The 72,089-nt window shown below is 42.4% G+C and overlaps 1 protein-coding gene across 1 annotated transcript; it reads left to right on the top strand.

The window, feature by feature from the left end:
• The first annotated feature begins 33,680 nt into the window (after window positions 1-33,680).
• LOC132522664 (NUT family member 2G-like) lies at window positions 33,681-61,791 on the top strand. Its single transcript, XM_060153221.1, has 9 exons — window positions 33,681-33,762; window positions 34,622-35,312; window positions 36,270-36,398; window positions 37,443-37,600; window positions 38,070-38,356; window positions 38,763-38,879; window positions 39,399-40,189; window positions 60,836-60,875; window positions 61,585-61,791. The coding sequence occupies exons 1-9, from the start codon at window positions 33,681-33,683 to the stop codon at window positions 61,789-61,791; spliced, it is 2,502 nt and encodes an 833-aa protein (XP_060009204.1).
• The last annotated feature ends 10,298 nt before the right edge of the window (window positions 61,792-72,089 follow it).

The following is a 72,089-nucleotide window of genomic DNA, read 5'->3' as shown; positions in this document are numbered from 1 at the left end:
AACGGGAGAGGCCATAACAGTGAGAGGCCCGTGTACCGCAAAAAAACAAAAAAACTACTGAAATCATACAATGAGTCTTTTGCTATCACAATGGAATAAAACTAGAACTCAGTAACAGAAGGGAAACGAAAATTCACAAATATGTGGAAATTAAACAGCACGCTTTTAAACAACCAATGGGTCGAGGAAGAAATTACAAGAGAAACTACAAAATACCTTGAGACCAATGAAAAGAAATATGGGATGCAGCACAAGAAGTGATGAGAGGGAAATTTATAGCTGTAAAGGCTTACATTAAAAAAGAATAAAGACCTCATATCAACAATCTAACTTTTTGCCTTAAGGAAGTAGAAAAACCTTAACCCAAGGCCAGCAGATGGGAAAATAAATATTACACCATATATAAACAAAACAGAAAAACAAATGGAAAGTTGATGAAACCAAGAGTCGGTTATTAGAAAAGATCAACAGGTACCTCAAGATGGTCACACAAGAGACTCCTGAATTTCCCTCCTTCCATGGATGCACTGAATATACACCTACACACAGATCAATTCCCTCTGAAAGATATCAAGAAACTACTTTAGTGACTCTTACACATTGGGAAACTGAGAAAATACCCACTCAGAAATGTGTAGGAAAGGATGAGACACACTCTTACTATAAACCCCACCCAAGAACAGCGCCTTATAATCTTTTTGAAACCACCAACTCCAGCCTCTTCCCAATTAGTGCAGTGTTTGGACTATATTTCTAATGCCCCAACTTTTAAGGCTGCCACCTGAGGGACAGCCCCCCAAATCATCTAGCTCTGAGAGCCAAAAGGGCTTCCCTTCACAAGTCCCATAGTATTATAGCAAACAAATAAGCAGTTTTTACAAGGTGCTTGAGCACTCCCTCTGGCTATCTCCCCAAGCTCAGAGCAGAGGGAACACACACAAACGCTTATCTCCCAATTTCTTCCTGGAGGGTGTTGGACTACATACTTTCCCAGCTACTGTCTGAGGGTCCAGCTTCTAATCAGCTTGCATTTCAGCTGACTGGAATCCTGCCCAGAGCCCAAAAGAGCCAGTGGGTACTTACTCTGCACTCTCCCTCCAAACTGCTTCAACAATAAAGCCAAATCTCCTGCATGGCCCTGGAGGGAGCTTGTCTACACATTTAAAACCCTGACTTTAAAAACTGCCACCTGAGGGATGGACCTCAAAATAACCTACCACTGAAAGTCAATTGGGCTTGCATTCATGAGTCCCACAGTACTATAGCAAACAAAGAAAGAGTTTTTAAATGGATGAGGACTACCCATATCTATACACCCAGAGCCAGCATGGAGGGAGAGGACAAAAAAATGCCCATCTCCCAGTTTCTGCCTGGAAGGAAGCTGTATATTTTCCTAGCTGCTGCCTGTGGTTCTGGCTTCCAGTTAGTCTGCATGTGGAAGCTCACTGGGATCCTTTTGTGAGCCTGGTAAAGCTGGTGGGCATGTCCCCTGCTATCTCCCCCAGCTCCAAGTAAGACCAATTTTTTATCTTCTCTCCTGGAAGGAGCTTGTCCACACACATAGCACCCTAGTTTTCAACTGCCACCTAAGGGACTAATCCCCAAATCACCTAACTCTGGGAGCTGAAAGGGTTCGGCATTCATAAGTCCCTGGGACCACTAAAAACAAAGGCTGTTTTACTTGGACACAGAAGCATTCAGAGCAACTATTTCCCTTGCCTCAGCACAGAGTGAGGAAGCAGAAACATCCAGCTCCTGGATTCTTCTTGATAGGGGCTAGACTACATATGTCATATTCTGACTTTTCCAGCTCCTGCCTGATAATTGGGCTTCCAATTTACCTGCATCAGGGAGTTAAAGCAGCAGGCAACTAGCAGTTGTCCAGGAGCCTAAACAGGCATATGAGCATTAACCACATCTTTGAGGACACTGATGGGTCTTAGAACACCCTCAACTATGGAAGCCACTAAGAACAAAGACAATGATTTCAACCACCAGCCCAGGCTGATTAAGGAGGTTCATATCCTACACAAGGCCAATCTGTCAAAACTGGGAAAAGTGGCTGCTTTATACAAAAAACAACAGAGCGTCAAGGAAAGTAAAGAAACAGGGATATTTCAAACAAATAAAAAGATCTATAGGAGCTGACCTTAACGAAGTGGAAATAGGTGAATTACCAAACAGAAAGTTCAAAATAATGGTAATGAAGATGCTTACTGAGGTCAGAAGAATAAAGCCTGAACAAAGTGTGAGTTTCAACAAAGAGACAAAATATTAAAAAGTACCAAACAGAAATCATAGATTTGAAGAATAAATGAACTGAAAAATTCAATACAGGGCTTCACAAGCAGACTAGACCAAATGGAAAAAAGAATCAGACAAGGCAGTGGAAGTCATCCAATCAAAAGAGCAAAAAGAAAGAAGAATAGAAAAAAGTGAAGATCACTTACGGGACACCATTAAGTGGACCAATATATGCATTACAGTTCTTCAAGAAAGAGAAGGAAAGAAAGGGCAGAAAGCATATTCAAAGAAATAATGCCTAAAAACATCTGTAATATGGGGAAAGAAAGAGATATGCAGATTGAGGAAGCCCAAAAACCTCCAAAGAAGCTTAATCTAAAGAGATCTACACAGAGACACACTATAATGAAATTATCAGAAGTTAAAGACAGAATCGTAAAAGCAACAAGAGAAAAGCAACTTGTTTATATGTGGGAATCCCCATAAGATTAACAGATTTTTCAGCAAAAGTGTTGCAGGCCATAAGGGATTGGGAAGATATATTCAGTGTGGAAAAAAAAAAAACTGCCAAGAATACTCTATCCAGCAAACTTGTCCTGTAGAATTGGAGAGACAGAGTTTTCATAGACAAACAAAAGCTGAAGGAGTTTATACAGAAGTTGTTCAAAGGAGTTGTTCAAAGGAGTTCTTCCATCTGAAATGAAAGCATGTTAATTAATTAGGAACATGAAAACACATGAAAGTATAAAATTCATGGGCCAAAATACAGTTAAGTTCAGAATACTCTAATATTGTGATGGTGATGGGTAAATCTCTTATAACTTTAGTATAAAAGTTAAAAGACAAAAATAACTATAACTGCAATAATTTTTAATGGATTCACAATATAAAAAGATGTGAATTGTGATTTCAAAGCATAAAATGACATGGTAAAATTGTAGCCCTTTTGTTTTGTATTCCAAGTTAAGTTATCATCTTAAAATAGTCTGTCATAACTCTAAGATGTTGTATGAAAGCCTCATGATAACAAAGAATCAAAAACCTTTAGTACTTAACCAAAAGACAGAGATAAGAATCAAAGCATACCACAACAAAATTATCAATTCACAAAGAAAGACAGCAAGAAAAGAAGAAAGGAATAAAAGCATGACAAAAAAGCCAGGAAACAATTAATATGATAGAATTAGTAGGTCCTTACCTGTCAGTGATTCCTCTATATGCAAATGAATTAAATTCTCCCATTAAAAGACACAGAGTGGTTTTATGAATTAAAAAAAAAGACCCAACTGTCTGCTGATAACAAGAGTCTCATTTCACCTTTAATGACACACTTAGACTGAAAGTAAAGGGATGGAAAAAGATATTCTATTCAAATGGAAACCAAAAGAGAGCAGTGGTAGCTATACTTATATAAATTTGAAATCAAATACTGTAACAAGGGACAAAGAAGGTCATTATATAAAGAGTAAATTTGTTTATAAAGAAGACATACAATTATAATTTTTTATTCCTCCAACATCAGAGCACCCTAATATATAAAGCAAACAGTAACTGACCTGAAGGCAGGAAGAGGCACCAAATCAGTATTTTGGAACTTCAATACCCCATTTTCAACAATGGATAGATAATCATCCAAAAAGAAAATCAATAAGGAAACATTGGACTTAAACCACACATAATACCAGATGGACCAAACAGACATGCAGAAGAGACGAATACACATTCTTCCCAAGCATACATGGAATACTCTCCATGATAGAACATGTCTTAGGTCATAGTATACCTGAAATCACTGTATCTTTTCCGACTACAATGGTATGACACTAAAATCCATTATAGAAGGAAAACCAGAAGTATCACAAATATGTGGAGGTTAAACAACAGGCTCCTGAACGAAAGGGTTGAAGAAGAAATCAAATGGCAATTGACAAGATATTTTGAGACAAATGAAAATGAAACACAACATACTAAAACTTATGAGGTGCAGCAAAAACAGTTCTAAGAGGGAAGTTTATAATGATAAAGTCTACATTAATAAAAAAGAAAGGTTTCAAATAAACAACCTAACAAAAATAACAACTAAAAAACCTCAAAGAACTAAACAACATACTAAGCCTAATGTTATCTGAAGGAAGGAAATAAAAATTAGGGCAGACATAAATGAAACAGGGACTAGAAATACAAGAGACGATCACTGAAACTAAGAGCTGTTTTTTTAAAGATTAGAAAAATAAAAAGATGTGCAAGCCTTTAGCTAGACTAACTAGGCAAAAAAGAGAAGACTCAATATTATCAGAAGTGAAAGGGGATACATTACCACTGATAACACAAAGATAAAGAATCATAAGAAATTACTATGAGCAATTTTATGCCAACAAATTAGATAACCTAGAAGAAATGGATAAATTCCTACAAACATACAACCTACCAAGACTGAATCATAAACAAATAAAAAATATGAACAAATTACTAGTAAGGAGATTGAATCAGTTAAATAAAAAACCTCTCAACCAAAAATAGTTCCAAGACCAGATGGCTTCACTGGTAAATTCTACCAACACTTTAAAGAAATTAACCATTCTATCTCAAACTCTTCCAAAGAACTGAACAGGAGGGAAAACTTCCAAACTCATTTTACAAGGCCATTATTACCCTGTTACCAAAACCAGGCAAGCACACTACAAGAAAAGAAAATTAACGTTCAACATCCTTGATGAACACAGATGCCAAAATCCTCAACAAAACATTAGCAAAGAAACTTCAACAGCACTTTGAAAGAATCATACACCATGAGGAAGCAGGTTTATTCCTGGGATGCAAAGATAGTTCATCACATGAAAATCAATAAATGTGATATAGCACATTAATAAAATGAGGGATAAAATCATATGATCATCTCAATGGATGCAGAAAAAGCTTTTGATAAAATTCAACATTATTTCATGATAAAAACTCAGCAAATTATGTATAGCTGTAATGTAATTTATTATAATAAGGGCCATATATGACAAGACTACAGCTAACAACAAATGCAACACTGAGAAGCTGAAACAAGGAACAGGATCCTCTAAGATCAGGAACAAGAAAGGATGCAACTCTCACCACTTTCATTCAACATATGACTTTAAGTCCTAGCCAGGGCAATTAGGCAAGAAAAATGAATAAAAGGCATCCAAATTGTAAAGTTAAAAGTAAAATAATTCTGTTTGCAGATGACATGATATTATATGTGGAAAACCCTAAAGACACCACAAAAAGAAAAAACAAACCTGTTAGAACTAATAACTGAATTCTGTAAAGTTTCAGGATCAATATACAAAAATCAGCTGCATTTGTGTAACAATGAATATCAACTAACAATGAGTTATCAGAAAGAAAAATTAAGAAAATAATCTCACAATAGCATCAAAAAGAGTAAAATACTTACGAATAAATTTATCTAATGGGATGAAAGATCTATACACTGAAAACGATAAAACACTGATGTAAGAAATTGAAGAACACACAAACAAATGGAAAGATATTCTGTGTTCATGGATTGGAAGGATTAATATTGTGAAAGTGCCCATACAATCCAAAATGATCTACAGATTCAATGCAATCTCTATCAAAATTCCAATGCATTTTCTAGAGTACTAGAAAAAAAAATCCTAAAACTCATATGAAAGCACAGAAGACTCCAAATAGCCAAAGCAATCTTGAGAAAGAACAACAAAATGAGATATCACACTTCCTGATTTCAAACTGAAATACAAAAGCTATAGTAATCAATTAAGTACTGTATTGGCATAAAACAGATCAACAAAAAAGAATAGAGAGCTTAAAAATAAACCCATGCATATATAGTCAATTCATTTTCAGCAAGAAAGTCAAGAATAAACACTGGGAAAAGGAGAGTCTCTTCAATAAACGGTTTTTGGGGAAACTGCATAGCCTCATGCAAAAGCCACATTATGCCAGACATAAAAATAAACTCAAAATTAATTAAAGACATGGACATAGGACCTGAATCCTTAAAATTCTTAATAGAAAATATAGGGAGTAAGCTCCTTGACATTAATCTCATCAATGTTCTTTTGGATTTGATACCGAAAGCAAAGGCAACAAAAGCAAAAATGTACAAGTGGGACTACATCACACTAAAAAGTTCTGAACAGAAAAGGTAACCATTAACAACAACAAAAAAGCAACCCATGGAATGTGAGAAAGTATCTGCAAATCACGTATCTAAAAAGAAGTTAATATCCAAAGTATACAAGGAGCTCATAAAACTCAGTAGCGAAAACACCAGATAACCCAATTTAAAAATTGGTAAAGGACCTAAAAAGACATTTTTCCAAAGATGACAAACATTTGGGCAACAGGTATATGAAAAGGTGATTGACATCACCAATCATCAGGGAAATGCAAATCAAAACCACAATGAGATATCACCTCACACCTGTTAGTATGTGTATTATGAAAAGGACAAGAGATAAATGCTGGTGAGGATGTGGAGAAAAGGAAATCTGTGTGTACTGTTGTTGGGAATGTAAATTGGTACAACCAGTACTGAAAACAGTATGGAGATTCCTCAAGAAAATAAAATTAGAATACCATGTGATCCAGCAATTCCACTTCTGGTCATATAGCAAAAAGAAACAATATTTTGTAGGAATTCCCTGCTATCCAGTGGTTAGGACTTCATGCTCTCACTGCTAAGGGGAGGGCCCGGGTTCAATCCATGGTTGGGGAACTAAGATCCTACAAGCCATGTGGTACGGGAAAAAAACAAAAACGAAAAAAAACTCTGAAATATTATTCACACTAATGGTATGGAAAGAACCTGTCTCTCATAGATGAATGGATAAACAAATTCTGATACACACACACACACACACACACACACACACAAATATACACACATAACATACACAGTGGGATATTATTCAGCCTTAAAGTAAATCTTGACACTTGCAAGAACGTGAATGAGCCTGGAGAACATTATGCTAAGTAAAATAAGCCTGATGGAGAACAGACAAATACTGCATAGTATCACTTATGTGTGGAATCTAAAAAATAAAGGTGGAATCATAGAAACAGAGAGTAGAAATTATTGCCTGCAGTTGGGCATGGGGGGAAATGGGAACACATTGGTAAATGGTTACAAATTTTCAGTTATAAGATGAGGGATAAAATTAAGGAATAAGGTCTGAGGAGCTAATGTATAACATGGTGACTAACTGATGATGCTGTATTCTGTAACTGAAAATTTCTGAGAGAGTAGAATTTGTGTCCTCACACACAAAAAGTAAATATATGACAGGTGATGGGTATATTAATTAACTTGATTGTGAGAATCCTTTTACAATATATACGTATATCAAATAATCATGTTATACATTTTAGATATATTACAGTTATGCCTCAAAATAGCTGTAAAAAGAGGAAAACGATCAACAAAATTGACAAAACTAGTTAGATTGACTATTAAAAAAAGAGATAAGAGCAAAATATGTAAAATCAGAAGTGAAGAAAGGGGCATTACTACCAATTTTATAGAGGTAAAAAGGCTTAAAATAGAGTACTATTAAGTTGTATACCAACTAATTTGATAACTTAGATAAAATGAACACATTCCTAGAAACACACATCCTACCAAGAAATACAAAATCTGAACAGATTTAGAAGTTAAGATGTTGAATCAGTTATCAAAAATCTCCCAACAGCTGAATGCCCAGCACCAGGTATCTTCATGGTGAATTCTACCAACTATTTAAAGAAGAATTAACACCAATCCTTCTCAAGTTTTTCCAAACAATGTAAGAGGAGAGAATGTACCCTCACTCATTCTATGAGGTTAACATTACATCAATTACAAAGCCAAAGACACTACAAGAAATGTACACTACAGACCAATATCCCTTATGAATACTGATGCAAAAATCCTTTAAAAAATAATAAGAGACAAAACAGCCCATTAAAAGGATTATACGTCATGACCAAATGGGATTTATTCTTGCAATGTAAGGTTGGTTCAACATATGAAAATCAATCAATGTAGTATAGCACGTAAACAGATTGAAGGGACTAAACTCCATGTGAAAATATTAATTGATGCAGAAAAAACATTTGACAAAATTCAATGCCATTTTATTATTAAAATAAAAAACTCAACAAACCAGGAATAAAAGTTGATGACTTCAACATAATAAAGGTCACAGATGGAAAACCCACAGCTATTATAATCAGTGGGGAAATCTTTCTCCCTAAGATCAGGAACAAAGGAAGGATGCCTGTTTTCACCACTTCTATTCAGCACAGTACTGGAATTCCTAGCCAAATAAATAAGGCAAGATAAAAAATAAAAGGCATCTAAATTGGAAAAGAAGAAATAAAACTATATTTGTTCACAGACGACACACATGCACCAAAAAAATCCTGTTAGAATTAATAAATGAATTTAGAAAAGTTGCCAGATACAAAATCAACACTCAAAAATCAGTTGTGTCTCTATACACTAACAATGAAAAGTTTGAAAAGGAAAGTAAAAAAAAAATACCATTTGAAGTATCATGAAATATAGTAAAACACTAGGAATAAGTTAACCAGGGGGACAAAAGACATGTACATTGAAACTGGAAAACGTTGCTGAAAGAAATTAATGAAGACGCCAATAAATGTAAAGGCATCTTGTGTTCACAGATTGAAAGACTTAATGTTGTTAATATGTCAATACAACTTAAAGTGATGTACAGATTAAATGCAATCTCTTTAAACATCAGAGTGGGGTTTTTTAAGACATAGAAAAATTCATCCTAAAGTTCATATGGAATTTAAAAGGCCTGAATGGTCAAAATAATGTGTAAAAAGAACAAAATTTGAAGTTTCAAATTTTTTGATTTCAAAACTTACTACAAAATCACAGTAATCAAAACAGTACCAGCATAAACACACATATAGGAAGGAGAATAGGCCAGTGGAATAAAATAGAAACCCAGAAATAAACCCATATATACATCACCAAATGATTTTCAACAAGAGTGCCAAGACCACTCAATGGGGAAAGAATAGCGATTTCAATAAATGGTACTGGAAAAACAATATCCACATTCAAAAGAATGAAGGTAGACTCTTACCTTACACCACATACATAAATTAACTCAGTGAATCAAAGACCTAAATGTGAGGCCTCAAACTATAAAACTCTTAGAAGAAAGTGTTGGGAAGGAAACCATGACATGAAATTTGGTAAAGAGTTCTTGAATATGGCACCAAAAGTGGAAGTAATAAAAGAAATAGATAAACTTGCCTATTCAAAAATTTAAAATACTTCTTTTATCAAAGGATAAAACCAACCTGCTGAATGGGAGAAAATATTTGTAAATCCTATAGCTGATAAGGTTAATATACAGTATATATAAATAATGGCTTCATCTCAACAATATTAAAAAAAAGTATATTTAAAACTTTGGCTAAGGAGTTCAACAGATGTTTCTCTAAAGAAGGTATATTAAATGGTGAATAAGCACATGGAAAGATTCTCAACATTAGTAGTTATTAGGAAAATGTAACTCAAAACCACAAACAGAAACCACCTCACACCCACTGGCTACTATTAAAAAACAAACAAACAAATAAAAACAGAAAATACCAAGCATTGGCAAAAACACTTGTACACTGCTGGTGGGTATGTAAAATGGTGCACACAGAAAGGAAAACAGTATGGTGGTTCCTCACAACATTAAAAATAGAATTACCATATGATCCCATAATTCGAGTTCCTATTAAATACCCAAAAAGAATTGAAATTATGAACTCGAAGAGTTATGTGTTAACCCATGTTCATAGCAGAATTATTCACTATAGGCAAAAGCTGAAAAAACTCAAGGGTCCATTGAGGGATGAATGGATGTACAAAATGTGGTATATACAAACAATAAATTAATATTCAGTCTTAAAAAGGAAGGGAATTCTGACAAATGCTACAACATGGATCAACCTTCAGGCATTATGCTACATAAAATAAGCCAGTCACAAAAGGACAAATACTGTATGATTACACTTATATGAGGTACATAGAGTAATCAAATTCACAGAGACAGAAAGTACAGTGGTGGTTTCCAGGAGTGTGGGGGCAAGGGAAATGGAGAGTTGTTGTTTAATGAGTACAGACAATTATAGTTTTGCAAGATGAAAAGTTCTGTGGATGGATGATGGTAATGATAGCACAGCATTGTAAATATATTTCATGCCTCTGGCCTGCACTCTTAAATTGTTAAGATGATCAATTTTATGTTATGTATATTTTACCAGAATTTTTTTAAATAAAGGAAAATTAGGACATTCATATAAAGAAACACTGAAGAAGTTCATTACTAGTAGATCTGCTCAATAAGAACTGTTAAAGGAATCCTTCAGGCTGAAATGAAATGTAACTTGAAACCATATGAAGAATTAAAGAACAATGGTAAAGGTAACCACACTAAGTTTAAAAGGCCAACACATTTGCATTTAGGGTTTGTAATGCCTCATTTCAAAAGGTGATTTAAAAGACAAATATATAAAATAGTTATTATAAGGCTATTAATGGGCACACAATACATAAGGATGTAATTTGTGACAAGTGCAGTGTAAACAAGGATGCGGGATGTAAATAAGCAGAATTTTTGTTCTTATTAAATGAAAATGTTATTAATTCAAATCTGTTTTTTCATAAAATTAAGATGTTTACTTCAACCCCTAGAATAAGCACTAAGAAAAATACCTCAAAAATATACAGAAAAGAAATAAGAAGAGAATCAGAATGGTAAACTAGGAAAAATGTCAATCAGAAAAGAATGTAATAATGAAGGAACTGAAGAACAAAAAGGATATAAGATATCTAGAAAATAATTAGTGTAGCAGTAGAAGTAAGTTCAAAGGACTCAACATAGAATCAACACATAGAAGACTACACCCAATCACGTTATAATCAAATTGTTAAATGTGAAGTACAAAGAGAGAGTATTGAAAGGAACAAGAGAAAAGTGACTTGGCACATATGAGGGAACTCCCAGAAAACAATTTTTGAATTTCTCAGCAGAATCCTTACAAGCCAGGAGAGAGTTGGATGATATATTCAAAGTACTGAAAAAACAAAAAAAGCTGTGAGCAAAAATGACCATACCTAGCAAAATTATGCTTTAAAAATAAAGGAGAAATACAGTCAACAAAATCTAAGAGAGTTCATCACTACCAGACCTGCCTTATAAGAATGCTTAAGGGAGATCACTTTGAAATGAAAACATGTTAACAGAAATGCAAAAGCAAACAAAAACATAAATTTCACTGGTAAACTCATACACACACACACACACACACAAATATAGCATAATTACAATGTAATGGTGGTGTATAAAGTAGTTTAACCCTGGTATAAAAGTTAAAAATTTTAACAATATAAAAAGAAGGGAACTGACTATAAGGACACACAATTTGGGTGAGAGTAAAAGAATAGATGTTTAGAACTACAAGATTTCTTGTAGTGAAATCTTTATCACTACAAGAAAAAGATTAGCCTTGAGATAACCACAAAGAAAAGGCCTATTATAAATAAACAAAAGATAAAGAGAAAAAGACCAAAGTAAATCACTCCAAAAAGTAATCAAACAACAATGAAATAAAGCTAGAGAGAAAGAGGACAAAACAGCTGCAAAACAGACATAAGACGATTAACAAAATAGCAATAGTAAGTCCTAACTGATGGATAATTAGTTTAATATAAATGGATTAATCTTCCCAATCAAAAGGCATAGAGTGGCTGAATGGATAAAAAAAACAATATCCAACCCTATGCTGTCTACAAGAGACTCATTTTAGATTTAAAGATACATATAGGCTCAAAGTGAAGGGATGGAAAAAGATACTCCATGCAAATGGCAACCAAAACAAAGTGAGAGTTCTTATATGCATAACAGACAAAATAGACATTAAGTCAAAAATTGTCTGTATAGACAAAGAAGGTTTCTATATGATAATAAAAGAGTCAACTCAACAGGAGGATATAACAATAATATATGCATCCACCATCAGAGCACCTAAAGGTCTAAAGCAAATATCGAAATTAAATGGAGAGATTGACTGCAGCACAAGAATAGTAAGGGACTTCAATAACCCACTTACAATAATGGATAGAACACCCTGAGAGAAAATTAGTAAACAAACATGACTTGAACAACACTATGGACCATATGATCCTTACAGACATATACAAAACATTTCTTCCAACAGCACCACATACACATTCATCTCAAGTACACACACAATATTCTCCAGGATAGATAATATGTTAGTCCAAAATCAAGTCTTAACAAATTTTAAAAGTCTGAAATAATTTCAAGTATCTTATCTGACCAAAATGGTATGAAACTTGAAATGCCATAATAGTAACAAAACAGGAAAATGTGGACTTCCCTGGTGGCACAGTGGTTAAGAATCCGCCTTCCAATGCAGGTGATATGGCTTCAATCCCTGATCTGCGAAGATCTCACATGATGCAGAGCAACTAAGCCCGTGCACCACAACTACTGAGCCTGCACTCTAGGGCCCACATGCTGCAACTACTGAACCCGAGTGCTGCAACTACTGAAGCTTGCGCACCTAAAGCCTGTGCTCCGCAACAAGAGAAGCCCGCGTACCACAGAAAAGAGTAGCCCCTGCTCACGACAACTAGAGAAAGCCCGCAGGCAGCAATGAAAACCCAACGCAGCCAAAAAATAAAATTTAAAAAAAAATTTAAAAAAAGAAAAAGAGAAAATTTACTAATATGTGGAAACTACACAATATACTCTTTTTCCCCCTTCCAGTTTTATTGAGATATAACTGCATAGAGCCCTGCGTAAGTTTAAGGTGTATAGCATAAAGATTTGACTTATGTACATCAAGAAATGATTACCAAAGTAAGTTTAGTGAACATCATCTCATATGGGCAGAAAATAAAAGAAAAAGAAAAAATGTTTTCCTTGTGATGAGAACTCTTAGGATTTACTCTCTTAACTTTCATATATAACAAACAACAATGTTAATTATATTTGTCATGTTGAATAATACCGTCTTGAGCAACCATTGGGTCAAAGCGAAAATCAAAGGGGAATTTAAAAAGAATCTTGACACAAACTAAAATGAAACACAACACACCAAGACTTGCAGGATGCAGCAAAAGCAGTACTACAAGAGAAATTTATAGTGATAAATGCATACATTAAAGGAGAAGTAAAACCTCAAATAAACAATCTAACTTTATGCCTCAAGCAACTAGAAAAAGAAGAAAAAAGTAATCTCAAATTTAGCAGAAGGAAGGAAATTGTAAAGATTAGAGCAGAAATAAATCAAATAGAGAATAGAAAAACAATAGAAAATAGAAACAAAACTAAGTGGCGTTTTCTCAAAAGATTAATTTGAAAGACTCTTGGCTAGACAAATTAAGAAAAAAATACAGAAGATAACTCAATAAAATCAGAAATGAAAGAGGAGACAATACAAGTGATGTCTCAGAAATAAAGGAATCATAAGGGACCATTATCAATTATGCCATCAAATGGGATAATCTAGAAGAAATGGATAAATTCCTAGAAACATACAACTTACCAACACTGAATCAAGATAACATAGAAAGTCTGAACAGTCCAATAACAACTAAGGAGATTTAATCAATAATTAAAAAAAACAAAACAAAATAGAAAATCCAGGACCAGATGGCTTCCCTGGCGAATTCTGCCAAATATTTGAAGAAGAATTAATACCAATCCTTTTCAAACCCATCCAAAAAATTGGATAGGATGGAACACTTTCAAACTAATTTTAAAAGGCTAGCATTACCCTGATACCAAAGCTAGACACGGACACTACAAGAAAAGAAAATTACAGCCAATATCTTTGATAGACCTAGATGCAAAAATCCTCGACAAAATATTAGCAAACCAATTTCAACAATAAATTAAAATTATCATACCCCATGCTCAAGTCAGATTTATTCCTGGGATGCAAGGATGGTTCAACATACACAAATCAACCAGTGTGATACACCACATTAACAAAATGAAGGAAAAATCATATGATCATCTCAATAGAGGCAGAAAAGGATTTGACAAAATTCAACATCCTTTCATGATAAAAACTCTAAACAAATTAGGTGTAGAAGGAATGTACCTCAACAAATAAAAGCATATGAAAAAGAAAAGACCACAGCAAACATCTTACTCAACAGTGAAAAACTGAAAGCTGTCCCTCTAATATCAGGAAGAGTGCAAGAATGTCCACACTTACCACTTCTATTCAACATATCACTGGAAGACGGAGGAATTAGGCAAGAAAAAGAAATAAAATGCATCTAAAGCAGAAAGGAAGAAGTAAAATTACCTCTGTTTTCAGATGACATGATCATACATGTAGAAAATCCTAAAGATTCAACAACAGCAATAAAAACTGTGAGAACTCATAAATGAGTTTAGTAAAGTTGCAGGATATAAAATCAGCATATAAAAGTCATTATACAAGAGGAATGACCTACCCAAAAAAGGAAATTAAGGAAACAACCCCATTCTTAATTTCAGTACAAAGAATAAAATACTTAAGAATAAATTTAGCCAAAGAGGTGAAAGATCTATACATTGAAAAGTATAAAAAATTGATGAGGAAAATTAAAGAAGACACTGATAATATGGAAAGACATCCCATGTTCATGAACTGGAGGATTTACTATCATTAAAATATCCACACTACCCAAAGTGATCCACAGATTCAATGCAATCCCTATTAAAATCCCAATGGGGGACTTCCCTGGTGGTGTAGTGGCTAAGATTCTGCCTGCCAATGCAGGGAACACAGGTTTGAACCCTGGTTTGGGAAGATCCCACATGCTGTGCAGCAACTAAGCCCACACACCACAACTACTGAGCCTGCGCTCTAGAGCCTGGGATCCACAATACCTGAAGCCCACGCACCTAGAGACCGTGCTCTGCAATGAGAGAAGCCACTACAATGAGAAGCCCATGCACCACAACAGAGTAGCCCCCACTCGTCTCAACTAGAGAAAGCCCACGATCAGCAACAAAGACACAATGCAGCCAAAAATAAATAAATAAAATTTATTTTAAAAAATGGGCAAAGGACTTGAATAGACATTTCTCCAAAGGAGGCATATAAATGCCCAACAGATGTATGAAAAGGTTCTCAACATCACTAACTGTCAGAGAAATGCAAGTCAAGCCACAATGAGAAATCACCTCACACTTGTTTGAATGGTGATTATCAAAAAGACAAAAGATAACAAGTGTTGATGAGGATGTAGAGAAAAAGGAACCCTCAGCACTTTTGTTGGGTATTTAAATTGATACAGCCACTAAGGAAAACAGTATTGAAGTTCCTCAAAAAATTAAAAATACAACTACCTTATAATTCAGCAATCCCACTTCTGGGTATACAGCCAAAGGAAATGAAACTGGTATCGTGAATAGCCATATGCACTTCCATGCTTACTTTTCACAGTAGCCAAGATATTGGATCAACCTAAGTGTCTGTAGATTCATGAATGGATAGAGTGTGGTATATAAACAGGCATATCTCGTTTTATTGTGCTTTGCAGATACTACGCAGATAACCCCTCAATGCAAACCCACAAACCCTTCAACAATAGCCAAATACATTCAAATCAAACTCACATACTTCTTCATATAAGACACAACCTCCACATCCAAATATAACACATACAGTCCCCCCACAGCTGTCAACATCCACGTATGTGCAATGCCTCAGAAGGTGAGACAAACACAAAATACCATCAGAGAGACACAATGTTTCCAACCTTTTCCTAAATACTCCCCGTAGAACACATGATGACCTCACACCCCCAATACAAACATACACCCATCTCCCTCTTGAGATACTATAAACAGCCTCTGTCACATCCCCTGATTATACACACACAGCTAGCCACCCCAATTTACACTGAGAACCCCAATCTCTGCAAATTCCTCCACACCAAAAATACACTCCCTGAACTCTTACCCTACAGGATGAGCATGTGTATAACCCCTGCACTCTGAATACACACAGACCCAACACACAAAGCATTAAAATGCATACCCCTACCTCTTCTCAAACGCCTGCACACATAGCCTCAAAACACCCAGAAGCAGCCCACCACCCAGCCACACCATGCTACACCAACCGTACACCCACAAAGGCACTCATGCCCCTCGTCTCTCCCCAGATCACACATACACAGTCTCTACACAGCCATATTATTACCCCAAACCATCCTATACCCTAAACATACATCCAAGAGTTCCCCACACAGGCCTAACCCATGATAGAGGCAGCTCTACCAGGGGCATCATGGCACCCCGAACGGGCAAATGCCGCTGAGGGAAGTGCCTCCTGTGTTGCTGCATTTCTTGCTGCTGTTGCAAATCATCCCTTGACCCCACCGAGGCTGACTGGGACACCCTAAACAGGAAGTCGCAGCATATGAGTCAGGGAAGAGGAAAACTCCATTCCAGGTGTTCCCTGTCACCATCCATTGCACCGAAACATCGGATGACCAGCATGAACAAGAAACAGAGACATGTAACTATACCATGATCGAAATGCAAATTTTGCTAGAAAAAATTTGTCCAAGGGAAGGGGAGAAGGGTGTTCCCCCTAATTATAAAGCCATGCTGTTACAATTCAAAGAAACATCAGATACAGTACAACAGGCATGGGACTGCATCCATGTTGTAGCTAGATATGAAAAAGATAATTTTTCTGAAGTCCCAAATCTCGCTTGCCAGTAAAGGCACATGGGCCCCGCTGCCCCATTGGCCAGAAACCCAAGAGAGGACCCTTAAGGGGTATAGGGACTTCTGGGACCCTTACTGGTCTCCACCAAGGGGTGGTGCCTTCACACAGCTTCATCCTTCATGAGATGACTAACAGACCTCCCTGTATTGGCAGCTCTGGAGATCGGGGGTCCCTGATGATGTAACCTTGGGAAAGCCCAAGCACAAGTTAGAAATTTTTGCTCAGGCACTATAGACTCTTCAGGAGACCGGAGTGATGGGCAGCTGTCACCTCTCAAAAGAGAGATATTAACTAATTAGTTTGACTTGGTATGCTGAATTACACGGGAAGTGTTGTCAAATAAGCAATAAATCTTCTTAGGTTATATTGTATGCCGAATGATACAGGTATTCTACAGATTACATGGAGTTCCTAAAATTTGGTATGGTCTTGTAAAATGTTACCAGTCAGAATTCTCTTTATTATCTGAAAGTGTCGCATGTCACCGCAGTAACCGCATTATTTGTCAATTGCACTGTAATAAGATTTAAACGTGCCTTCTTAAGTCTTTCGCCATTGTACACAGTTATGGTTTCACTCTGATGCCTTTGCAAAAATGCTTCCTCTTCAAGATTTATAGAAAGGACATTTGGATAAATACAAGTTTCTGTTTTTCAAACCATAAAGGTGAACTGGGTAAGAACTTGAAGAATTCTAATGGGAAACCTGATGGCTTCATAAAGCTGTTAACAAAAACGATTATTTGCATATGACTGGGTAAACTGGCGACTATGGTTATAACTTTTATGGTTTCTACCTGAAAAATGACTGCTTTAAATCTGTGTTTTCCAGGTGTAAGCAAAACCCTCCCCTGCATGTCTAAGCCCTGCATGTCTATGTACGCACTGCTGGTACACTGAAAGAGCGGATGGCTCACTAAATCAGTTATGGTACCTCTGGTCGCTCGCTATTGCAATTGGATTACAAGTAGTTATACTGATCATTGTTCTTTGTTTCCAGATTGTTTGTTCTTGTGTCTCCCTGCTGCACTGTGTTTTTGTCCATGTTACTAGCTGCATTACTTATATCCTATCTATTTGATAAGACTGGTATCTCTTACACTACCCAGTATGTAACCAGCCTCCAACAGTACTTCTATGGCTAAACATCTTGAGGAAACAGACCACATTTATAACATGAAATAACTGTAATAGTGTGATTCTAGGTATGGGAGGAAGCAACAAGGGAAAATGTCTCCTGGATCATAATTAGATAGAGGATCCAGAGGCTCTTTAATTATCAATAGGGCCTAATCCAAAAACTAGCACCTGGAGTGGCATATCAAGAATTCTCCCCTGACCTGGGATGAGCCTCCCAACGCTGTGGGACAAAATTTGATCCTGAAATGTCTCCCAAATATTGGTCAAAATCCTGAGCAAGAGGAGAGGATCTGAGAAATAGAATATTTCCTGACACATCAGTCATTAGCGACCGCAGCCCTCCAACGTGAGCCGGTGAGCCCTGACGAAACTCAGGATACGAGAATATAGGATACAGGCCCCGGATAGCTGAGGTACATATCAAATGAATGATTTCACTGAGCCCAGACTCTTGCATCTTCCCATACATAGAAAAGTGCTAAATTCCTTAACTTGAGATGCTGCCTCCCAGGCTTGAAGCCCTCAAAATTCCCGTCAAATAGATCATAACTCCCAACTTTTAGGCTGAGAATATTTTTTTAAGGCTACAGGTGTAAAGGAGACACTTTCCAGAGAGGAACAAAAAAAGAAAAAAAACAAACAACGTTTGGAACACTGGCACCTATGGTGGACACTTCCGGAAAGATCCATCTGACGAAGCAATTAGAAGGGCCATCACCCCTTTTTCCACAAGACTGTGGAATGGACATTGACAGTAGGGAATTGTAACAGGGAAGAGCCAAATCTGACTACACGTTGGATCTGTTTCTTTTACTTTAACCTTTGCCTTCAGCTGCTTTTGTTCACTAAAAGGATACTGTCTGTACATAATGGCCTGCCTCGGGGAACCCTGTCCCTCTGCCTGAATGTTAAACCAAAGTGCCTTTGTTCATGGACACATATGGACCCTGTCCACCTGTGGACGGCTGCAAAAAAGAAGAAATTAACACATCTCCTCCCTGAGGCTGGCCATTCCAGAGGCTATTCGCAAAACTTATGGCCTTCTTACTTTACCTTACTTTACCTTCTTACTTTACTCATCTCCTCCCTACCTCTGTGCTATAAAAGAAACTGGCATCCAAACCCCGATAAGATGGTTATTTTGAGACTTTAGTCCGTCATCTTTTCGGTCGGCCAGCTTTCCGAATAAAGTCATATTCCTTGTCTCAACACCTCATCTCCGATTTATTGGCCTGTCGTGTGGCAAGCAGACAAGCTTGGACTTGGTAACATCTTTACTCAGGACACGGTGTCACAAAATGGGACGTTGTTTTCTGTTTGTTTGTTTTATTTTTGTTTTTTGTATTTGTTTTGGGCCGCGCCACGTGGCTTGTGGGATCTTAGTTCCTCGACCAGAAATCGAACCCGCGCTCCCTGCAGTGGAAGCTCGGAGTCCTAACCAATGTACTACCAGGGAATTCCCATGGGACACTGTTACCTTGCAGTCATGACCCTCACCTTTGTGAGATAGAGGTAGTAGTGTAGCAGGACTGAGAACGTTGTAAAGTTTAAGATAAAGATTAGGTGGTGAAAGCAGGATTTCACAGGAAGTTAATCTAGTGATACTTGCAGTGAAATGTTGTCAATTCATCCTTAAGAAGACTGTGGACAATGAGTGGAGTTTGCAAATAAACTTCATTTTCTAGAGTCAAATCTGCCAAGGCTTCCACTAACTTTGCATTTGTGACTGTAACCTTAAGACAACTGAGATAGGCAAAAGCAACTGAATCAAGTTGCATGCTATAACAGGCAACAGGCCTATGTTTACTGCCATGCTCACACAGTTCTGCGTGGCCTGATTATGCCTTTCATACACAGATAAAGTAAAAGGTTTTGAATAACCTAAAGTTAATCTATTAAGTAGAGATCTCTTTGCTAACTTAAAAGGGCTAATATATTTTGCCTCCAGTGGAGAGCTCACCTTAAAGTTTCCGGATCAACCTGAACCTGATCATTTGGGTAACCCTAAGGCAGGCAGCTCTTGCAGTGCTTGTTTTAGCCTTATAAAAGCCTGCTTATGTTTATCTTCCCAAGCAAAGGATTCAGGAACTACATCTTTAATAAGTTCATAGAGTGGAAGAGGTAACAGAAAAATTTGGAACCCAGAGCTTGCAATAACCAGCTAAACCTAGAAATCCACAATGCTAGCACTTAGTTGTGAGTCTAGGAAGTTCCTGTATCAGCCTGATTCTCTCTGGACATAGCTGAATTCCTTCAGTGCTTAGATTACGTCCTAGGTAATGAACAGCGTCTAGAGATAATTGTAATTTTTCCTTTGTGTTCGTTCTCAGCTAACTGTTGCAGCAAATAAATGGAATCTTTTATGAATGCCTTATGGAATCTTTACAGTAGCTGAGTACAGCAGGAGGTTATCTCCATATGGTAAAATGGTTGATTTCTCAGGGAACTAGAGGGTACTTAAATCTTGGTGAAGTACTTGGGAGAAAAAAGAAGGGGTCCCAGTGAACCCTTGAGGCATAAAAGTGCAGGTATATTGTTGACTGTTCCAAGTAAAGGCATATAGATATTGGCTGTTGAGTCTCCGGGATGCTGAAGAAAGGTGAACAAAGGTCTCCAACACTAAACCATTTCAAGTCAGTTGAAGCTTGTGACAGAAGGGTGGCTAGCTTTGGAACAACAGGAAAACAGGGAAAAACTATTTTGATTAACAGCTCCCAAGCCCTGGACAAATCTCCCTCCTGCCAGGTTTCCAACCAGGCAAGATTGGCATGCTGCAGGGACGAGTACAGGAATGATTACCTCCTGGGCAATTAAGTCTTCTACAATAAGTATGAGACCTTGTATGACTGCAGGCTTTAATAGTTGCTGAGGTAACCTAGGGAGAGGTTTAGCTACATCTATCTGAATCTTTATAGGTTTGCATTTTTTTATTTTCCTGATGTTAACACTGTCAGAAGTAGCCCCCAAATTTGCAGGCATCTCCATTCAATTAGGGAACTTTTGTTGAACTTCCTCTTTTATGTCCAGGACAGATTTTCAGGAACATAAATGATCAGGTTCAGGTTGATCAGGAAATTTTAAGGTGAGATCTCCACTGGAGGCAAAATGTACTGGCCCTTTTAAGTTAGAAAAGAGATCCCTACGGAACAGATTAACTGGGGCTATATTGCATAGCAAAAAGGAATCTTGGTGGAGATAAAAATTCTCTCTGAACTGTATTAGGTACTCCCACTATGGAAACATCCTCTTTACTCAGAGGGACCTGTTGTTCTTTGAGGGTGGGATCTAGAGTAGAAAGCACAGCTCTGGTTAGGGCTAGGGGTAGGGTGTTAAAGGCTTAGGTAATTCTATTTACAGTTAGGGTTAGGGTTTAATGTAGATTTCAAAGTGAAATATGAGAGTGGGGTTTAAAGTAGAAACCATAGCTCCAGTATCAACTAAAATTTGGCAGTTTTTCATTAATTTTCATTATATTTTCCTCTGGGCTGTTTAAGGTAATTGCTGGTAATAGTTTACCAGAGAAACTCTGGAGTTCTGCCAACTATGGGAGGGGGTCATGGGAGGCCCTCCCTTTGAGGTAGATATAAGAGCATTTGTGAAGAGTTTGCACAGGACCTTTGAGGACATCTTTTTTTCCAGTGTCCTCACTGATTACAAATGAAACACCAACTTTGGGTCATCGAATTGATCATGGACCCCTAGGAGGTTTTAATGGGGGAGGCCCAGGTGTTATTTTGTGTCTCTTGCCTTAGAGCTGTTGTAACTGTAAGGCTATGAGCTTGGTGGATTTCTGTTTGTGATCTTGCTCCAAGGTCCTATCAAAATGCTCAGCTATAGTCATGAGTTCAGTCAGGCCTACAGCCTCCCACCCTCTTTTCTGCCCTTTTATCAATCCACTAATCTCAGAAGACAATCCATTTACAAAAAGGGCAGTTAAAGCAGGCTGAGTGGCCTTTTTGTTCCTTGGAACACCAACTGCTGTAAAAAGAGAGCTTCCAAACTGGCTCTAAAGTCTTCCACAGATTCACCCCTCTTTTGTTTGTATGAGTGAATAATAGACCAATCATTATTAGGCCAATTAATAATAGACCAAGTGTGAGCAGGGAAGATTTTAGGAATAGCTTATAAAAGGTCAGTTGTTATTCTGCAAGCCTTTTCAGGTTGAGGATCTTGAAGATCATCCTAGGGATTATGTCATTTTGCTTCCCGCATCCATTCTGGGGCTTCCCCCAGTCCTACCAACACGGGTACAAGTGGATAAAGATCTAGCAGTTTGGGGACATACACCCTGACAGTGACTCTAAATTCTTCAATAACTGTTGGAGGTTCCTCCCTAGGTTTAGAGAATTCTTTGACTATAGCTCTCAGCTCAGTCTTTGACCAAGGGGTAAAGGACACCTGAGGGGGCTCACCTGCAACCTCAGGTAGTTTTACTTTAAATGGCAATTGTTCAATATTCTCTTTGGAATAGAAAAGTATTGCAGACAGAAAATGAGTAAAACAAGAGTACTCAGGTGAAAAAGGAAGGGGGGCAGTAGGAGTTAAATCTGCAGTCACATCTGTCCTATGGTCTTCTCTTTCAGGTACCTTTTGTCTCTTTAATTTTTCATTAGCTTTTTGTTCTAAGTCTCTAAACGAAGCTATTTTGGAATCTTGAAACCTTCTGTAAACTTCTACATACCAATTAAAACAGGCATCTCATTCTCCCTGTCCAATTTGGGATCCCTTGCTCACCAGTGTTTTCCTTAAATGAACAATCTTACCTAAGTGAAACATTACCCACAATGACCATTGTAATTCTAGATCAATATTAGTATAATTTTGCCATCTTTCTAAATATCTACAACCTCCAGGACCATAGTTCTTAAATATAAAATAAGCAGGTGTGCCAGAAGCTGGCATTCTCAACTCTTTGGCGATAAAGGATCTCATTTCCTTAGCTAGGCTTTGTCAACCCAAAAGAACACACAAAAAAACTGTGCCTTAATATATCAGCAATAACAAAGAGATGTTACTATGTCCTGGACTAAAGAAGGCCTGGTATGCACCACCACCAATCACCAGGGATCCTTGGACTGAGGAAAAAATCCAACCAGCAAATCCCAAGGAATGGGGACTGCAAACTGATTCCAAACAAAATGAAGAACTATAGCCGCCACCAACAGTTCCCAGCATGGAAACTGGGGGCTGATTCCAAACAGATGGGCAAGTGCAGACTACACTGTCAGCAGTGCCCAATCTGGAATCCAGGGAAGAAAATTACGGGCTAGGGTTTACCGCTCAAAAATATACTGGCAATAACCAAGAGATGCTACTGTGTCCTGGGAATTTCCATATGAAAGGCTAGGGCTTTGGTCTCAGGGAGAATCCTCTACCAGCCCAAACTGTCCTGCCCTGTAAAGGAAAGCCAGTTAGATTGGGAGCACAAACGCAAAGAGAATGGAGCTCAAACCAAGAGGAGCTTACCAACAACCTTCAGGAATGGCAAGAAAGACAGGGAATTCAAAGGACTTGTGGGCACCACACCTGTTCCTCCTTGTCCAAATGTTATCAGAAATTTGCTTCAGATCCCATCACTGCCACCAATATATTTATCTTTTTCTTTTTAAAATGATAAGCACTTAATCATAAAATCATCCTGTTAGCAGTAGCAATCATAAGAGTGGATTTTAGAAAAGTGCACACACATATTTTTATACAGAACATTTCTGGAGGGATACATATTAAACTGTTAGTGGCCACCTCTGAATGCCACCAGTGTATTAAAAAACAAAATTTAACTGAGTAAATTTGAAGATTTACTTTGAATTTTGAATAAATTGGCTTTATCAAACGATTCATGAAACAGGCAGCATCTCATCTGATAGAAAGGGAGATACTCCAACGGGTTACACAACATGGAAGGCTCTTTTTTTGGGCCACGCCACATGGCACGTGGGAATCTTAGTTCCCCGACCAGGGATCTAGCCCATGCCCCCTGCAGTGGAAGCGCGGAGTCTTAGCCACTGGACCACCAGGGAAGTCCCAGAAGGCTTTTATAGTAAGGAGGGTGGGAAAAGGAAAGAAAGTCATCATCAAGGGAAAAAAATGAAAGTTCTCTGGAGGAAAGTGAAACTTCAGGTGACAATGGCTTCTCACTGGCTAAACTGCTGAATTTGCTATTAGCTATTTCTATTTTCTATTTCTTGTTGCTGGCCAGGAAGGAAGTCTTCCCTCCTCCAGCTGGGGTAGTAAAGTGGTTGCACTTCCTGTTTGGGGTCAGTAAATAACCTCTTCCTCTTGGGGTAATCGATGATGAGTGACACGGCCTGAGAGCTCCCTCTACTTTCACAGCATGTTTTATTGGCAGGAGCATTCAGAATGAGGAAGAAAAGGCCACAAGACTCACCATAAAGAAGGCTCAGAAATTCTTGGGTGGGTCCAAGGGAGGCACAAGGTGGCTGTGGGGTCAGCTGGTGGCTACAATGATCACATGGTTCCCTCTGATGGGTTTGCAGCTCGACCTGGAATAGTGAATAAAAGGGTCAGTTCATCCTATCAGAGAAACATGAAACTGAGATAAGCTTCCCACTGCTAAAAGCATCTTGAGCCTTCAGAAAAGAACAGAGAACATGTCTAAAGGGTTTGGGAACATCAGAGCCATATCTCCTCACAGTGGGACTCCCGAGGCTCTCCAGGTCTCAGTCCCCGACTCTCCCTCAGTGACAAAGCCTCCCCACCTCTGTCCTTGTCAGCTCACTGATCCCTAGAGGGATCAGTGGTGGGGAGGAGGACAGAGGTGGGGAGCCCCTGCCTATCCCTCAGGACTTAGGTTTCCATGGAGACAGGTTGGTTGACACCTAGTGATACAATTGACCAGCCTGATACGCAACAGTTCCCACCACCCTGGGACAGCTGGGCTGAGGGACCCCATGTAGATGCTGTCCTGGCACGTCAGCTGTGCCACAGAAGAGCCAATAACACCTGTAGCTGTCCACCTGATTCTCAGAGGCTTTTCCTTGGAGAGCCCTTGGTCATCTGACCTCCTATCCAGGAAGCCCCATGACTTTCTGACTGCTGCCTGTCACGCCAACAACACACCTGTGAAGGTTCTGCTCTGCATGGCCATCTGTCCACCAGCCCCCCCCTAGGGACCCAGATGCTAGGACCACACAAATGCTGAAGTAGTGTCCACCTGCTGAAGGTACAGACACCTCTGTAGCCATCTGCATGATTTCTACTGGGAATCAACAACATTTATGGGGATTCTCTGGCCCTAAAGAACAGGATAGGAGCAATGCAATGATTCACAATTACCAGGGTCAACGCACATATACAAGGGCCCATAGCCCCAGATGCCCCACTCACAATTCACATGAGTGTCCCATACAAAACCACCGATGCCCAAATATTCTTGCTTCATACATACATACATCCAAACACGCACATCAGTAGTACGCTGGTAAGTGCTTGATAAAAAGCTCTCTGAGAAAGGTGGGAAAGACTTCATTTATGGTATCTACATGGTATAAATATTCCCAGCATGACCAATTTAAAGCTACCCACCTGACTTCACTGAACACAGAACTGGGAAGAGATATGCACCATTGACTATCCCAAGCTAGTATGAACCAGTTCCAGCACATCCCATACCTTTTCCTATGAATATGTGCACACAGTCCACTTACACTCCAAGTAGAACCCTCAGCTCCCACTACAGTTATGTAACCAAAAGGATACCACATATACATATGTGTTTGTACATATACATATATATATATATCCTGAACACACATGTACATTTCTACCCTCACCCTGAATAAATAAACAGACCACCTCTTACTACCTAAACTTTTACAGAAAAAACCTTACTCACCCTGAATATTCACATTCCACCCTCACAACTATATATACACACACAACATGGGCCTGAAAACAAACATGTGCAAGCAATATGCCATCCAGATGTACACACTGAGTACCTAAACACACAGGCTCACCAAGTACACAACTGTCTCGTGTACAACGCCAAAACAGACCCGTATGAGATCCCACGGCCCTAAAATATATATACTCCAGGATTCCTGCACACACACGTAACCTACACAGTCTACTGGTTTCCAAACACACAAACTAAACTCTCACATCCCCCAGAATACATACCACAAAAGCCCCAGGAACTCAAAAACACACACAGACACAAATAACCTATACTTATCAAATACAGCTGACCCTTGAACAGCTTGGGGGTTAGGGCCAACCCTCCATGCAGTGGCTCTGTGTCCATGGATCCTGTAGTAGTCCTGTAGTATTTACTGAAAAAGAAATCCACTATAAGTAGACCCGTGGGGTTCAAACCCGTGTTGTTCAAGGGTCAACTATACATATAAGTCCAGCTCACTAATACTGACAACACACATACAAGCAACACCACTAAATTCTTCGGGCATTACATTTCGAAATAGACACATAGAGGACTCTAAGCCTCCTGATATACTCACAAATCACAAATACACACACCCACAAACTCCTCATGAGTATACACCCCAAATGCTCAGACACACTCAAAACAGAAAAACACCGACAACTTCTGCAGTCTTACTAATACACATACACAATTCTCACACACCTATGGACACACACATGCAAATATTCCTAACCCCTGAACATATGGATCCCCTCCCAAACACTATACATTATGCTACCTCTCCAGAATACAAGCTCCCCACCACTACCCCAACATATAAACTGTATATGTGTGTGTGTGTGTATATATTTCTACCCTCACCCTGAATATATAGACAGACCACCTCTTATGCCTACCAAACACATGTATAAACACCCTAGCATTCTCCAAAGAAATACACTTTGAATACTCCTAACAACTCCATACCTTATGAACAAACTTTGATAATGCATGCACCTGATGATGGACACACACACACGGATTAGAATACACAAGTAAGATACATGGAAATATCTCCAGCAAACCATTTATGAAACAACTTCCATATATCAACTTATCCCTAGCTATCAGGATCCAGCTCACACATATACAAGTACTAACAAATACCGGTACCACATATTTCTAATACATATAAATGCAATTGTCCATCTTCCCTGTAGAAACATAGAACCCCACCTCTCTATCAGATACATATATACTCACTTCCCAAAATACATAAGCCTAAGAGGCTCCTACTGAAAATTACAAATGCACAGCCTCAGCAAATGTTTCTCCAGTGGCCATGCCCCTTGAATACACACACAAACTCATTTAACACACAACTCTCCACAAGTCCCAAATAGCACCACAATTACCCAGTACACTACAAATATGCGATAATATCACCCTATACGCCCTTTCTTCCAAATACACATACAGTACCACACTACTGGCATATACATAACCCCACATTCCCAACCTCTCACACACAATTAACTCTGCCATCTTGCAGAATACAGAATCATACAAACACAACATACCTACATATACAACATCCACCAGTCCCATAAAATAGTCACAGACTTGCCCTCTACACATCCAAATATACATAGACAGTTCCTGAAAATGCACACACACAAACACCCCATAACCATACAACATGCCCTGAATACACAAATGATCAGCCTACATTCCCCAAATATACAAAATAAACAGACTGGACACCCAAAGTAATATACACCACGACTTTTCCTGACTTTGCCCTTATGCATAGGCAGATAATCCTTCCAAACGCACCATTAGACACACACAAATCCCCAAATTCATGGGAGAAAAGAACACATGTAAACATATTCCCCAAACACCAAATTACAAACACCTAACCACCAACTCCTTGAGTATGCCTGCGTCACATCTCAACACCCTCCAAATACAACACTCACTCTTACACACTCTCACAAAAACACAGGCATGACCTCCCTTCAAACACAAATATGCACAGACAAAACCAACCCGCACATTTGACTACATATCAGATTCCCACCAACCAATTAAATATGTACAGACCCCATCTATGCTTGCAAATCAATCATGATTTGACATCAGACTACAAATACATGTTTATGACCACATTCAGCAAAGCTGCTCCCATCCCTGACAAAAGAATGCAGTTTGAACATAAGTGTTGATTGATGTTTTTATGATAAGAAGGAAGACACTAGTGAAACTATGAGTGTGTTCCTTCGATCTTCACTCATTTTCCAATCACCTGAGCTACACCTTTGGAACCAGATGAGGGTTTTCAACTCGCAAGAACGTCCCTCTAGCTTTTGTACTCTTCACAACGCGCAGACTAGAACGGCAGCTGTTTAATAGCTCGCACACACGATTTACCCCCCACTGTAGGCCCCGCAGTCACTGAACCCTTCATGCAGCCGGCTCCCCAGTGGTGCCAATAACCCTGGGGTAAACACCTCAAGGGAATCGAGCGCTATGGGGGCGTGAATCCACATTGTGGCGAGTCTCCTTACACGGACAAGGGCACAAATAACCCACAGGGTGAACAACAGCGCACAGCGGTGACACCTGAGGGGTGAAAAGTCCCCGTACCCCTTACCTCAGGATTTCTATAATTGATTCTAGAGGCCGCCATGAAAGGCACCGGCCCCGCCGAACTGCCTTTGGGGTCCCACCGTCCGCGCTTGCGCATGCGTTCCTGTGTTCCGGAGCAGACTGCCCGAACAGATGCCTGGAGCCATTAGAGGACGGCGTTCCACGTCCCCGAGAGCCCCGCGCCCAGTGGGCGTGCGCAGGCGTGCAGGCGCGGGGCGCGCGAGCATCTGCTCCAGGAGGTCTCTGCAGGAGAGGAGAGAAATGGAGGGTCGGGCAACGCTGCGGAACTTGACTGGCGACGCTCCTCGCCGGGAACTTTCGTGACGGTCTCTTCTTCAAACCAGCTCTTGTGAGATGAGCACTCGTGATTTTTATATTGCACACGTGAAACCCATGCACTTAGCTACAAAGAGTTCTGGAGAGCTCCACTGTAAGCACAGTAGCCTCAAATTGGGGCAAGTGCTTTCATGCCCTTTGGACTGCAGTTCCTTGGTTCTTGTTTATGCCTTTCAAAAAACAATAGGTCCTTTTTCCTAGCAAGCCTGAAGTTTCTGTTAAAGAACAATTCTAGGAAAGAATTTCAGACCACGGAAACACTCTTAAGATACTGTCTCCTGACTCCGTTCCTAGAGTTTCTCCAACGCATTTACTCTTCTAGAATATTTTTTCTCAGTGTATTTAATACATGGAGGTTGTTCAATATATGTTGATTCACAGGTGTTTCCTTTGTAGGGTTTTGGGATTTTTTTTAAAATAAATTTGAGAAAGAGTTGACCATCTGGGCCAATTTCAACACAGCAGGTAGTATGGGAAAATTTTTAATTTCCCTCCCACCTTTTTTATAATATCTTGCAGAATTTCAGTTGACAATAAAAACAACAACAAAAATAGTAGCAGGATCAACTTACTGACCTGACTTTGTAATACTTCCCAAAGAAACTTCAATCATCAGATCCTGTTTTTTGTCAGTTGCAAGATTAGAGCATTTCTCACTCAACAGGATGCCTCTGAAGACCCCTCACATCTAACAGCACTTAGCGCCTCCAAGTGCAGAGACTTGAAAACTCCACAAGACACAAACATGGTATCTCTTTGTTTCTTTAATGTTTCGTGATTGAGTGGAAGATGAACTGTCTTCTGAGGCTTGTGATGCATGTCCAGAGATGTTTTTTCTCAGTAGTCAATGCCTACCCCCAACCTCTGTGCAGGAATAGTCAGAGATCATGATCCAAAGGACTTTTAGATACTCCCTTCTGTGACTGGTCTTCCCAAATTACATTTGGGCTAATTTGATTATCTCTGTCTCTGGGGTGTAGGATTTTGAAGTATTACAAAAGTGATTGCAGAATTGGAACTGGCTAATTTTTGCACAGTGCAATTTTTGTATCAGTGGCCTTGAGAAGACTCCTTCAAATGCTGTATCAGAATTATGAGTGAGAATCTTGTAAATAATTGGTTCAATGACTGAACAAGGGGAGGAAGCAACAAGGAAGCCTGCCTTTCTCGAGTGCCTGGGTACAATATTTTGCCTCGCCATCCCTCTAGTATGAAGTTATTGGTTGAAAATCATTTAATTTTTCCTTCATTATAAAAGCTCCAGTACTGAGCGATATTCACAAATTGTTTATTTTTTTCAGTCCCCAACAGGAGTTTCTTTAGATATAAAGTTCACCATGACGTTGCTTGAAATATTCTCACCTTATCTTCTCATCTTCTTCTGAGTCAGTTTTCCTGACAAGGGGCAAGGAACTTCTTAAGAACCAACAGGAGTCTTTTTCACACTGTGGAACAGTCCTTCTAAAACTGTTTCCCTCCCCAACACCCCACAATCAGTAGGAGTTCTACTGCTGCTACAGCAGTCAGTGAATCTCGTCTCCCAAGAGATTTGGTTGCCATCCTCTGAGGTTTTCGCCCTTCATCCCCCTTGACAAGTTTCCTAACAGTCCTCTCTTCTCACAACACAAAACATGAATACTCTTTCATATCATTTTGATAGTGGTAAACTGACTGACATGGATTCTCAATATGAAAATAATAATCAAACAAATTTTTTAAAAGGAATGCTACCATGGTTACCATGCAGATGGGACCATATGCAATGATGAGCCTAGATTCTAAAGAGCAAGCATATGTAACGCAGACAGGAAATTAACAAACTTGTAAGCAGGGCTTGCAGGCTAGGATTTAGATGGAAGTGGGTTTGTATGAATGGGGATTGGACACTGGTGGATAAACTCTTGGCATTGTGTCAAGGTGCACATCCATCTCATGGGTAGTGGATTTTTAACACCTAGAAAAACCAGGGCTCTAGGATGTTTAGTCCCTTTAACATAAGGAAAGAGAAGAAGATTTTCTGCCTTCTTGTTCCTTACTTCTGTCCTTACCCCTACTACGCCAAGACGTTCAGTGCTATATGATGGCTCTTCGAAATCCATTTCATCCAAAGAGCCTGCAGATTTTGTGTATGTTTACAATTGTGTTTTGTGTTGGAGCCAAGATGCACACTTGAGTCTCTTCACTCCAAGTTCTCTTTCTCGTAAGGATGAGTAACTAATAATAGCTTAGTATGTTCTAATTTTTTGGTAGTGTTGCCAGATAAAATACAGATTTCAAGTTAAATGTAAATTTCAGATAAACAGGGAAAGAATTTGCAGTAAAACTATGTCCAAAATACTGCATGGGACACAGTGGTACTAAAAACGAATTCATTGTTTATGTGAAATTCAAAAACCAAATTCAGTTAGGCATTTGTTACTTTTCTTTGCCAGATTGAGCCACACTATTTTTTCAGGTGCTTTGAAATTTAAGAGACTGTAGAAATTCTTGTTCTAGGAATCTAGTGCAGAAACAGAGGAGCCACAACCCATACGAAGACAATCATTGGAAATATCCTCAGATATATTGGAACATATATGAATTTTCAACTAGAAAAAAAATGAAGGCATTTTTAAAAATGAAAATAGATTGCATTCGTTTTTAGTTGCGTGACGTATCTCTGGGAAGATTTTAATGAAAAGGATAACACTGGTTTCCTCCAGGAAAGAGGATTGGGTTGACAGGGGAAAGAGGTGGGAGGAGGATCCGCCACTGCATATTCCATTTTGCACAATTTAAATTTGAACCATGAGAAGGTGTTGCTCGCTTAAAATATTATACTAAAATCATTTAAAAGGTAAAAAAGTAAATCTTTAACAACCATGGAATACTATGAGAAAGACATTTAGTGAATTCTGGTCTTGGACATGGGGACTGCATGACAGTTTTTTGATGGACGGGGGCTTTCCAGCACAAAGGGTCATTAGTAAGGCTGGTCCTGCTGGATGTTGGTTGGAGCACAAGGACCACTTCCTTAGGAGTGATGTACATACAGCAGTCAAAGACACTGCATCTGCTGAGACAATCCTAATTTCAATTACTCAGTTCCATGTGGCCATAAACCCAAGTATTTATCAGACTAACACTTGGGTATTTTGTTCAGAAAGTCTAGTCTCTGTTGAAGTAAGTCAAGAGCCAGGTAGGAAGCAGAGTGTGTTGAGGGACACAAAACTAGGTTGATGGAAAAAGAAGTAAAAGTAAGGGACCGTCATGTCCAAACTCTGTGCCGAGAATCAAAGAAACAGTTTATAAACTGCCTAAAGAGGCACACGCCAATTGTGTTGTCACTGTGGGAGGTGGAAGGAACTTCCAGTTCTTGCCTACCTGCCAGAGCCCTCATGGAATGTATCCCCACCCCACCCTACCCAGAACCCCCTGGCCTCTGCCCCTCCCCCACTGCAGAATGTTTCAGCCCACATTCTACTGTTTAGATTCAAACTTGTCCCTCCTTTACTTGGATCCTGACCATCTGAGGAAGCAGGTCACTCTCTGGGTCCTGGTCTTGATTTTTCTCATTGATGCTACCAGACAGCAGTAGTCCGTGCCCAAGCCTGCAGGGTGGCTTCGGAAGGAGGTAAGCCTATAGGTTGGAGGTGTGTTCTCAGAGACCCTGCCATCTCTCACATCCTTCGGGTTCACACGTGACACTTCACTGTGAGCACATAGTTGGACTGAAGTAGAGGGAGAAGAGAGCACTGGACACACAAGGACATTTCACCTGGGGAGACTGGGGAGCCTGAAGAAACCTGAGACTGCACTGGGGAGGAGGGGTCATTGGAGGTGGATCAAGAGGAATTGCCCTGGCTATGGAGAAAGGATGGCAGCAGACAGGTTGATTCTTTCTAGAGAGGAGACAAGCCACTCTGAAATGTGTGTGTAAGGATGTGTGTGATGTCCTGGTGGTGACACAGGGAGGGTCATGAGGAAAGTCTAGACCTGTACTATGTTCCTGAGGTACCTGAAGCTTGCCTCACCATATCTTCCAAAGGGATTTGAACAGGAGCCTACTGTATCTCAGGGGGCCCTGGGGAGAGATGGTCTTGGTGAGAAAACTATTCAATGGGGCTGTGTGTGGCCACACCTGCAGTGAAGTGTCCTCTCTGAGAGCGAGGCAGCAGGTTACTCTAACTGCCGCAGCCCACACCTCATCCACTCCGCCCAGCCCAGAGCTCACTTCTCAGTTCAGGTAACTGTTGCCTTGGATTCAACAGGGGATGGGCAACCGTGTAAGTTCAGCCAAGAGCGGGCTCAGGTTCCTGTGTTGCTCTGAATTGTCCTTCCTTTTGTGGAATCGCAGCACTTCAGACCTACTTCATCTTGTCCAGTATCTCATGGTGGACCCTCAGGCTGCCTTGAGAGGAAGAGTTTGTTCATATTTCATGTCACTCCTTCATGGACAGGGAACAGATGTGGAGTGGGGTTGTTTCGGGTGGAATGTCTATGAAGGCTGCTTCCTCTTTTAAAGGGGGAAGGAGTGTAGCCCAGGGTCAGGAACACAATCTGTGTTATTACTAAACGTCCTATGACACCTGTTCTGGTTAATTAGGTGCACCGTGGTGTGTACCTCGTTCTCCTGAACAGACATGCGTTCCAGAGAACTTGATCGCCATGGCAACTGGCTTATGCCTGCTTCTCAGACTGTCTTTCCATTATTGGGAATTGGAAGGGGAAGGACCACAGGCAGTCTGTACTCTCATGACCAATGTAACATGGCAATTCCTTGGCCCTTGTTTAATGCTGTGCAGCCATCACTGGCTGTAAAATGACAGAATGTAAGGGACACGTGCCTACTTCTCAGACCCCCCCCCACCTCCTAGGAACAGAACTCCTGAGCGATGACAGTGACTCTGGGCACTGGGAAGGGGGTGGCAGGACCTGGCCCAAGTTACGTACCTGCTGTGGGTTGTTCTGAGATGCAGGTGCATTCTGGGCCAGTGTTATGAGTTTGTATCAGGATTCCATTAGAGGGATATTTTCCAGCATTTTGTCTTGTTTTGTGAGGCTAGGAAAGAAAGAGGGGATTTATACTGAGCGTGAGGAAAAGGAGGACTGAGTAGGAGGTGGGGCCCTAATATTTTACACAGTGCCTTTGGGTGCCTAGAACTTACCTTGCAGAAGGTCCCTACCTGCTAGTACGCCAGCTGAGGGGCATTTCCCACAGAGCGGATGTCCACACAGTTGCAGGTCTTGGGAGACAGCCTGTGAGGCTTAGCTGCCAGGGGGCGCCTTAGGGAGGCTCTCCAAGTGAGTGCTTGCTGAGGCAATTTCTTCTCGGCAGGCAGGGGTCAGGGGCCTTGGTGGATGGGCGCGGGGTCACTGGTGCAATAATTCTCAACTGGAGGTCAGGGCATGAAAAGCACTTGAAGACATTTGCACGCTGCAGTTTCCCTTGTCCAAGTGTCTCTCACCTGTGGAGATTTACACTCTGATGCCGCAGAAAGCCTCTGTCCCACTTGCCCATTCTCCTCCTCCATTCACTCCTTTCCTTTGCCTCAACAGCATCTCCAGTGTTGGGAACAGATGTTCACCATGAACCCCGGTGACTCCTTGCCTACTTTCACGGCAGTGCCCTTTCCTCCACCCATTCCTGACACCCAGCACCGGCCACCCTGGGGGCAGCACCTGCCACCTCCCATCACCCCAGCATTCCCTCCTGGCAGCAGCCAGCTGCTGCCAGCTTTCCCCATGACGCCTTTGGTGGCTAATGGTGGCTGTGGACCTAGTGCTCCTGGGGCCTGCAACCTCACTATCCAAGTCAGGTCACAAGGGAGGCCAGTGGAGGCCCCCCAGATTCAGACCTTTATCATAACTCAGGGCCCCCTCACCTGGAGCGCTCCAGGGGCCCTCAGCGGGAGTGCTGCATGTCCTGCACCCGTATTCGTAACAAACCCTGCGATGGAGACCATTGTGACTGCTCCAGCTGTTGGAGTTACTCAGGCTGGCAAGGGAGGCTGGACCCCAGGCTTTCCTCCTCAAGCTCCACCACCAGCTGCCCAGCTGGTCCCCATCATTCGCCCAGTGAACTCTGGGCCTTGGCCACATGGCACTTCCAGGGAGGGCAGCCTGGCCACCAACCAGCCCTACGCCTCGCAGGGTGACTGCTCTAACCCCCAGAGCGTGTACAGTAACTTCCGACGTTGGCAGCGCCTCAAGCCACTGGCGCGGAGACACCTTCCCCAGAGTCCTGATGCAGAAGCTCTGTCCTGCTTCCTCATGTGAGTGAACGCTCAGGGGGTCGTGAGCTTATCGGAGCTTTTAGATAAAGAGGACCTGGGGATGGACTCGCAGGTTAGGTTTCTAGGGATACTGGAAGCAAGGTCTGAGGGCAATGTCCATGCTATGAGAAGGCACATTGTCGGTCATGTGGGTGAGCCTGCCAGGCCATGACATCATGACTGAAATGTGCCTCATCTCAACTGACCCCACCACCCTGAGAGTCTAGCCAACTTGCTCTTCCATGAGTCTCATGGTAATATGGACTGCAGACTTGCAGTCAGAGAGGGTCGTGCTGTAAGGTGAGGAGCAAAGGAGTGGATGCCACACTCTCCTGTGGTACCTTCTCCTTTCATACAGGACTTGAGTGTATGTGGCCGGGGGAGGTCACTTCGGAGGAGGGGGAGGAGTGCAGGGCCCAGGAGAGCGCTTAATGCACGCCTCGACTTCGTTGTTGTGGAGAATTCCACTAGGAACAGGGTGATGGTAGAGCTCTCCTAAGGGCGTGGGCTCTCTCCCACTAGAGTTGTGAGCCTGGCAGGCATTTCCATCCTAAACCTCCGGTCCCTCGTAAAAAGGGGACAGTCACACTTCACTCTGAGGACCGGGCAGAAGACTCCTTGGGCTAATCTATGGAGTGTTAGCAGATGGCCTGGCACATGCCACGCCTCATTGATGATAGTGATTTTCCTTATGACAAGGCAGCCTTGAAGAGGAAAAGAGCTCCCCAAGGCACAGTGTCCCAGCTGTAGCCTGGGAGTGGATGGTCATCCTCGAGTGAGTGTGAGGCGGTGACAGCAGTAGCCGGGAAGGCTTGTCTTTGCCCACCCAGACACCTGCCTCTCACCCTCCAGTTGCTCAGTCATGCTGCGTTGAGTGATGTGTGGTCCACATTGGCGGGTGGGGTCAGGCAGGTGGGGGCTGGGCTGGGCACGGAGACTGACGCCAAGGTCTTACAGCCCAGTGCTTCGATCCCTGGCCCGCCTGAAGCCCACCATGACGCTGGAGTGGGGACTGTGCAGGGCCGTGCAGGAATGGCAGCGCGTTAGCAACTTTGATCGGATGATCTACTATGAGATAGCAGAAAAGTAAGTCAGCGTCCTGGGCCCAGGGGCTGCATGGAGGGTGAGGCGAGTGGGTGAGGGCAGTGTCTGGCCGTGGGGATGCTCATCAGAGAGGACAAAGAAGGGCTGTCACCCAGAACAGGGGCCCCACAGCCCAGAAGACCTACTGTCCTCCAGAAACCCCTCCCTCACCTTCAGAGCTTCGGTCTTCTGTCCTTCCTCCACCAGGAGCTCTGCCCTCCGCTGATTTTGACCTACCCTTGCCTTGACATGAAGGTCTCAGGATGGGGCAGGGTGACGCTGTGAGTCCAGTTGGGGTCCAACTCCGGCCATGTGGGCTGAGCCGGGGAAAGAGCTCCACCCGCCAGCCTGCTGCTTCCTTAGTGGTGGGTGGCTGGCGGCCACTGACATAGATTTGGGACCCCCTCTCCTCATGAAAAGTGGCCTGAGTGGGTACACTGGCATCCCTGAAGAGGCTGGGGAAGCCACCTGTCGTCAGCCCAAGGGTCTCTGGCCCTTCCGTTGTTTGCTCCATGGTAATCCCCTTGGTTTAAGAAAGAAAAGCAAACCAACGAGCGCCTCTCAGAGGAAAGGAAGGCCTCTCCTCTGAGCTCAGCACCCACATCGTCCAGCCTCTCCTGGGCCCTGTCTCCAGGTCTATGTTCCAGGACTCTCAGTCCCAGCCCAGGGTCCTGGATTCGGGCAAGGACCCCTGTGGGGAACACATGCCTGTTCCAGCCTCTGGCTGTCAGCCCTTCATGTGGTTCTGGATGGGGACGGGGGGGCATGAGGAGGGTGCCCCCTGGGTCAGCCACGTGTCCCGTTGACCTGGTTCAATTCAGCGACCTGGGTCTATGCTGTTGAATGGCCTCCAGTGCTGGTGAGGCAGGAAGGGTCCCAGATCTTATATCAGTTCCAGGAGCAGCTCTCTGCTGTGCACAGCACCTCACAGGGCCTTGACAGCCCCAAGGCACATCCTCTCCCAATCCCTCATTCTTGGCTGCCTTTGTTGGGCTCCAGAACCCAGGCCTTTTTCTCAGGGTGGCCTGTGCCTCCGTCACCCCCCAGGTTCATGGAATTTGAGGCCAAGGATGAGATGCAGATTCAGATGTTGCAGTGGATGCAGTGCGCGCAGGACCTGCCTCCTCCAGCCCCACCGAAGCTGGATCCTCAGGGCCCCCCAGCCCCGAAAGTGGGCCTTCAGCCAGGCACCCAGGTTCCCACTGGTGTTGAAGGCACAGGTAACAGGGACCTAGGATTGGCCACTGTCCCCATGTGGATCCTTTTCCTTCAAGACAGGGGCATTGGTCTTTCAACCAAAACAGACACCGAGACGGGGGGTGGGGGCGTGGGGTCTCAGCTGCCCTCTGTCACTGCTGGGTATTGACTTGGTCAGTTTTGTAACTCCTGTCACACCTCCCTGTCAAAGGACCCCACACAAGGTCTGCCTAGGAAGTGGGCTTGATGGCGAGACCCCTAGAAAATTGGAGGTTCCCCACTTCCTTACTTGTGACTCTCTTAGATGCCCCCCTTACCTCCCCTCTCCAACAGTGCATGAGGCTTCAGGTGGTCCTGACCCCCCTACACCCACATCAATGTCCCCCAAACAATGCCCTCACCCCAATGTGTGCTCGGTGGTCAGGAGGTGGACCGGGAGTCCCTTACCTTCCTTCCCTTCCTCCCGCTCTGCCTCAGCCTGTGCTCCCAGGATGTCCGGCCCCAGGGCCCAGCCCTCCCGCCCAAAGTCCCAGCAGCCCCCGGAGCCCAAGGCACCCAAGGAGATTCCCCCCGAGGCTGTGAGGGAGTATATGGACATCATGGATGCGCTGGTGGGGCCCGTCCACTCAGCCACAGGCAAGTCAGATGCAGAAGGTGGACAGGACGGAAATGAGCTGAAGCAGGAAGAGGACGGCATCTACTCGGACCCGGGCCTCTTGAGCTACATTGACAAGCTGTGTTCCCAGGAGGACTTTGTCACCAAGGTAGGCTAGGCCTGGAGCCTGGGGTCTACAAGATGCCAGGGCATGGAACACTCAGCACCCAAGATCTGGGTTCTGCTCAGGCCGTTGGGACTTAAGCTCAGCTCCTTGTTCCTGAGCCTGGTATTAGGGGAGGTTTACGCAGATGTATGTGTGTACGTGTTTGTGTCTGTCAGTGTGTATGCCTTTGTGTGTCTGTGTATGTGCCTCTGTATATGTGCTCTTTTGTGTGTGACTGTGTATGTGCATGTGTGTGTGCGCGTGTGTGTGTGTGTGTGCGTGTGCTGAGCATCCCCGCCTTGTGGAGGGGAGTGGGGTGGGTCTCTGCTTTTCACTTTCCCTTCGGGTCTTCTTGTCTCACAGGCCACTCCTGGCCAAGGATGCTCACAGCCTCTTCTTTCTGTCCGAGGTGGAGGCAGTCATTCACCCTCGATTCCTGGCAGAATTGCTTTCCCCAGACCCACAGCTGGATCTCTTGGCCCTAGCGGAGGAGCTGGAGCAGGAGGAAGGGCTCACGCCGGAAGAAGTGAGCCAGGGGAGGGAGAGGGACACTCAGGGAGCCAGGGGACCCCACGGGAGGGAGACTCCAGGTGATCCAGGGGACAGGGGAACCCAGATGACCCAGGGGAGCCAGAGGAGGGAGGGATCCCCGGTACAACAGGGGAGACAAGGGACACCCAGGAAGACCAGGGCATTGAGGGACCCCAGTGAACACGGGAGAGGTAGGGCCCCAGAACTGGAGGGCCACCTGGCGCTGTCCATCCCTCCCCTGCCTGGGAAGCTTGGCATGGGGAAGGGCCCGTTCTTGGGTGGGTGCAGTGCAGGGTGAAAGGAAGGAGAGGATGGGGAGCCGGGAGGGGAGGGAAGGGCACAAAGCTGGGAATAAGGTGCAGGAGGATGGCAAGAATGCCACAGTGTCTGTATTTGGATTCAAGTCCTGGGGTCCCCCGTCCCCTACTCCCCCGAGGGCCATTGTCCCACGGCCCAGGGCTCCTCCTCTCACATGTGTGTGTGGAGCCAACACTATCCTCCTCCCGCCTACCAGCTGGTGCAGAAACGACTCCTGGCCTTGAAAGAGGACGAGGGTGTGCGGGCAGCCCCGAGTCACAGTGCACCCGGAATGCGCTCAAGTCCTTCTGAGCCCGACGCCGGCCAAGGTGCCCAGAGGCACGACCAAGACCCCCATCTAGGGGTCAGTGATGAAGCCTGCCCACCAAAGATCGATTCTGAGGCTCCTCATAGGCTCATCCAAACAGACACTGGCCTGTGCGGGCCCAAAGGCTTTGTTCCCTCTCGAGGACGTCAGGAGGTCTCTTCATTCCGGGCCAGACCGCCCTCCCCTCCCCAGGGTCAAAGGCGCGCTGCCCCTCTACGGGGACCCAGGGACGCGTCTGTTCTCAGAGAGGCCTCTCCTGTTCGGGAGTCCCGAGGGCCCAGGGACGGGTCCGGTGAGGACAAGGTGAAGCTCCCTGGGATGATCTTCGTCGTGGGCACTCAGCACAGAATGCGGCCTTTCAGTCTTTCCCAGAGTCCTGCCCATGCCTCAGGCCTGGCCTCCCCTGGAGGTTGGGGGGCCCGGAGTGCTCCCCACGCCCCCTCCCCTCAGAGAAGAGGTCTCAGCCCAGCTCCACCAGCCGCTCCCAAGTCGAGGAAGCAGGCTCTGTGTGGACGCCCAGCCAGTGCTGAGAAGCTGCCCATCCTCGGGGCTGGCCTCGGGGTGTCTGGGAGGCCAGGCTTGGCTCTGGGGCCGGCTCGCCCCTCACGGCCGAGAAAGAGAAATCGTGACCCGTTTGTCACAGAGAGAAGAAGGAAGAAGAAGAAAAAGCACTGCAGGCAGTAGGGAACAGCTGGGCCGGCCCTCCAGGGTGGCCCCCAGGGGAGCCTAGGACCTCCTCGTCATCCCAGTGCTGACCCTGGATGATGTGGGGGGAAGGGAGGGAGGGCAGGACCACCAGAGTGGGGAGGGGGTATGGGATTGTGGGGAGTTAGGGAGGTGGGGGAGGTGGGTGTGGCCCGGTGTGGGTGGGAGCAGGACCTTTGGAGTGACGTATATCAATTGTGAATAAAGATCGTCTTGGTGGGAAATGCTCTCAGGCCACTGTCATCTTGTTCGTGTTGCGCTGCTCCACAGAGAGCGATCCAGAGAGGAAGGAAGGATGAGGGAGGTCACAGGAGCTCTGGATCTACAGGTGGCCAAACCTTTCCTCCACATAGACAAGGACTCCTCAGGCTGCCCCTGGGAACGCACAGCTCTCACTTTCCCCAGGGACCCCCTCATCATCCCCTTCTCTAAAGCCTGCTTGGCTAGGGCCTTCTGGGGCCTCTGTACCATCTTCTGCATCCCTGAACCTTCTGGGGAGGCAGAGCTGCTTTTGTGCCTTTCAGCCCTCTGGACACTCACCAGTTTCTAGGATGGAGCCTGGAGACAGCCCTTGTCATTATGGAGCTTCTCTCTGCTTCCCTGAAGTGTCCAGGCGACGGGGCTGGGATGACCCTCCGCTCATCCAGGGTTTCCTGTGTGGGTGGAGTGACCAGAGAGGAAAAGTCTTGGTTATGGGGACAGGACTGTCTGCCTCGTCGTAGCGGGAGCATCCTCTAGTCCCACTGGGATTATTGCAATGTGGAGAGTGGTGGAGGCAGCTACCTCTTAATCCCAATGAGGATGCAACAAGGGGAATGGGTGCGGGGAAATTCATGGGGCACCCGTGAAAGGTGTGTATAAGGGTAATGACAGTTGGGCCCCTTTGTGGAACTTGTGGGATTTCTCTGCAGCAGCATCTCGTTCAACTGAGGGAGGAGGACCCATCTGGCTGTGGCTGTGGGGACTGGCCTCAGGGGCCTATGGGTGTGCAAAGACACCCCAGAACTACTGTCCCTTCCCTTTCCACCCATGGCTGGACATGTGTGTGTATTGGCATCAACACTGATTTGTATTCCCATATAAAACAGTTCCTCCTAACAAACTATGACCGCATTTCACAAGAACAGCTTGCTCACAGGGGCAGCAGGGTCGGGGGAGAGGTGTCTGTGGCCCCAGATCTGGGTGGGAGCTGGGATCCGTGCAGAGGAGTGTGAGGGCCTCAGTCACCGCCCTGTGGGTGCCGGCAGAGACTTCGAATCATCAGAGCAGGGGAAATGACCCGCTCATAAGGGTGAGACGAACAAACAATGAGGGGCAGGGAGCAGACCCCTGCTGTCTCCCCGAACTGCCCCCCCTTGCAGCCTGCTTAGCCCCCGTCATGGCCTGTGCTGGCCCACCTCTGAAGCCCCTTCCTCCTAACACACTCAGATGCTCTGATCCTTTGTGAACCCGCCCTGGGCCTCACCCCCCTTCCCTGCTGGCCAAAGCCTCTTCTCCTGCTTCCTAGTTCTGATTCGTTCCCCAGGACCCAGGCGGGGTTGGGACAGCAGAGACTCCCTAATTCGCCCTCCTCCTCCCTGAGATCTTGACAATCACCTTTGTATGTTTCTGTGATTTTAACTACTGTAGATACTTCATGTGAGTGGCTATGATATGTCCTTTTATGAGTGGCTTATTTCACTTAGCATAATGTCTTAGAGGTTTATCCATGTTGTAGCATGAGACATGGATTCCTTTTATTTCAAGGAAGGAAATATTTCATTCTATTTATAGACCCCATTATCCATTCATCTGTTGATGGACATTTGGGTTTCTTCACATCTTGGGTATTTTGGAGAATGTTACAATGAATGTGGGTGTGCAAATATCTGTTTGAGATCCTGCTTTGAATTCTTTTGGATACAAACCCAGAAGTGGGACTGCTGGATCACATGGTAGTTATATTTTTAATGTTTTTTAAAATTTATTATTTATTTATTTTTGGCTGTGTTGGGTCTTCGTTTCTGTGTGAGGGCTTTCTCTAGTTGTGGCGAGTGGGTGCCACTCTCTTCATTGCGGTGCGCGGGCCCTGTCACTGTCGCGGCCTCTCGTTGCGGAGCACAGGCTCCAGGCACGCAGGCTCAGTAGTTGTGGCTCACGGGCCTAGTTGCTCCGCAGCACGTGGGATCTTCCCAGACCATGGCTCAAACCCGTGTCCCCTGCATTGACAGGCAGATTCTCAACCACTGCACCACCAGGGAAGCCCCTATTTTTAATTTTTTGAGGAAACCTCATATTGTTTTCTGTAAAGGTTGTCCCATTTTACACTCTCACCAACGAGAAAGATAGTCACCATCAAGAGCTTGGTAAATATCCATCTTATAAAACTGTTTATGCTTTTAGCACAGCTGTAGATAATCACAATTATGCATAATAATTATATTTTGGGTTATATATGGTGTCATGTAAATCATATTGCCTTTGGCTTCTTCTTTCAACATTCTTACTTTAAGAAAAATGGATATATTAGATGTTCTTTAATTTTTTAATTATTTATAATTTTGCATTGTATGCATACATTAATAATAATTTATCAGTTCCCTTGTTGGTGAACTTTTATAATTTATAATGTGACAGGGTAATCAGTTCTAGAGGAAAAGTTTTTCCTTTCAGAACTTTGAATATTTATTCCATCGAATATGGCTTTTGTTACTGTTTTTTCAAATTATGCCATCAGTACACCCTTTCATGGTGGGTGATCAGTTTCCTCGCTAATTTTTTTTTCTTTAAGATTGTCTTTTGTCTTTTGTGTTCTCCAGTTTCTTGACGTGTGATTAGTTTCAGGTTAAAAAAGTTTATCCTCCATGTGATCTATTTTGCTTCATTAAGTGATACCACATTCTTCATCTCATCTAGAACATAATATTATCTTTTTCAAATGTTACTTCTACTCATTCTCTCCTGCCTCTACTTCTAGAACCCTGGATATATGTATATTAGACCATCTTATATATTCTCTATGTCTTCATCAGCTTGGACGGCTGTAACAAAATGCCATAGACCTGGTGGCTTGAAAAACAGACGGTAATTTCTTAACAGTTTTGAAGGTTGGAAAGCCAAGATCAAGTTGCCATATTCAGTTTCTGGTGAGAGCTCTCTTCCTACTTTTCAGATGGTTGTCTTACTGTGTCCTCACGTGGCAGAGAGAAAGACGGATCTCTCTTCTATCTTTTCTTCTAAGGGCACTAAACCCATTATGAAACCTCCATTCCCATGACCTAATTACCTCCCAAAGGCCCTATCCTCAAATACATTGAAGATTAGGGCTTCAACATAAGAATTGTTGGGGGGATATATACGTCCGTAGCATTCTGCCCCTGGTACCCAAAATTCCTTTCCTTATTGTATGCAAAATACATTCATTCTATCCAAACAGCCTCAAAAGCCTTAACTCATCCCAACATCAACTGTAAAATTTAAAGTCCAGAGTCTGAGCTAAACACCATCAAGATCATATATGGGTGAGACTGGAGGTACTATTCATCCTGAGGCAAAATTTCTCTGTAGTTGTAAATCTGTGACCCAAACAAGTTAAGTGTTTCCAAATACGATGATGGGACTGGCATATAATAGGCATCCCTACTCCGAAAGGAAGAAATAGGAAAGAGGGAAGTGATGACAGTTTCCAAGCAGGTCCAAAGCCTAGCAAGGCCAATCCCATTAGATCTTAAGGTAGGAGAATAATCCTCTTTGGTTTGAGGCTTTGCCCTCCAGGCCCACTGGGTTGGCAACATCATCCCCACAGCTCGGTGGGGCAGCCCCACTCCTTCAGATTGGTGGCGTGCCACCCACACTGCAGCTCTCTGTAGGGCCTCCACCTACACCATGACTCTCTGTGAGGGCGACAATCTCACACTTTGAAACTGAGGCCCCCTGGGCCTGTGGTGGGATTGACAGACCCGATGACCTCGGAATCACCTTTGGGGTGTTGCTCCCCTTTTCTTCAAGAGGAGTACACATTCACAGCCAAATTGCTCTAGTCTTCCATTCTGTAGAATCCAAGAATTCTGACAGCCTTCCCTCATTCTGCCTGGCTTTCTCTGTCCCTTTTAGTTCAAACTGGCAGTGTCCCTGCTGGTTTAATCCTTCTCTATTCCCGGCCTCTGCTGAGATGACAAATTAAATTAATAGCACACCTGCTACACCCTTCGAGTTTTCTTTAGAACAAGTTTTCTCACTTTCAAATATGGATAGGCTGAGAAGTTTCCAAATCTCTACGTTCTGATTTCTTTTTGCCTAACAATTTGGTCTTCAATTTCTCTCTCTCCTGATGTGTTTTACTGTGACCGGTGATGAGGAATCAAGCTTCTTCTTCCAAACGTTGTTCAGAGATCTCCTCACATGAATATTCAGTTTCATCACTCACAAGGTCTACCTTCCAAATAACACTAGAACACAGTTCAGTCGAGTTCTTTGCCACTTTATAGTAAGACTTGCCTCTCCTCCAATTTCTAATAACGTGTTCCTCATTTCTGTTTGAGACCTCACCAGAATAGCCTTTAACGTCCATATTTCTATCTGTTCATGATTATTTCTGTATTCTCTACAAAGATGGAGATTTCCTCTCCAGTGTGCCTCTTTTCTTTCTGAGCCATCGCCAGAATCACTTTTAATAGGTAAGGGCTGAAAGGCCTTTATGGTGATCTCAGCTCTTTTTTAGCATGCACTTCAAATCTCTTTCAGCCTTTACCTACTATCCAATTCCAAGGCCACTTCCACATATTTAGGTATTTGCTACTTCTTGGTACCAAAATATGTCTTAGCTCAAGGGACTATAACAAACTACCACAGACTGGGTGGCTTAAACAACAGACGTTTATTTCTCACACTTCTGGAGGATGCAAAGTCCAAAATCAAGCCACCAGCAGACTCTAGGTCCATAAATTTCTCATTCATAATTTCAGACCATTTCTTTTCTGTGCTATATTTTAGTTAATTTTTCACATCTATCATCCATGTCATCCACTTCCTTTTTATCAATATCTGTCTTTTTCCCATTCACTTTGATATACAGATGTGTGATGTTTGTATGTTGAATTTCATCATATACTATAAAATATTCAATTTCAATGGTCAAGATTTACTAACATAAATCATTTTTACTGTTGAAGACAGAACATTCTTAACTGGAACTGGCACTGGTAATACAAGTGAATAGAAGCCCAACTAGTACAGTTTGGTGCCACTCCTTGATTTGGGTTAAGGTGCCAGCACTTCTGCCACCTTTGCTTTTGCACCATCAGTACCTATGTCAACACAATTGTTCCAGAGTAAATCATGAGATTAAAAAAGTTTCACCAACAGTTTGAACATTACAGCATCATGTTGTTTGTGATCAAGCATACAGATCGTCAATAATACCTAGTGCTAGTACTAGACAAATTCAAGGAAAACAGCAAACCCAGTCATTTTTTGTTTCCTTTCCCATTTGAAAAGCTGCAAGCAACATTTTTTTGCCCTTTAAAGGGCTCATATGTCTCTGTTTAAAATATTCCATTCCTCTCTCTCTTTTTTTAAATTCATTAATTTATTTATTTGTTTTTAGGTGCGTTGGGTCTTCGTTGCTGTGCGCAGGCTTTCTCTAGTTGCGGTGAGCAGGCTTCTCATTGTGGTGGCTTCTCTTGTTGCGGAGCACGGGCTCAGGGCCCACGGGTGTCAGTAGTCGTGGCACACGGGCTCAGTAGTCGTAGTTCATGGGCTTTAGAGCACAGGCTCAGTAATTGTGGAGCACGGGCTTAGTTGCTCGGCGGCATGTGGGATCTTCCCAGACAAGGGATCAAACCCATGTCCCCTGCATTGGCAGGCGGATTCCCAACCACTGCACCACCACGGAAGTCCCAATTCCTTTCTCTTTTAACGTAAAGTGATTGGCCTTAAAGCAGTGCTTAACGTTTACTGGTACTATAATCTTTGTTCAAAATTGCTCTGTGGCATAAACCACAATGCAGTGAATTGTTGACACCTCCAAATCCCAGGGAGGCCCCTGAGTGTTCTCTCAGGAGGAAATTGAGGTCAGGTGTATCTGACGGCCTGTGTGCTCTCTGTGCTCCTTGTGATGTGTGGGGGCTTTCAGGTGAGTGCAGTGGGTAGACTCATGGACTCTTAGTCTTGGCTGGGGGAGACAGCACTGTCGGGTTTATTTTTCCACATTTGCCACCTTTTGTGTTGCCTTTCTCCCAGTTGCATTTAGCCTGATTAGAGGGAAGGAGGAGATGTCAGTAGCTGGGCAGGTGGTTCTCCGGGGGCAAATGTCAGGGACAGTTGTGTGGACAAGATCCCTAGGCCCTGTCCTGGCAATCTTGCTGTGCACTGAGCAGTCCAGATGAATCGGGTCCTTGACAAGAAGCCCATGAAACTTTTGGCAATCTGTGCAAAATTTGGGATCTGAGGATGGGCTCAGAAATTTTAGTAAGGATATGGCGGTATCTTACCCTCGGGCTGCTTAAGAGCCCCTGGTGTTGAATGACATGAAGCACCAGAGAGCCTTTGATCACATTCTATACAGCTGTCCTGTGTATGGCCCTCCAGCAGCAAACCTCCTCTGCTGTGACCTCAGGGCAGGCCCCATCCCCCCCGAGGCTCCTGCCCTGTGAAACATGAGGGTGTAACGCAGGCTGATTGTCAGTGCTTGGCTCCTGGCTTGCCTGACTCAAAGTATGGAGCATCTGTTCACCTTGTACTGGTCCCCTTCCCGGAATCAATGGGCTCACAGCCCAGACATTTATGCTGAGTCTGGGGGCAGCTGTGCCCTGAGAAGCCATGTCTTGTCACTTGGTCCAGGGAGCACCTCCTCAACGGACCACACTTTTCATATGGGCCTCCTGCTCTCGTGCCCTCTTGTTTTCTTCTGAGGCAGGTGGTTGTGATGGCCGGTACTGTGGGGTCTTGTGACCTCAGAGCAGACACTGGAGGCTGACTGACCCCACAGAGGTGGACAAGGGTGTGGCCTCAGGCGATGGGTCTCTTCTTGGGTTTCTGCCTCTCCTCCCTGACGCCTGACCCTTGCTCTCAAAAGCTCACCTTTCTGTTGTAGTTTCCTCACCAGGGGGCAGTGACGGGCTTTGCCCTGCTGACCTATGCCCTCGGGGTAGGTGGCCACAGCCTGGCTTGTCACACACTGGGGAAATCCTACACTGGGGAAGTCAGGATGGTGCCTTGCTGGGCTTGGAACCCAAGTAGAAAGGTAAATGGTGTGGGTCTGAGGGACTGATGCCCCAGCTCCAGGACAGGTGACTTCTCCTGGGAGAGGTTGCCCATGGCCCCCTTTGGCCCCTCACCCCTGCAGAGGTGCTGATAGACGCCCCTGCAGGTCACAGCCTCTGTGCATAGGATCCGCCCAGTATCACATGAGAAGCCGGGCCCAGGAGCCTCGCTCTCTCTGAGAGCAGATGGTCATCCCACACTGAGGGGCGTCTTCTCGGACAGAGGGCACATAGCTGACCTGCAACTGACATATGGACTCTTCCCTGGGCTTTACCCCTGAATTTACCTCCATTCTTGTCTTCTGTCTCACGGCCCATGCTTTTCCTCCCAGACACCAGAGATCTCCAGGCTTGGGTGGAGTATGGCATGTTGTCAAGCTCAGTGGTGTCCACCTCACCAGCCCACTGGAATCAAGCCCCAGGAAGCCTCCGAGAGAGGAAGACCAAGGACTTTAAGAAGACTAGGGTTAATGTTAAGGAGCATAGATTGTAAGATGAGGCATTTCACTAGTGTTTTTCAATCTGTAAGAAGAATGAATAGAAATTTCAGAATTGAAACTTGCACAGACATCAAGAAATAATAGTTTACAGGCCTCAAGAAATAATAGTTTAACAAGTGACACATTCACAGAATCAGAGAAAGGACCACCATCCACAGAGTGTGCAAAGGAGGTGCCTAATCCCAGGAGTAGCAGCAAGGCTGGTGCTGGGCAACCTTTTGTACGTTTTATTCACCAAAGGGAACCTTGGCCAGTGATACCAGGGAAAGGCTATCATGGTGAAGGTGCACTCATCTCCAACACCCTCACTTGAAATCAAACTACTGGCTGAAGAAACAGACTTGACAGAGACTTTGGCCACCTGGCCTGGGTTCTCCCTACAAAATGCCATGTTTCTCCAAGAACAGGGCACAATTTTCCGAAAGGAAAATTGAAAGGAGTCACAATTTTACGAATCACAGACTGCGTATCTTAACGGTACAGCTATTATAAATTTGTACCTTTGTTTGAAGGGAATTGTTAAGTGGTGGGTAGGGAGTGATGTGTTCCAGGGAGGATTTGGGCCCTCTGGCTTTCAGGTGACCCTCTTATCAGACAGGGCAATTCTGCCAGTAATTCATCACTGCCTTCATTCCTCAGGTGGTAGGGATACGAAGGGATTAAAAGGGGTGCGGGCAGAGGACAGCCCTCACTGACAGCACAGAGCCATCACCTACTGTCTCCTCAACTCCTCTGCCCATATAGCCACCGAGGGTGTCAGCTTCTTTCTTTCACAGCAGCTGTTGACAGCACACCATCATCCAAGGAGTTCTTGAGCACCAACTTTGCACTACTCAGCAGCATAATGGAGAAATCAAGGATAATCCATGGAAATAGCTAAGGGTCTTGTTTTAGGGCAAACGAGCTTATTCTGCACTATGTGCTTCTTAGTTAATTGGGGTTCGAATATCCTTTCTTTTATGAAATGATGTTGATAATATTTGGAAAATAAAAGGTTGGCAACCCCATGAGAAACTATGCTTTTATCTGAGTGGGGTTGGGGAGAAAGAGTAATGAAAATTATGGTTGTTGAAGAAGTGAGAGGACAGGGCTAACTTGTTCAAGACTGCCTCTCTGCAGGACGAAGGCCAGCCTTCCTCTAGACTTCATGGACACTACCCATAGCCAGGGCTTATGGCTGTCATAGCTGGTGACACAGCCATGGGCCTACTGAGCAGTACAGCTGCAACCACAGCTTGGATCAGCCCTGACCAGTAGGAGAGAGGCTGGGCCTCCCTCATCCAGAGTGCTCTTTCCATGGAGAGGGACTGGACCTGGGTCCTGTGTGTCCCAGTGCTGGTTCTACTCCCTGCCCACACGGGACCTGGGCTTCTCTGATTATGCAATATAAACAGCAGAGCCCAAAGTTTGGGTCCCTCTCCTGGACCCTGGATCCCTACTGAATCCCTGTGTTCTGGCCCAGAAAAAAGTGTGCAGTGGGGACCCACAAACTCCCCACTATTCCTGTGTCTGTGAACTTCCCCTGATAAACATGGCTCCAACAGCCAGGGTTACATATTTTTAGGGAACTCTCTTATGGTTACAGGTGCAAAAGACTGAGATGTAAAACTAATATTTCAAAACTTCACTCCAGTGATATTTGAAGAACCTCTATAAAGTAACTAAACAAACATAATTGCATTTTATTCCACTGTGTCCAAATCTAAGCTTTAAATTGTATAAAAATGAGAGCAAAAAGTAGAAAGCCTCCAAACACTCGGAAATTAAGATGCACACTTCTAAATAATCCATGGTTAAAGAGGAATCGCAAGGAAAATTTTTAAGATAAATAGAACTGAGTGAAAATGAAAATACAACACATAAAATGTGGAAGGATCCAGATAAAACATTATTAAGAGGGAAATGAATGGCACTAAATGCTTATAATAGAAAAGAGGAAAGGTCTCAGATCAATAATCTAAGCTTTCACACATGGAAATGGGAAAAAAATTGCACAATAATATCAACACATGAAGAAGGAAGCAAATAACAATACACTCTGATCAAATGGAGTCTATTCTCGGAACACAAGCTTGGTTTACTATTCAAAAATCATCAGCGTAATTTGCCATATTAATAGATTAAAGAAGAAAATCTACGTGGCCACATCAATTAATGAAGAAAAAGCATTTTATGAACTTCAACACACATTCATGTTAGAAACTCTCAGAAAACTAGGAATAGAAGGGCTCTACTTCAACCCAATAAAGAATATCTACAAAAAACCTACAGTGAACATCATGCTTAATGGTGAGAGAATGAATGTTTTCCTCCTAAATTCAAAAGAAGGCCAGAATGTCCTCTTTCATCTCTCCTTTTCAACTTAGTACTGTAGGTACTAGCCAGTGCAGCATGGCAAGAAAAAGAAAGAAAGACACACAGATTAGAAAAGAAGAAATAATACTGTCCATACTCATGGATAGCATGACTGTCTGCATAGAAAAATCCCAAGAAATCTCTAAGAAGCAATTAATAAGTGGCAATTACTTTAACAAAGTCTCAGGATACAAGATCAACACAAAAACATTAATCATATTTCCAAATATGAACAACTGGAAACCAAAACTAAAAACACGATGCCATACACAATGCTTCCAAAACATGAAATATTTGATTATAAATATTTTAATAGAGGATCTGTACAATACAACAAAACAAGACCTAAATCAATGGAGAGACATATCACATTCATGGATTGGAAGACTCAACATAATAAAAGGTCAACTTCCAACAGAATTTTTTTGTCAACATTGACAAGCTTATTCTAAAATGTATGAACAAAAGGTAAAGGCAAAGGAGCCAGAATAAGTAAAACTATTTTGAGAAAGCAGAATATAGTTGGAGGATATTAAGACCTACCATAAAGCTATAAGTAAGACAGTGTGGTACTGGTGGAAGGATAGATACATAGTTCAATCAATAGGATAGAGAATACAGAAATAGACACATACCAATACCACAAACTTTTTTTTTACATAAGTTAAAAAGAAATATAATGCAAAAGGGATAGTGTTTTTAAGAAATACTAAAATTAACTGAAAATGGAACATAGATTTAAATGTAAAATTTTAGACTTTGAAAGTTTTACAATAACTAGGAGAAAATCTTTAAGTCCTAGGACTTGGTGAAGAGTTCTTACACATGAGAGCAAAAACACTACTCAGAAAAGAAAGAATAGAAAATTGGACTTTATCTAAATTAAATGTTTTCCTGCATTAAAGACCCTGTTAAGGATGAGAAGAAGCTACAGGTTTGGAGAAACTATTTGCAAACCACACATCTGACAAAGGACTTGTATCTGGAGTGTATAAAGAAGTATCAAAACTCAACAGTAAAAATAGGAACAATTCAATTAGAAAATGGGGAAAAGATATGAAGAGACATTTCACCAAAGAGGACATATGTTTGGCAAGTAAGCCATTAAAGTAGTTCAAAACTACTACCCGTTAATGAAATTCAAATTTGGAACACAATGAGAATAATCACATGTTGATTAGAACAGCTAACATGAAAATTAATTGTATTGCCAGTGAGGATGGCTAGAAACAGGATTTCTCTTAGTATTGCTAGTGGGATTGTAAAATGATACAGCCACACTGGAAAATAGTTTGGCTATTCCTTTAAAAAATGGAATATACACATACCATATGGCCCAGCAATTGCATTCCTGGCTATTTATCCTAGGAGAATGAAGACTTATGTCCACACAAAAATCTGTACATGATTTGACTGTAGAAGCTATATTTGTAAAAGCCAAAGATTGGAAACAACTAAAAATTCCTCCTAATAGGTGAATGGTTAAAATGGTGTTACACCCATACCAGGAACACTACACAGCAATAAAAAAAGAACAGTTTATTGATACAGCAACTCTTTGGAGGGACTCAAGGGCATTATGCTGAGTGATAAATGCCAATCTCGAAAGGTCACATACTTTATTCTATTAATATAATATTCTCAAAATGACAAAATTGTAGAGTTTGAGAAAAGATTAGTGGCTGCCAGGGAATAGGATGGTGTCGAGGAGGAGATGGGTATGAGAAGTATGCCTTCTCTGATTATTTTTTTGAATTTTATTTTACTTATTTTTCTATACAGCAGGTTCTTAGTAGTTATTCATTTTAAACATATTAGTGTATATATGTCAATCACAATCTCCCAATCATCATACCACCACCACCTCCCCACCACTTTCCCCCCTTGCTGTCCATACATTTGTTCTGTACATCTGTGTCTCAATTTCTGCCCTGCAAACTGGTTCATCTGTACCATTTTTCTAGGTTCCACATCTATGGGCTAATATACGATATTTGTTTTTCTCTTTCTGATTTACTTCACTAAGTATGGCAGTCTCTAGATCTATCCACGTCTCTACAAATGACTCAATTTCATTCCTTTTTATGGCTGAGTAATATTCCATTGTATATATGTACACCATCTTCTTTATCCATTTCATCTGTCGATGGGCATTTAGGTTGCTTCCATGTCCTGGCTACTGTAAATAGTGTTGCAATGAAGATTGGGGTGCATGTGTCTTTTTGAATTATGGTTTTCTCTGGGTATATGCCCAGTAGTGGGATTTCTGGGTCATATGGTAATTCTATTTTTAGTTTTTTAAGGAACCTCCATACTGTTCTCCATAGTGGCTGTATCAATTTACATTCCCACCAACAGTGGAAGGGGTTCCCCTTTTCTCCACACCCTCTCCAGCACTTGTTGTTTGTAGATTTTCTGATGATGCCCATTCTAACTGGTGTGAGGTGATACCTCACTGTAGTTTTGATTTGCATTTCTCTAATAATTAGTGACATTGAGCAGCTTTTTAAAAATTGATTTTCGTTAATATCTTTATTGGAGTATAATTTCTTTACAATAGTGTGTTAGTTTCTGCTTTATAACAAAGTGAATCAGCTATACATATACATATGTTCCCATATCTCTTCCCTCTTGCATCTCCCTCCCTCTCACCCTCCATATCCCACCCCTCTAGGTGGTCAAAAAGCACCGAGCTGATCTCCCTGTGCTATGTGGCTGATTCTCACTAGCTATCTATTTTACGTTTGGCAGTGTATATATGTCCATGCCACTCTCTCACTTTGTCACAGCTTACCTTCCCCATTCCCATATCCTCAAGTCTATGCTCTAGTAGGTCTGTGTTTTTATTCCCGTCTTACCCCTAGGTTCTTCATGATCTTTTTTTTTCTCTTAGATTCCATATATATGTGTCCACATACAGTATTTGTTTTTCTCTTTCAGACTTACTTCACTCTGTATGACAGACTCTAGGTCCATCCAACTCACTACAAATAGCTCAATTTCATTTCATTTTACAGCTGAGTAATATTCCATTGTATATATGTGCCACATCATCTTTATCCATTCCTCCGACGATGGACACTTAGGATGCTTCCATGTCCTGGCTATTGTAAATACAGCTGCAATAAACATTTTGGTACATGACTCTTTCTGAATTATGGTTTTCTCAGGGTATATGCCCAGTAGTGGGATTGCTGGGTCATATGGTAGTTCTATTTGTAGTTTTTTAAGGAACCTTCATACTGTTCTCCATAGTGGCTCTACCAATTCACATTCACACCAGGAGTGCAAGAGTGTTCCCTTTTCTCCACAGTCTCTCCAGCATTTTTTGTTTCTACATTTTTTGATGATGGCCATTCTGACTGGTGTGAGATGATATCTCATTGTAGTTTTGATTTGCATTTCCCTGATGATTAATGATGTTGAGCATTCTTCATGTGTTTGTTCTGTATATCTTCTTTGGAGAAATGTCTATTTAGGTCTTCTGCCCAGTTTTGGATTAGGTTGTTTGTTTTTATGTTATTGAGCTGCTTATAAATTTTGGAGATTAATCCTTTGTCAGTTGCTTCATTTGCAAATATTTTCTCCGATTCTGAGGGTTGTTTTTTGTTCTTGTTTATGGTTACCTTTGCTGTGCAAAAGCTTTGAAGTTTCATTAGGTCCCATTTGTTAATTTTTGTTTTTATTTCCATTTCTCTAGCAGGTGGGTCAAAAAGGATCTTGTTGTGATTTGCCTCACAGAGTGTTCTGCCTATGTTTTCCTCTAAGAGTTTGATAGTTTCTGGCCTTACATTTAGGTCTTTAATCCATTTTGAGCTTATGTTTGTGTATGGTGTTAGGGAGTGTTCTAATCTCATACTTTTACATGTACCTGTCCAGTTCTCCCAGCACCACTTATTGAAGAGGCTGTCCTATCTCCACTGTACATTCCTGCCTCATTTATCAAAGATAAGGTGGCCATATGTGCATGGGTTTATCTCTGGGCTTTCTGTCCTGTTCCATTGATCTATCTTTCTGTTTTTGTGCCAGTACCATACTGTTTTGATTACTGTAGCTTTGTAATATAGTCTGAAGTCAGGGAGCCTGATTCCTCCAGCTCTGTTTTTCGTTCTCAAGATTGCTTTGGCTATTCGGGTCTTTTGTGTTTCCATACAAATTGTGAAATTTTTTGTTCTAGTTCTGTGAAAAATGCCAGTAGTAGTTTGATAGGGATTGCTTTGAATCTGTAGATTGCTTTGGGTAGTAGAGTCATTTTCACAATATTGATTCTTCCAATCCAAGAACATGGTATATCTCTCCATCTATTTGTATCATCTTTAATTTCTTTCATCAGTGTCTTATAATTTTCTGCATGCAGGTCTTTTGTCTCCTTAGGTAGGTTTATTCCTAGATATTTTATTCTTTTTGTTGCAATGGTAAATGGGAGTGTTTTCTTGATTTCACTTTCACATTTTTCATCATTAGTGTATAGGAATGCCAGAGAATTCTGTGCATTAATTTTGTATCCTGCTGCTTTACCAAATTCATTGATAAGCTCTAGTAGTTTTCTGGTGGCATCTTTAGGATTCTCTATGTATAGTATCATGTCATCTGCAAACAATGACAGCTTTACTTTTTTTCCGATATGGATTCCTTTTATTTCCTTTTCTTCTCTGATTGCTGTGGCTAAAACTTTCAAAACTATGTTGAATAAGAGTGGTGAGCGTGGGTAACCTTGTTTTGTTCCTGATCTTAGTGGAAATGCTTTCAATTTTTCACCATTGAGGACGATGTTGGCTGTGGGTTTGTCATATATGGCCTTTATTATGTTGAGGAAAGTTCCCTCTATGTCTATTTTCTGCAGGGTTTTTATCATAAATGGGTGTTGAATTTTGTCAAAAGCTTTCTCTGCATCTATTGAGATGATCATATGGTTTTTCTCCTTCAATTTATTAGTATGGTTTATCACATTGATTGATTTGCGTATATTGAAGAATCCTTACATTCCTGGAATAAACCCCACTTGATCATGATGTAGGATTCTTTTAAAGTGCTGTTGGATTCTGTTGGCTAGTATTTTGTTGAGGATTTTTGCATCTATGTTTATCAGTGATATTTGTCTGTAGTTTGCTTTCTTTATGACATCCTTGTCTGGTTTTGGTATTAAGGTGATGATGGCCTCGTAGAATGAATTTGGGAGTGTTCCTCCCTCTGCTATATTTTGGAAGAGTTTGTGAAGGATAGGTATTAGCTGTTCTCTAAATGTTTGATAGAATTCGCCTGTGAGCCATCTGTTCCTGGGCTTTTGTTTGTTGGAAGATTTTTAATCACAGTTTCAATTTAACTTTTTGTGATTGGTCTGTTCAAATTTTCTATTTCTTCCTGATTCAGTCTTGGCAGGTTGTGCATTTCTAAGAATTTGTCCACTTCTTCCAGGTTGTCCATTTTATTGGCATATGGTTGCTTGTAGTAATCTCTCATGATCTTTTGTATTTCTTCAGTGTCAGTTGTTACTTCTCCTTTTTCATTTCTAATTCTATTGATTTGAGTCTTCTCCCTTTTTTTCTTGACGAGTCTGGCTAATGGTTTATCTATTTTGTTTATCTTCTCAAAGAACCAGCTTTTAGTTTTATTGATCTTTGCTATCCTTTCCTTCATTTCTTTTTCATTTATTTCTGATCTGATCTTTATGATTTCTTTCCTTTGGCTAACTTTGGGTTTTTTTGTTCTTCTTTCTCTAATTGCTTTAGGTGCAAGTTTAGGTTGTTTATTCGAGATGTTTCCTGTTTCTTAAGGTGGGCTTGTATTGCTATAAACTTCCCTCTTAGAACTGCTTTTGCTGCATCCCATAGGTTTTGGGTTGTTGTGTCTCCATTGTCATTTATGTTTAGGTATTTTTTTATTTCCTCTTTGATTTCTTCAGTGAACACTTCGTTATTAAGTAGTGTATTGTTTAGCCTCCATGTGTTTGTGTTTTTTACAGATCTTTTCCTGTAATTGATATCTAGTCTTATAGCGTTGTGGTCAGAAAAGATACTTGATATGATTTCAATTTTCTTAAATTTACTAAGGCTTGATTTGTGACCCAAGATATGATCTATCCTGGACAATGTTCCATGAGCACATGAGAAAAATATGTATTCTGTTGTTTTGGATAGAATATTCTATAAATATCAATTAAGTCCATCTTGTTTAATGTATCATTAAAAGCTTGAGTTTCCTTATTTATTTTCATTTTGGATGATCTGTCCATTCATGAAAGTGGGGTGTTAAAGTTCCCTACTATGAATGTGTTACTGTTGATTTCCCTTTTTATGGCTGTTAGTATTTGCCTTATGTATTGAGGTGCTCCTGTGTTGGGTGCATAAATATTTACAGTTGTTATATCTTCTTCTTGGATCAATCCCTTGATCCTTATGTAGTGTCCTTCTTTGTCTCTTGTAATAGTCCTCATTTTAAAGTCTATTTTGTCTGATATGAGAATTGCTACTCCAACTTTCTTCTGATTTCCATTTGCATGGAATATCTTTTTCCATCCCCTCACTTTCAGCCTGTATGTGTCCCTAGGTCTGAAGTAGGTCTCTTGTAGACAGCATATATATGGGTCTTGTTTTTGTATCCATTCTTCCAGTCTGTGACTTTTGGTGGGAGCATTTAATCCATTTACATTTAAGGTAATTATCGATATGTATGTTCCTATTCCCATTTTCTAAATCGTTTTGGGTTTGTATTTATAGGTCTTTTCCTTCTCTTGTGTTTCTAGCCTAGAGAAGTTCCTTTAGCATTTGTTGTAAAGCTGGTTTGGTGGTGCTGAACTCTCTCAGCTTTTGCTTGTCTGTAAAGGTTTTAATTTCTCCATCTAATCTGAAAGAGATCCTTGATGGGTAGAGTAATCTTGGTTGTAGGTTTTTCTCCTTCATCACTTTAAATATGTCCTGCCACTCCCTTCTGGCTTATAGAATTTCTGCTGAACGATCAGCTGTTAACCTTATGGGGATTCCCTTGTGTGTTATTTGTTGCTTTTCCCTTGCTCCTTTTAATATGTTTTCTTTGTATTTAATTTTTGATAGTTTGATTAATATGTGTCTTGGTGTGTTTCTCCTTGGATTTATTCTGTATGGGACTCTCTGTGCTTCCTGGACTTGATTAACTATTTCCTTTCCCATATTAGGGAAGTTTTCAACTGTAATCTCTTCAAATATTTTCTCAGTCCCTTTCTTTTTCTCTACTTCTTCTGGAACCCCTATAATTCGAATGTTGGTGCGTTTAATGTTGTCCCAGAGGTCTCTGAGACTGTCCTCAGTTCTTTTCATTCTTTTTTCTTTATTCTGCTCTGCAGTAGTTATTTCCACTATTTTATCTTCCAGGTCACTTATCTGTTCTGCTTCAGTTATTCTGCTATTGGTCCCTTCTAGAGTAGTTTTAATTTCATTTATTGTGTTGTTCATCATTGCTTGTTTCCTCTTTAGTTTTTCTAGGTCCTTGGTAAATGTTTCTTACATTTTCTCTGTTCTATTTCCAAGATTTTGGATCATCTTTACTATCATTTTTTTGAATTCTTTTCAGGTAGACTGCCTATTTCCTCTTCATTTGTTAGGTATGGTGGGTTTTTACCTTGCTCCTTCATCTGCTGTGTGTTTTTCTGTCTTCTCATTTTGCTTCTCTTTCTGTGTTCGGTGTCTCCTTTTCGCAGGCTGCAGGTTCGTAGTTCCCATTGTTTTTGGTGTCTGTCCCCAGTGGCTAAGTTCGGTTCAGTGGGTTGTGTAGGCTTCCTGGTGGAGGGGACTAGTGCTTGTGTTCTGGTGGATGAGGCTGCATCTTGTCTTTCTGGTTGGCAGGTCCATTTCTTGTCATGTGTTTTGGGGTGTCTGAGGCCTTATTATGATTTTAGGCAGCATCTCTGCTAATGGATGGGGCTGTGTTCCTGTCTTGCTCGTTGTTTGGCATAGGGTGTCCAGCACTTTAGCTTGCAGGTCCTTGTGTGAAGCTGTGTGTTGGTGTTGAGATGGAGATCTCTGGGAGATTTTCTTCGTTTTATACTACATGGAGCTGGGAGGTTTCTTGTGGACCAGTGTCCTGAAGTTGGCTCTCCCACCTCAGTGGCACAGCCCTGATTCCTGGCTGGAGCACCAAGAGACTGTCCTCCACACGGCTCAGAATACAAGTGAGAAAAAATACAACGAATGAAAGAAAGCAAGAGGATAAAATAAAATAGAGCAAGATAAAATAAATTTATTAATATAGAAAATAATTATTAAGAAAACAATTTTAAAAATAAAAAAAAAGACTGACAGACAGAACCCTAGGACAAATTGTGAAAGCAAAGCTATACAGACAAAATCTCACACAGAAGCATACACATACACACAAAAAGAGGAAAAGGGGAAAAAATCATAAATCTTGCTCTCAAAGTCCACCTCCTCAATTTGGGATGATTCTTTGTCTATTCATATATTCCACTATTGCAGGGTACATCAAGTTGACTGTGGAGCTTTAATCTGCTGCTTCTGAGGCTGCTGGGAGAGATTTCCCTTTCTCTTCTTTCTTCACACAGCTCCCTGGGTTCAGCTTTGGATTTGGCCCCGCCTCTGCATGTAGGTCGCCTGAGGGCATCTGTACTTCGCTCAGAAAGGATGGGGTTAAAGGAGCCACTGATTCGGGGGCTCTGCCTTCCCATCTTCCGCAGACTGGCCCAGAATCCATCATAATGTAGATAACCACATGGCTCATCTGCATGTATCCCTGAGGCCCAGCGTGGACATGGACCAGGCCTTCCCCTGGCCTTGAACAGATTTGGGTGAGTACACTGTGGGGAGGACCAAAGGTACCCCAGCTAGGGAGCACAGAGCGGAAGAGCTGAGGTGATGATGGCACATTCCCAATCTCCAAGAAGACCCCGTGTATGACTTTCTTGGGTCTCTGGTGACAAATCATCTCAATGTGGGTGGCTAAAACAACAGAACTTTATTCTCTTACATTTCTGGAGGTCAAAAGTATAATGTCAAGGTATTGGCCAGGCTGGTTCCTTCTGGAGACTCTAGGGGAGAATGTTTTCTTGCTTTTGCTAGCTTTTTCCAGCTGCCAGCATTCCTTGGCTCATGGCCCCTTCCTCTGTCCCCAAAGCACATCGCTCCTACCTCTGCTTCTGTCATCACATCTCCTCCTCTGACTCTGACCTCCTGCCTCCCTCTTTCCTCATGAGGACCTTTGTGATTACGTTGGGTCCACCCACATAATCCAGGATAGTCTTCCTATTTCAAGATGCTCAACTCCGTCACTGCTGCAGAGTCCCTTTTGCCACATAAGGTAACATAGCCAAAGGGTCCGTTGATGAGGATGGGCATCTTTGAGGGTTATTTTTGGCCAGCTACAGCATGTACCCTTCTCTCTCCATCAAGCTGCCACTTCCCCCACCCCACCCCTGTCAGCTGGAGATCTTCTCATTTCACTCAGAACGCCAAAGCAATCAATCAGACTAGAGCACATTCATCTTGCCAGCCCTACTTTCCCCCACCCCAGTATCTTCCATCTCACCTGAGCCTCATGGCCCATCCCAGCCAGTCCGTCCTGGAGCTCTGGGTGCCCAGAGGCTCCCTTGCTCTATGTCTTCTGTCTCCCCCTTTCCTGGCTCCCGTGTAAACGTGCAACAGCCATCTCCCTCCTGCTATTGCCCAGTTTGTCTGCCTTCCTTCTCCAAAAGACCCATAGCAGCACTGAATCTGACCCACTCCACCCAGGAGTGTCCCCATGTGCCACCAGAGCCACATGGTCAAAATCTCCAAGGGCCTGTCTTGCCAGGCCCTTGCCAGAGCCACCAGTGGACCTGAGTCCTCCTCTCACTCAACACTTCAGCAAGTCTCACTCCCATTTCCTGGGCACCAGGACTAGCCAGCTACTCTGCTCTGCACCTGGTCCCCTCCCCTCCCACCTCGAAATGCTGGAGACCCCAGGGCTCCGTGCTCAGCCTGCTGCTTCCCGTCTGCAGTTCCTCCCTCGTGGGTGAGAACCACTCAGATTTGACTGCCCCTATTGTCTCCTTCAACATATTGCCCCAAATCCCACTGTTTCTTACTGTCCTGGCCCTCCCCATCAGTAATCTCTCACCTTCTCTCCTGTAGCTACCTCCCAACTGGTTCATTCTCCACACAGCAGCAGAGTGATCCAGGTGCTAGACATAACCTAGACAGTTCTCCATGGGGGTCAATTCTAACCCCCCACATAAGGCCCTGTGACCCCATGTCCCATCTATCCCCCTTGCCCCACACACATCACTGCTCTTCCTCCCCCGCACCTGGCTCAACCCTCTTCTCCTCGTCTGCATTTATTGCTCCCTCTTCTCCTGCATCAGAAAGTTATGTTGTTTCTTGCCTGTCATCTCAGCACAGGAAAGCTTTGTGCCTCCACCCTATGAAGTGCCCTTCCCTTCCTGTCCTGTCCCTTCCATGGCTTGTTTCCACAGGTCACATCTGACAGTGGCAGGCTAATTGGCTTATTTACAAAAGCACCACAAAAGAGGAGCCTTGTCATTTCCCCACTGTGCCCAAAGGTGGAGGCTGCCCTGGATGCTTGATGTGCGTGTTGCACAGGTGAGTGGAGGAGCACCAAGCATGACTATGGCCCCTGCTCCTCCACCCCCAGCCCCAAGGATGGGACCTTCACTTTGGCTGATGAGTGAGGGAATTTCCAACCAGATTGTCCTGCCCTGACAGCATTTTAGGACTCCAGCAGCTTTCTGGGGACCACCCATCTTCTCCCCAAGCAAAACAGGCTGCCTCCACCACGCCTGGGTATGGGTATTTTCTGAAGATGCTCAACCAAGAAGTTGAGAGAAAAATTAAAGGCCTAACTAAATGAAAGAAAAAGGAGGAGGACCCATGTGGGCATGTGCTGTTGCAGTTCAGGGTTTTGCAAGAGCTGGGGTCTGCAGCAGCTTTATCTGGCCAGGCTTTACTCACAGACCAGTTCTCTTGGGCCCTATGGTGCAGCTGTCCCTTCTTGGCCTTGGATATTGCCCTGTCCTGGACCACCAGGACCTTGCTGGGCACAGGGGTCCATATGTTGATAGGTTTAGATCAATGATTGTCCTGAGGGTCAATCAGGAACTTCCTAAAGCATGATTCCAGTACCTGCCTGCATGGCTTAATAGGGCTGGTCTGCAGTGGGACGTTGGTTTTGGGACTTTCACAGAGGTCCACCTGAGTGAGCCTGGATTTCAGACTCATAAGCCCCACCTTGCTTCCTGGTCTTCTTAGAGGCTGGCTCAGTCACCCTCATGAACTCCCATCTCTTTCCTAGGGTGATTGCGTGGAGATCCTCTACTGTGACTTTGCCAGTTCCTGGATTCTGATGGGGCTGGCCAGCTGGGACTTTGACTGCCGACATCCCATGTACCCCAGCATCTTCACCAATGTCACCTACTTCACCGACTGGATCGACGAGATCCAGAGACTCACACCTCTCCCTGAGCCCACGTCCACTCCTCCTCAGACTCTGTTTCCATAACAGACTCTGCAGGCTGCAGGCTCACCTGGGCCTGGCAAAGCCTTTGTGCCTCCACAGAGCTGACCCCTGCTGCTGTTCATGCTCGGGGCCCCATGACAGGCCCTGCAGTGATGCACCAAGTCTCTCTGCTCTTGCTTTCTGCCTCAGGGCCCAGTCTCCTCGCTGGAACTTTCTGCCCCTCCCCTCTCCGAGTCCCATCACCTTTCACTGGTGCCTTCTTCGTTTTCCTGTCCAACTGCTGCCACCCCACAAACCAAGCATAAGAAAACAAATAAAAACTAGTGAAAGAGTCATCTTGTTCCTATCTTGGTGCCCTATTGCCCCTCCTGTTCCTCAGCACTCACGCCTTCCCTTGAGGTCAGTCATCTGACTCTGTGGACAAGGAAACAGGACCTGGCAGGGAGACTATCCCAGGAGGAAGGCAGGGGTGAGGACACTGAATAAGTCCAGCTGGGGGAGAGAAAGATGTCTTCACTTACAGACACCACTCCTGCCATGGGGGTGCACAGGTCTTCAGAGGAAGGATATCAGTCAGCTCCAGCTGCCATAAAAAATACCACAGGCAATGTGGCTTAAACAAGAGGAATTTATCATCTCACTGTTCTGGAGCCCAGAAATCTAAGGCCTCTCTCCTTGGCTTATAGATGGCCATCTTCTCCCTGTGTCCTCACATTGTCTTCCCTCTGTGTGTTTCTGTGTCCAAATTTTCCCTTCTTATAAGGCCACCAGTCATACTGGATTAGGGCTTACCCTAATGACCTCATGTTAACTCAATTATCTCTTTAAAAGCTCTACTCCAAATAAAGTCATATTCTGGGGACTTCTCTGGAGATCCAGTGGTTAAGACTCCACGCTTCTATTGCACTGGGCACGAGTTCCATCCCTGGCTGGGGAAGTAAGATCCCACATGCTGTGTGGTGCACATCAAAAAACAAAAATTCACATTCTGAGGTACTGGGGTTAGGACTTCAACATATGTATTTTGGAGGGGGCATAATTCAGCCTTTAATAGGAAGTAAGACATTTTGCCAGATGTCTATATTACAGAGGAGTAAGGATCTTTCCCAGAGTAAAGAACCATCACTCATGTGATTTGGAGGAACAAGGACCAGCCCCCCACGGAGGTAGAGGGAAGTTCCCAGAGTGCGGGACAATTGAGTTCGACAGGAGTACATGACCCAGGCCATGAGGATGGGAGTTCCAGCCTGCAGCATAGAGGGCTCTTGAATGTGGGGGGGTCTAGCAGAGCGAGCAGGAAAGAGAGAGAGGAAGCCCAATGCCAGGCTGTGAGCTGAGGTGCAGGCTGGCAGTCCTCAGACCTTTGCCCCTAGAATCGACTTCCAGCACCCTCCTCACCCACCCCCATGCTCCCGCTCTGCACAGTCTGAAGGGGCCCACCTCACTGCCCACCTGCCCCCCAAACCCACATGACACTGCTGTCTTCTGTGTAGGGGCCCAGGCCAGCCTGGCCCAAGGTGTCCACATACCTCCAGCAGTTGGATCCTGGTGTCTCCTTTCTGCTTAGCTGACTCAGGACTTAGTGGGCTAGCAATAAGCCTTGAAGCAATGCTCTAGTCATCCTTCCTACCAATATGCCTGACACAGAGTCTTTGTGCAGCCAACGGGATCCCAGGAGGCCTCACAATGCACCTGCCCCAGCCTGCAGAACCCATGATAATGTGGTAAATTTCCCATTTAGCACATATCCAATATGGACTAGATGCCATTCAAAGGGTTCAGTGCAAGTTCTTTGCAAACCTGGCATTGCCCAAATATCCTGAACCCTCACTGGCAGGTGAGCACACATGGACTCGTATGCACATGAACACTGGGATGCCACTGGCTGGAGCCAGGACACTGCACAGGAACTCCCTTCCCAAGATGATCTTGGGAGGCCTCAGGAAAGTGTCTTCCTAGCATCCACACCTGTCTAGGCATTGCCTCACTCCCTGCCTCTGGCCATCCCTCTGGCTGGAGCTCTACCACTGAGGTACCACCACACCTAGCTCTGTGTCCACCAGCATCAGCCCTTAAAAGCCCAGCAGTCTCTGGAAGGGGGTAAGACAGATATTCCCTCCCATGGTGGCAAACTCGGCTATGGGGTCTCAGGCAAGGTTGCTCAGGGCCCTGGATATCAGTGACTCTCCACAGGATCAGGGGTGCTCAGGCCGTTCAGCTGGACTAGTAGCCACTCCACTGGTCCTAAGCTCCTATTTTTCTCCCAAACACAGCAACCTCAGGCTGGCTGGGCCCTGGGGTCCTTGCCTTCATACACCATATTGCTGGAGTTAGGTGATTCTCTGCTCCTCCTGGATGTTCTCACACCTCTAACCAAGGGATCCCAACACAGACCTCATCCACACAACAGATGGACCTAATTTCAGCTCTAGCCTAGCCAGTTTCCCCATGAACTGAAACCAACCTAGTTCTCAGTATTATCCTGGTTTAGCTGCTTTTTAAAGATAAACTGAAACCTAGTAGGGTTAAGTAGCTTTTCAGAGATGACATAGGTGGGAAGTAGTAGGAACAGGAATTCAAACTTTGATCTCTCTTGAGAGAACTTGAACATCTTTGTTCTTCCTACTCCTGCAGGCTGTGCCCTTTTGCCGGTTACTCTCTCTGACCTCTCCTCAGATACGTGGGAAAGGCTTACTCTGACCTGCCCCCAGAGCAAGCCCCAGAGACCCACTGCTGAATAAGGAGACTAAGGTAGAGGTGGAGGGAAAGGGCTGAGCAGAGGACCTGAGGAGCCAGGGAGCCTGGGAATAGGGCCTGGAGGATCACTGAAGTCATTGGCAGAGAGAGGGACTTGAAAGGTCTGTCATCAGGGACACCCTGCCCTCTCACTGGCATGGGCTACTGGTGCTCACTGCCAAAGTTAAGCACAGACAAGCTGCAGAGGTGAGAAGAAACTAACAAAAATCCACTAGAGGTTTCCAGTTTCCAGTCTGGGATATAAGGAGCTTGGAAGTCATCACTCCCATCCTCAAAACAAGGAAACTTGAACACACTTAAAAGTCAACAACTTTTCTTAGACTAATCAGGGAATTGAGGTAACAGGGCAAACCACTGCTCTGAAAATTGGCAAAACAGGCAGATACACAGAGTCACAGCTTACTTGAGTGAAGCCCAGGAGTGGAAGCTAGATGCCAGAGCCAGTAGTGGTGCAGGAGAACTTACATTTTAATTGATGAAGTGCTGGAGGCTTGACGTAAATGAGCTTGAGAGTTAAAACTCCAGGGGAGTCCAGTTGCAGGGAGGCCCACACTTTCATGATTTTTCCTTCAGCAAACTTACTAGGTTCTCAAAGCACAGATCAGAGAAAATCTGTTCCTGCTTCTAGTCGGGGGAAGGGGTGGGGGGAGGGAGAATGTAACCATTTTGAAATATGCTCTGAGCATTCTACTCTACTTAACAAAAGTCTGCCCTCAAGAGAAACGATTTAAACAGATGTAATCTATAGGGTTGTTTTTAATAGCCTAAGTGACTGTGGAAAAAGGGTAATCCCCAACTCCATTGCCCTCAACCGTTCCTGTCTCAACTCATGGAGGAAGTGGTACAGAGAATCAGTTGTGAAGGTCTCGGGTCCATGGACACAGGCTCACAGAGACCTAATTATAGACTACAGAATATATCCTACCCACCACAAATCTCACCACCACCTCTAATAGAGCTCCTATATAAGAGGGGATTACAACTAAAGGAAACGCATACCTTAGACCTTATTTAAGAAGTCTCTAGGGAAGTCCAAAAACAACAGGGGGGACAAAAACAAGGGTATGAAAAAAACTTTTATCCTCTGACACCTATAGCTATGCCAAATAGTAAGAAAAGTAACTACCAGCCAGATAAATATAAAATCTCACACTAAAGGCCTATTTACTTCAGTTTCTTTCACTCAGTCCACCATGTCCAGCTTTTGACATAAAGCTGCAAGCCATAAAAAAAGACACACACATAAAAAAACAGTTTGAAGGACAGAGCAAGCATCAGAAGCAGACTCAATTATGGCAGACATATTGGAATATTCAGACCACGAATATAAGATAACTATAATACTACGGACTCTAGTGAAAAATGTAAGCAACATACAAGAACATATGGGTAATATAAGCAGAAAAATGAAAAAAATCTAAGAATTAAAATAAATGCTACAATGCAACATTGTAAATCAAATACACTTCAATTTTTAAAATCTTTTTAAAAAATAAATGCTAAAAATAAAAAGCACTGTAACCAGAATAAAGAATTCCTCTGATAGATCCGTCTGTACACTGGACACAACCAAGAAAAGGATCCATGAGCTTGAAGATATGCCAAAGAAATTTCTAAAATGAAATGTGAAGAGAAAAGAGAATGAAAAAACACAACAATGTATCCAAGAATTGTGGGATAATTATAAAAGATGTAATATATGAGTAGTGGGAATACCAGAGGAGAAAAAAAGAAAGAAAGGGCCATAAAAAATATTTGAAGTGATAATGACTGATAATTTTCCAAAACTAATGACAGCCATCAAACCACAGATCCAGAGATCTCAGAGAGCAATAAACAAGATAAATACCAAAACTTCTACACTTAGGCATGTCATTTTCATACTGCAAAAAAAAAAAAAAATCAAAGATAAGGAGAAAATCGTGAAAGAAGCCGGGGGTGGGGGGGAAAACACTTTACCTGCAGAGGAGCAAGGAAAACAATTACATTGGATTTCTCTTCAGAAACTATGCAAGCAAGAAGAGAGTGGAGTAAAATATTTTAAATGTTGAAATAAAGAAGCCACCATCATAGAATTCTGTATTCAGCAAAATTATCCTTCAAAAGTGGGAGAGAAATAAAGACTTTTTCAAACAAACAAAATTTAAGGGTTTTTTTTTGCCAGTAGTCCTGCCTTGCAAGAAGTGTTAAAAGAAGTTCCACATAGAGAAGGAAAATGATATATAACAGAAAATCAGATCAATATAAAGGAAGGAAGAATTTTGGAGAAAGAATAAGTGAAGGTAAAATACAAATGTTTATTTTTCTTATTCTTAATCAATCTAACAAACATCAGTTTGTTCAAAATAGTGATAATCACTATGTACTCAGTGATGGACTATAGCTTATGGATGAATGACAGCAATGTTATAAGGAAAAGGAGGGAAGAATTGGGAATACTCTGGTACAAAGTAGTTGCATTACCCATGAAGCAGTATAATGTTATATGAAATTGAATGTAGATTAGTTGTAAATGTATAACGCAAAATCAAGGGTATCACTAAATATGTTTATATATATATATATATATACACACACATACATACATATACACGAAATATTGAGAGGAGAAAAAATGAAGTCATAAAATGCTCAATTAAAATAAGAGAAGGGGGCTTCCCTGGTGGTGCAGTGGTTGAGAGTCTGCCTGCCGATGTGGGGGACACGGGTTCATGCCTCAGTCTGGGAGGATCCCGCATGCTGCGGAGTGGCTGGACCCGTGGGCCATGGCCGCTGGACCTGTGCATCCGAGCCTGTGCTCCACAGCGGGAGAGGCCACAGCAGTGAGAGGCCCACGTACTGCAAAAAAAAAAATAAATAAATAAGAGAAGGGACCAGAGGGCAGACAGCAGAAACAAGAAGAGCTGCAATCCTGCAGCCTGTGGAACAAAAACCACATTCACAGAAAGATAGACAAGATGAAAGGGCAGAGAGCTATGTACCAGATGAAGGAACAAGATAAAACCCCAGAAAAACAACTAAATGAAGGGGAGATAGGCAATTTTCCAGAAAAATAATTCACAATTATGGTAGGGAAGATGATCCAGGACTTCGGTAAAAGAATGGAGGCAAAGATCGAGAAGATGCAAGTAATTTTTGACAAAGACTTAGAATACACTAGAAAGAATCAATAGAATAACTGAGGGAGAAGAATGGATAAGTGACCTGGAAGACAGAAAGGTGGAATTCACTGCTGCGGAACAGAATAAAGAAAAAAGAATGAAAAGAAATGAAGACAGCCTAAGAGACCTCTGGGGCAACATTAAATGCAACATTAAATGCAACAACATTCGCATTATAGGGGTCCCAGAAGGAGAAGAGAGAGAGAAAGGACCCGAGAAAATATTTGAAGAGATAAGAGTCGAAAACCTCCCTAACATGGGAAAGGAAATAGCCACCCAAGTCCAGGAAGTGCAGAGAGTCCCATACAGGATAAAGCCAAGGAGAAACAGACTGAGACACATAGTAATCAAATTGGCAAGAATTAAAGACAAAGAAAAATTATTGAAAGCTGCAAGGGAAAAACGACTAATAACATACAAGGGAACTCCCATAAGGTTAACAGCTGATTTCTCAGCAGAATCTCAACAAGCGAGAAGGGAATGGCATGACATATATAAAGTGATGAAAGGGAAGAATTTACAACCAAGATTACTGTACCTGGTAAGGATCTCATTCAGATGCAATGGAGAAATCAAAAGCTTTACAGAAAAGCAAAAGCTAAGAGAATTCAGCACCACCAAACCAGCTCTACAGCAAATGCTAAAGGAACTTCTCTAAGTGGGAAACACAAGAGAAGAAAAGGGCCTACAAAGACAAACCAAAAACAATTAAGAAAATGGTAATAGGAACATACATATCGATAATTACCCTAAATGTGATGGGATTAAATGCTCCAACCAAAAGATACAGGATTGCTGAATGGATCCAAAAACAAGACCCATATATATGTTGTCTACAAGACACCCACTTCAGACCTAGGGACACATACAAACTGAAAGTGAAGGGATAGAATAAGATATTCCATGCAAATGAAAATCAGAAGAACGCTAGAGTAGCAATACTCACATCAGATAAAATAGACTTAAAAAAAAGAATGTTACAAGAGACAAAGAAGGACACTACATAATGATAAAGGGATCAATCCAAGAGGAAGAAATAACAGTTATACATGCACCCAAAAATGGAGGACATCAATGCATAAGGCAATGATAACAGCTCTAAAAGAGGAAATCGACACTAACAAAATAATAGTGGGGGATTTTAACACCTCACTTACACCAACAGACAGATCATGCAAAATGAAAATAAATAAGGAAACAGAAGCTTTAAATGACACAATAGACCAGATAGATTTAACTGATATTTATAGGACATTCCATCCAAAAACAACAGAATACACTTTCTTCTCAAGGGTGCACAGAACATTCTCCAGAATAGATCACATCTTGGGTCACAAATCAAGCCTCAGTAAATTTAAGAAAATTGAAATCATATCAAGCATCTTCTCTGACCACAACGCTATGAGATTAGAAATGAATTACAAGGAAAAAAACGTAAAAGACACAAACACATGGAGGCTAAACAGTACGTTATTAAATAACCAAGAGATCACTGAAGAAATCAAAGAGGAAATCAAAAACTACCTAGGGACAAATGACAATGAAAACACAATGATCCAAAACCTATGGGATGCAGCAAAAGCAGTTCTAAGAGGGAAGTTTATAGCTATACAAGCCTACTTCAGGAAACAAGAAAAATGTCAAATAAACAATCTAACCTTACACCTAAAGGAACTAGAGAAAGAACAAACAAAACCCAAAGTTAGCAGAAGGAAAGAAATCATAAAGATCAAAGCAGAAATAAATGATAGAGAAACAAGAAAGCAAGAGCACAGATCAAGAAAACTAAAATCAGGTTCTTTGAGAAGATAAACAAAATTGATAAACCATTAGCCAGACTCATTAAGAAGAAGAGGGAGAGAACTCAAATCAATAAAATTAGAAATGAAAAAGGAGAAGTTACAACAGAAACCGCAGAAATACAAAGCATCCTAAGAGACTACTACAAGCAACTGTATGCCACTAAAATGGACAACCCAGAAGAAATGGACAAATTGTTAGAAAGGTATAACCTTCCAAGACTGAACTAGGAAGAAACAGAAATATGAACAGACAAATCACAAGTAATGAAATTGAAACTGTGACTAAAAATCTTCCAACAAACAAAAGTCCAGGACCAGATGGCTTCACAGGTGAATTCTATCAAACATTTAGAAAAGAGCTAACAACCAACCTTCTCAAACTCTTCCAAAAATTTGCAGAGGAAGGAACACTCCCAATCTCATTCTATGAGGCCACCGTCACCCTGATACCAAAACCAGACAAAGATACTACAAAAAAAGAAAATTACAGACCAATATCACTGATAATTATAGATGCAAAAATCCTCAACAAAATACTAGCAAACAGAATCCAACACCACATTAAAATGATCATACACCATGATCAAGTGGGATTTATCCCAGGGATGCAAGAATTCCTTAATATACACAAATCAATCAATGTGATACACCATATTAACAAATTGAAGAATAAAAACCATATGATCAACTCAATAGATGCAGAAAAAGATTTTGATGAAATTCATCACCAGTTTATGATAAAAACTCTCCAGAAAGTGGGCATAGAGGGAACCTACCTCAACATAATAAAGGCCATATATGACAAACCCACAGCAAACATCATTCTCAATGGTGAAAAACTGAAAGCATTTCCTCTAAGATCAGGAACAAGACAAGGATGTCCACTCTCACCACTATTATTCAACAGAGTTTTGGAAATCCTAGGCACTGCAATCAGAGAAGAAAAAGAAATAAAAGGAATACAAATAGGAAAAGAAGAAGTAAAACTGTCACTCTTTGCAGATGGCATGATACTATACATAGAGAATCCTAAAGATGCTACCAGAAAACTACTAGAGCTAATCAATGAATTTGGTAAAGTTTCAGGATACAAAACTAATGCACAGACATCTCTTGCATTCCTATACACTAATGATGAAAAATCTGAAGGAGAAATTAAGGAAACACTCCCATTTACCATTGCAACAAAAAGAATAAAATACCTAGGAATAAACCTACCTAGGGAGACAAAAGAGCTGTATGCAGAAGACTATAAGACACTGATGAAAGAAATTAAAGATGATACCAAAAGATGGAAAGATATCCCATGGTCTTGGATTGGAAGAATCAATACTGTGAAAATGACTATAACACCCAAAGCAATCTACAGAATCAATGCAATCTCTATCAGATTACCAATGGCATTTTTTACAGAACTAGAACAAAAAACTTAAAATGTGTATGGAGACACAAAAGACCCCGAATAGCCAAAGCAGTCTTCAGGGATAAAACGGAGCTGGAGGAATCAGACTCCCTGACTTCAGTCTATACTACAAAACTACAGTAATCAAGACAATATGGTACTGGCACAAAAACAGAAACATAGATCAATGGAACAAGATAGAAAGCCCAAGATAAACCCACACACGCACCTATGGTCAACTAATCTATGATAAAGGAGGCAAGGATATACAATGGAGAAAAGACAGTCTCTTCAATAAGTGGTGCTGGGAAAACTGGACAGCTACATGTAAAAGAATGAAATTAGAACACTCCCTTACACCATACACAAAAATAAACTCTAAATGTATTAGAGACCTAAATGTAAGATGGGACACTATAAAACTCTTAGAGGAAAACATAGGAAGAACACTCTTTGACATAAATCACAGCAAGATCTTTTTTGATCCACCTCCTAGAGTAATGGAAATAAAAACAAAAATAAACAAATGTAACCTAATGAAACTTCAAAGCTTTTGCACCACAAAGGAAACCATAAACAAGATGAAAAGACAACCCTCAGAATCGGAGAAAATTTGCAAATGAATCGACAGACAAAGGATTAATCTCCAAAATATATAAACAGCTCATGCAGCTCAATATTAAAAAAAAAAACAAGACAATCCAAAAATGGGCAGAAGACCTAAATAGACATTTCTCCAAAGAAGACATACAGATGGCCAAGAGGCACCTGATAAGTTGCTCAACATCACTAATTATTAGAGAAATGCAAATCAAAAGTACAATGAGGTATCACCTCACACCAGTTAGAATGGGCATCATAAGCAAATCTACAAACAACAAATGCTGGAGAGGGTGTGGAGAAAAGGGAACCCTGTTGCACAGTTGGTGGGAGTGTAAACTGATTCAGCCACTATGGAGAACAGTATGAGGGTTCCTTAAAAAACTAAAAATAGAATTACCATATGACCCAGAAATCCCACTACTGGGCATATTCCCAGAGAAAACCATAAGTCAAAAAGACACATGCAGCCCAATGTTCATTGCAGCACTGTTTACATTAGCCAGGTCATGGAAACAACCTAAATGCCCACCTACAGACGAATGGATAAAGAAGATGTGGTACATATACACCATGGAATATTACTCAGCCATAAAGAAGAACGTTATTGGGTCATTT

The sequence above is a fragment of the Lagenorhynchus albirostris genome, chromosome 7, assembly GCF_949774975.1.
Source record: "Lagenorhynchus albirostris chromosome 7, mLagAlb1.1, whole genome shotgun sequence".
Classification (NCBI taxonomy): domain Eukaryota; kingdom Metazoa; phylum Chordata; class Mammalia; order Artiodactyla; family Delphinidae; genus Lagenorhynchus; species Lagenorhynchus albirostris.
This window is presented reverse-complemented; position numbering and strand designations above follow the sequence as displayed.

Excerpts from the sequence above, each read along its gene's own strand:
- LOC132522664 (XM_060153221.1), top strand. The coding sequence starts at position 33,681 with ATGCGTTCCAGAGAACTTGATCGCCATGGCAACTGGCTTATGCCTGCT. Across the intron at positions 33,763-34,621 it reads TCCATTATTGGGAATTGGAA|TCACCATGAACCCCGGTGAC; the intron begins GGGGAAGGACCA and ends GGGAACAGATGT. Across the intron at positions 60,876-61,584 it reads TTGATGTGCGTGTTGCACAG|GGTGATTGCGTGGAGATCCT; the intron begins GTGAGTGGAGGA and ends TCTCTTTCCTAG.